The sequence below is a fragment of the Musa acuminata genome, chromosome BXJ1-6, assembly GCF_036884655.1.
Source record: "Musa acuminata AAA Group cultivar baxijiao chromosome BXJ1-6, Cavendish_Baxijiao_AAA, whole genome shotgun sequence".
NCBI lineage: Eukaryota > Viridiplantae > Streptophyta > Magnoliopsida > Zingiberales > Musaceae > Musa > Musa acuminata.
This window is the reverse complement of record NC_088332.1, coordinates 34,176,549-34,247,782: the sequence shown is the minus strand read 5'-3', so window position 1 is coordinate 34,247,782 and position 71,234 is coordinate 34,176,549. Positions and strand designations below refer to the sequence as shown.

General features: G+C 35.8%; 9 protein-coding genes and 1 non-coding gene across 13 annotated transcripts in view; 7 read left to right on the top strand and 3 right to left on the bottom strand.

Annotated features, from left to right (window-relative positions):
• The window catches only part of LOC103988710 (uncharacterized), a 9,148-nt gene extending 7,847 nt beyond the window's left edge, over positions 1-1,301 (top strand). Inside the window, exons 6-7 of the mRNA XM_009407325.3 lie at positions 285-414; positions 562-1,301. Of these exons, the coding sequence (XP_009405600.2) occupies positions 285-414; positions 562-687 (256 nt within the window). The 3' untranslated portion in view covers positions 688-1,301. The remainder of the gene's footprint in view (positions 1-284; positions 415-561) is intronic.
• An 826-nt stretch (positions 1,302-2,127) lies between these two features.
• On the bottom strand, positions 2,128-5,268 carry LOC103988711 (urease accessory protein F). 2 transcript variants are annotated; one of them, XM_065188189.1, is made up of 2 exons: positions 5,094-5,268; positions 2,128-3,002 (listed from the first exon to the last, which is right to left on the bottom strand). In XM_065188189.1, the coding sequence occupies exon 2, from the start codon at positions 3,000-3,002 to the stop codon at positions 2,265-2,267; it is 738 nt and encodes a 245-aa protein (XP_065044261.1). In that variant the 5' UTR covers positions 5,094-5,268; the 3' UTR covers positions 2,128-2,264. The 2 variants fall into 2 exon arrangements, with proteins under 2 accessions (XP_065044261.1, XP_065044262.1); XM_065188190.1 differs by having other exon boundaries at positions 2,128-2,968.
• A 1,940-nt stretch (positions 5,269-7,208) lies between these two features.
• On the bottom strand, positions 7,209-12,174 carry LOC103988712 (B-box zinc finger protein 23). Its single transcript, XM_009407328.3, has 3 exons — positions 11,871-12,174; positions 7,977-8,384; positions 7,209-7,633 (listed from the first exon to the last, which is right to left on the bottom strand). The coding sequence occupies exons 1-3, from the start codon at positions 12,090-12,092 to the stop codon at positions 7,361-7,363; spliced, it is 903 nt and encodes a 300-aa protein (XP_009405603.2). The 5' UTR covers positions 12,093-12,174; the 3' UTR covers positions 7,209-7,360.
• Positions 12,175-17,270: 5,096 nt separating this feature from the next.
• On the top strand, positions 17,271-17,923 carry LOC103988713 (protein GRIM REAPER-like). Its single transcript, XM_009407329.3, has one exon. The coding sequence runs from the start codon at positions 17,285-17,287 to the stop codon at positions 17,750-17,752; it is 468 nt and encodes a 155-aa protein (XP_009405604.2). The 5' UTR covers positions 17,271-17,284; the 3' UTR covers positions 17,753-17,923.
• A 7,582-nt stretch (positions 17,924-25,505) lies between these two features.
• On the top strand, positions 25,506-34,574 carry LOC103988715 (proton pump-interactor 1). 2 transcript variants are annotated; one of them, XR_010514393.1, is made up of 9 exons: positions 25,506-25,682; positions 29,589-29,943; positions 30,164-30,358; positions 30,437-30,616; positions 30,751-30,945; positions 32,924-33,022; positions 33,095-33,637; positions 33,729-34,128; positions 34,376-34,574. XR_010514393.1 is itself a non-coding variant. In XM_009407330.3 (8 exons), the coding sequence occupies exons 2-8, from the start codon at positions 29,593-29,595 to the stop codon at positions 34,044-34,046; spliced, it is 1,881 nt and encodes a 626-aa protein (XP_009405605.2). In that variant the 5' UTR covers positions 25,506-25,682; positions 29,589-29,592; the 3' UTR covers positions 34,047-34,280. The 2 variants fall into 2 exon arrangements, 1 of the variants encoding a protein (XP_009405605.2); XM_009407330.3 differs by lacking the exon at positions 34,376-34,574 and having other exon boundaries at positions 33,729-34,280.
• A 754-nt stretch (positions 34,575-35,328) lies between these two features.
• LOC135676715 (protein phosphatase 1 regulatory inhibitor subunit PPP1R7 homolog) lies at positions 35,329-40,790 on the top strand. Its single transcript, XM_065188188.1, has 6 exons — positions 35,329-35,764; positions 38,337-38,567; positions 38,753-38,899; positions 38,974-39,116; positions 39,198-39,312; positions 40,431-40,790. The coding sequence occupies exons 1-6, from the start codon at positions 35,435-35,437 to the stop codon at positions 40,509-40,511; spliced, it is 1,047 nt and encodes a 348-aa protein (XP_065044260.1). The 5' UTR covers positions 35,329-35,434; the 3' UTR covers positions 40,512-40,790.
• Positions 40,791-42,668: 1,878 nt separating this feature from the next.
• Positions 42,669-43,368, top strand: LOC135677778 (uncharacterized). The gene has a single exon (XM_065190171.1). It carries the CDS (start codon positions 42,727-42,729, stop codon positions 43,195-43,197), a length of 471 nt encoding a protein of 156 aa, XP_065046243.1. The 5' UTR covers positions 42,669-42,726; the 3' UTR covers positions 43,198-43,368.
• An 8,494-nt stretch (positions 43,369-51,862) lies between these two features.
• On the top strand, positions 51,863-58,011 carry LOC135676714 (sodium/calcium exchanger NCL1-like). The gene is made up of 7 exons (XM_065188187.1): positions 51,863-52,341; positions 53,212-53,400; positions 54,410-54,591; positions 55,249-55,391; positions 55,478-55,745; positions 55,835-56,137; positions 57,681-58,011. Exons 1-7 carry the CDS (start codon positions 51,894-51,896, stop codon positions 57,927-57,929), a joined length of 1,782 nt encoding a protein of 593 aa, XP_065044259.1. The 5' UTR covers positions 51,863-51,893; the 3' UTR covers positions 57,930-58,011.
• Positions 58,012-60,037: 2,026 nt separating this feature from the next.
• Positions 60,038-60,111, top strand: TRNAI-UAU (transfer RNA isoleucine (anticodon UAU)). Its single transcript has one exon. It is a non-coding gene; the product is annotated as a tRNA-Ile (tRNA).
• A 9,708-nt stretch (positions 60,112-69,819) lies between these two features.
• LOC135676713 (magnesium-chelatase subunit ChlI, chloroplastic-like) overlaps positions 69,820-71,234 on the bottom strand; it is a 5,073-nt gene continuing 3,658 nt past the window's right edge. Inside the window, exon 4 of one of the 2 annotated variants that reach the window (XM_065188185.1) lies at positions 69,820-70,315. The gene's annotated coding sequence lies outside the window, so the exon portion shown is untranslated. Of the gene's footprint in view, positions 71,112-71,234 lie in introns of both variants that reach the window. The other variant, XM_065188186.1, reaches the window with a different exon arrangement.

Below are 71,234 nucleotides of genomic sequence, written 5' to 3'. Positions count from 1 at the left end.
TGTTGCTATTATGCTTGCTCACTGAATGATTCCCTGGTAAGATGTGTCTGGTTTTTTCATTGGACTGCACGGTCAAAGCAGCATGGTCTGAAATATTGGCATGCCCGAACTGGCATATATTCTTTTTCATACCTATATGCCATATGTACAGTCTCTTTGTATCTCTTTGTCACAAGTGTGCAGCTAACTGTATGTTTGTGAATATTGTGGTCTAGTGACTTTAGCTAAATATTCACATTGAAAATTTGCTATACACTCATTTGCAATTCTTTTGTTAATGCCAGTGTGTGCCCTACCTTTGGTGGAAGCAATCCTGGGTTGCAAGCAGAACTCATACATTCTATGGATGAGAAACTTAGTTTAAGTTGTGGTTGTTCTGCCACTGCCCATTCGTCTGCCTTTGCCTCTCTAGCTGTAAGTTATTTGTTTGTGTTATGATTGTGAAAGTGGCTGGCATCTTATATGAAGTTACATATAGCGCATGTTTATAGGTCCCTCTACTTGTTGAGGAGTTGATTATTATTTTTACTCAGTATGTACCTTTGTTCTTGCAATTAACAGCTTGGGAGATCCAAGTGGAATGGCAATGCTGGGAAGTCTGGGATAGTCATTAGAGTGGAAGCTCCCCTTGACTCTATTTGCAGGCCTGCCTTCTCTATTCAGTTGAACAGTGGAGTGGAGTTCTGATCCTCTCTCGGTTCATTGTACAGATGATTATGTACATATTTTAAGCTTCTAACCTACATGCAACGTGAAGATACCCTACTAGTATACACAGATCCATCAGTAATTCTCGAGAAGACATCTAATTTCCTGCCCCACTACCCACCAAGTTGCTTGGACAAGAAGATCATGTGCAAACTGCCAGTGGACGATACACAAAGATCCATCAGTAATTCTCGAGAAGACATCTAATTTCCTGCCACACTATGCACCAAATTGCTTGGACAGGAAAATCATGTGCAAACTGCCAGCGGACGAGCCACTGCTATGAGGTTTAAGCCTAATTTTCCCGCAGTCAGGTATTCTGTTTCATGATTAATGTACTGGTAGCAATATCGTAAAACTACAGGGTGCTATGCTACTGCAGCTATAGTGCTTGTAAATGCAGAATTAAGGAGGCATCTACCATGATCGATGCTCAAGTCGATACAATTTGTAAAATCATCGTGGCATTACATAGGTGAATGTATACCTGTGCTTGGAATCTTCCAGATCACCACTGTTTCATTAATCATGTACAATTATTTAGCATGTATCCTTAGTTATTTCAAGCATTTCCTGCACTGTGTTTATCTTCAGTTCACTTGAAGAGGTCTACAAAACTTGCTCGCTGTTGTTGCGTCTTCAACCGTATCAAATCTTCCACCTACACTGCATTATCTCTCATTGACCGCATAAATATTTATGAAATTTCATCTTTGAATTATGAAAAAATTTTATTCTGCAAATCTAGAAATTCTATTGTCATTACTGCATAGTGTGTGTTGCTTCGAGTGTCTGTTACTAGTCCACACTAAGATTTATCAGCCATCACAGGCAAATTCTCTTAGTGGCCAACAGCTTTTGACAGGTTGCTTGATCCATCTTTTATCTTTATGTTGAAAGGTACATAAATTTCTAATCTGCAGAAAATCTGCTTAAGAAATAATTGTTATGATTCATTTCATCTGTTTTCATTAAACTAATGCATACATATGTAGAATATGAAACTTCAGTTAGGCAAAGACATGATTATGCTCCACATGCAAAGCTTCTGCAGAACACACCAGAATTAGAAAACTATGGTATGATATAGAAACGACTTGGTATACAGAACAATGTTCATCTTATCATAATACAACGCTACGGTCGATACAGGTGGTACATGACAAGGGATATATATATATATATATATATGAACCAAAGACAATCCATGATATACAATGCAATTGATGCCAATTAATTACATACTCTCTAATTAGTTATATGTTCTCTCCATTTAGCAAATCAATAAATAGGCTAATTTTCTTGGTTATAACATTGCTTTTGTTTGTTCATCAAAGATTATTTCTGGCTGTAGATTGATGAAACCGGCAAAACTTTCAACATATACTTGGGCTGTCATAAGCTATAATTCTCTCAGCATAAACCAAATAAGGATAATTTTCTTGGCTACAAGTTCACATTTGTTTGTTCATCAAAAATCAATTCCTACTGTGGATTGATGAAACCTGCAAAAATTCAATATATACTTGGCAGTGTTCTGCAACCCTAACATGATATCAAGAGCAAAACAGTCTTGAGAATAAGTATTGGTGACAACCTTGCACAACATCAAGCATAGGAGCAACCTGGCATGCTTCATCGACAGGTCGGTCCATCCACTTCTTCATCATCTCTTCAGCAACCAAGGCGAGTTGGTGTTGTAACACTGATGCTCCGAGAGGCCCGACCAAATTTAATCTCGTCGCAGCAGAAATAACATCTCTCATTGCCATGAACATATACATCCTCTGCGTGGTACTGCTATCAAATCCAAGAAATCCACATATGAGACCAAAAATAGGCGCATGATGGAAATAAACAGATCCTGACCCCAAGAATTTGTCTCTCATTTCTTTGAGAGATGGAACCTCGAGATATACCGATGCCGCTACTCTTAGAAGTGCTGATCCTTGAGATGCTGATGCTTTTCTACTGACTTCATTCGTTAAGGTTGCTTCGAGCAACCTATCCAGCTTAGACCAGGCAACAATGTCCGGAGACTTGCAGGCACAATATACAAAGGGAAGAAGTAGGCTGCCAGTATTCTCCAAGACTTGTACAATATAGGACTTAAGATCTATGGGGTTCGTCACAAAAGTAGTTTGGATGGCAGCTTCAAGTCCATAAGAATGAGCAAAGCCACCGGTCGGAAGGACCGAATCCAATAGTTGCCACTGCCTCCATTGCAGAAGCTCACTTCCAAGTTGCTCATGCATTCCATCTGTAGCTCCATCATCGAAAGTTAACTTCACCATCTAATAGATAGCAAATGACACTACATAAATAACATTATGAAAATAACTACTGCAAAAAATACCTTCTAAATGGCTCTGCTATTTTAAGTTCAATTGTAACCTTTTTTTTCCCCACATTGCAATTGCTCCATTTTGTTCTAATTCAATATTAATATCAATGTACTCTGAAAAGTTAACTTCACCATGTAATAGATAGCGCATGACACTAGATAAATAACATTATGAAATGAACCACTAGAAAATAGCTTCAAAAATGGCTCCACTATTTTAGTTCAATTGTACCTTTTTTCCTCCCACATTGGAATTGCTCCATATTGTTCTAATGTAATCTTTGGAGCATGTACTGAGCCATTCTTTTATGGTCAATGCAACTAGGTGGAAAAATAATTTAAAGAAAAAAAAATAGCATAAAGTTTCTAGCCTGGTTTTATGATGTTCACGATAACCTTTAGAAGAAGTGGTGTATGATGGATTTTGAGATTGCATCATAGAAAACTTCTATTTTAGTTCGATTGTACCTTTTTCCCCCCCACATTGGAATTGCTCCATATTGTTCTAATGTAATCTTTGTAGCATGTACTGAGCCATTCTTTTATGGTCAATGCAACTAGGTGGAAAAATAATTTAAAGAAGAAAAAAAATAGCATAAAGTTTCTAGCCTGATTTTATGATGTTCACGATAACCTTTAGAAGATGTGGTGTATGATGGATTTTGAGATTGCATCATAGAAAATTTCTATTTTAGTTCAATTGTACCTTTTTTTCCCCCACATTGGAATTGCTCCATATTGTTCTAATGTAATCTTTGTAGCATGTACTGAGCCATTCTGTTATGGTCAATGCAACAAGGTGGAAAAATAATTTAAAGAAAAAAAAATAGCATAAAGTTTCTAGCCTGATTTTATGATGTTCACGATAACCTTTAGAAGATGTGGTGTATGATGGATTTTGAGATTGCATCATAGAAAACTTCTAAGTAACCATATACATGATAGCATCAATCCAAAAACCTGATGAGACCTTTACAAAACTAAAAATCTACAAAGCTGTACTGACTGTAAAATAAATGGTTTTATATATTTTGAGGTAGCAAAAGAGGAGAATCACTTGTGACAATATAGGCAATAATATCATACTGCACCAAAGTGGTGCTTATTGGAACAAGACAAAAACTGCTGCACTATGGTAGTAAGTGATGCAATACTTGAGTGTGTGTCAAAACCCTAAATCCACTTCTCACTCTCAACACATGAACGTCAAACTGCTAAGCTCTATGGGTTAGCAGAGACTTTTGAGGTAACAAATGAGGAGAATCAATTAAGGTTATTCCAAGTGCAATACATGCATAATAAGATCCTATTGCAGTAAATTGGTGTTAATCATAATAAGGAGATAAAAAATGAGTACTAAGTGATGCAATATCTTCATAAATCTGCAACAACAAAAAATCCGTAAAGTCCGATTGAATTCTATAAAAATCCAATATGTGCACGAATATCAAAACCCTAAATCCACTTCTTACTCTAAAGCCTGCGCCCGCCCGCACCTCAGTGCATGTTTTAGTTCCACTCACCCTCTCCCCGTCTCTCTATCACAAGCAAGTGCTGATATAAAGAACCTTTGTGTGTGGAGCAAAAGATACTGCCTTTCTATTCACGTTTTGCAAGCAAAATATGCCACAGAATGTCAATTGGCTGAGAAAAGATGATACATAGTATGCAAAGAAGCACATAGCAGACTCAAAGATTGGAACTTTGAGAAGGAAACTAAATGTGAGAGGAAGTAATAATACTGTAATCAAAACCAAGCGCATCAATTGATGTAATTATTAGAATGTGATCAAAATTTCTCTTCAGAAAACGCAGCATCCAAACTGCATAATTGTGTCTCTACGAATAATACAACAAGCGTTATAATGAATCAAATGCGAACAACTCGCGGTGCAGACCATGCTTGCGATCCGGAATCCAGAGATGCGACGGGAACACCATCGTATTCCCCTCCAGATTCAATACCACAAGCCTTAAACCATCACAAATTCGAACCGGTCCGCGCAAAAGAAGGGAAATATCAAGAATTCCAGAGGATTACCTGCTTGCATCGACGACTACGGCGCGATCGCAGGAGGAGTCGACACCAATCGATCGGACAGCTTCTTCCCTGTCAACACCGCCTCGCCTCCTCGGAGACCAAACGAAACCAAGAAATAGGGCCGGCTGCTTTGATCTTCGTGCAAGTTACCTTGCGGCCCCAACTAAGGAAGATGGGCATCCTTCCCACATCCCCATTGGTCAAAAACTCACTACGGTAGTAATAATAATAATAATAATATTATTATTATTATTATTATTATTATTATTATTATTATTATTATTATTTTTAGATAATTTTATTAATAATAAGGCAAATTCCTGAAATCTTTTTTAGGTTTTTTAAAAAAAATAAATATTGTTTTAGATAATTTTAGCATGTGTAATCGCTTGTGCTTCCATGTGTAAGTTATTGATGTCGTAGAAGAGATATTGTTGATCGGATGTGTCTTGGTGCATAGGCTCTTGATTATCTATGTCTTCATTGTTAGTCATTCATATCATAAATAAGAATGATAAGAGCAAAACAAGATGCAAACACGATAATACAAGAATAAAAGAAACGCACGAAGAGAAATAAGAGAAACGCATGTAGAAGCAAAGATGATCAAGGTGCAACTCAAGCCATGAAAGAAAGCAATGATAGATTGGATAAAGATAAGAGTAAAATAATCTTCTTATATTAAAAAAAAAAAAAGAGTGCTCTAAAGAAAGTTTTAGAAATAAGAGCATTCCACATGAATTTTTCAAATTTACTCATATAAATATATATTTTCCTCAAAACAATAAAAATATCACAATCACTCCTTTTTGGCATCCTTGTAGAAAATTTAAATCAATCATCAAATGATTAACAATAAGTGGTTTTAGCATTCATTATATGGTTCTTGAATCAATCTTTGAAGATATTAGTTTCAATTCAAATTCATTTTAAGAGTCAAATTATCATCAATCCACCAAAGATTAATTACAAAAGAACATATATTATAGAAGATTTAATGAACCTTTCTTTATCTTTAAATGAGGGAGTCAAATGGGTTTGGGGAACACCAAGTCACACATGTTGTCTGTCACAAAGTACAACTCCTCAAATCCCATCTCTATCATGTGAGGAAAGGATAAACAAGTTGAGCTTTGTCAGATTGTGCAGCTCTCTTAAAAGATTATATGTCTACATTGTATTATATAATCTACATTGTATTATATGTCTACATCACCCTCCATTGAATAATATTAATAATATTATTATTTTGCTAAAACCCACGGGAGATGGAAGAAGATGTGCAAGTCCTCAAAATATTTAGTTACTCTGCTAATCTTATTTCTTATGTAGTGTTTCATTCCATTTTAACTAAAATTTTATTGAATGATTTTTGGACAAAAAAAAGCTCTTCTTTTTAGGGCTTTCTCAGAAGATGAACTATTTTCAAATTTCGAGTCTCCCTTTTGTTTTTCTTTCCTTTTCTTTTTTTCCCTCCAATTTCAAATATACCCTTGATTTAAAAAAACTAGCAAACTACCCTCTTTTTCTTTCCTTTTTTCTTATCTCAGTTATACTGTGTTTTTACTATAATTTATAATATTTTCTTGATATTGCTGAAAACACTGAAGGTAAAAAAAAAAAAAGAATAAAAAAAAGAAAGAAAGAACATCTTTTGTAAAAAAAATAAAAATAAAAATGATTTTTTTTTCATGAAATTGCCCAATTTTATTATCATATGCTCAATTGAATTTGATTGTTAATTTATACTTTTATGTTAATTTATTTGATTGTTCCAATTAAAAAGGAGCATACCTAATGCACAAGATTTCCGTCAATAATCAATATATGTAATTATTTTTCTATACGAAAAATATCAATACGAGATATAAAAAAAAAGATGAAAAAATATATAATTTTTATTTAAATATAAAAATTATTTTCGTGACTCAAACGCTAACCTTCCAAGCTGAAAAGATGCAACCTTAGCATTGACTCGAACCTCCCTCCATCTTTTGTTGTTTCAACTACGACCATATAATCAAAAGTGTTAAGTGAATCTGAACCATTTGATTCAGTAATCAAAACTGCAGGTTGATAAATAATGGCGCAACCACGTAGTCTGATACAACACACTGAAACAAACCCATGGCTTATTATCTATGATGATGCAATGTACCTCAAAATATAGATAAAAGGATTCAGCAGTGAGCAAACAATTCACATCATCCTTCCTAACAAGCCTTGCATTAGCAAACTGGTTTTCAACTCACATCATCCCAAGATTTTTAACATCGACGGTGATGACGGTGTGAACGAAATGATGTGGTCACGTGATGAGACGAAGAACAAAGGTCAGGCACAAAAGCAGCATCATCGGATGCAGGATGAAGCAGGTTTCTTTGCCAGCCGAGCCCTGAAGCCGTGGGTGGGGATGGAATTTCCGGCACCGCCCAGTAGTACTCCGGATGCTGGCCCACGCATTCATAGGCATCCAGATCGCTGTCAACAGAATGATAAGGTGGTGACGATCCATGGCTTCCGAGCTTTCCACTGTCAGCCTGTGGACCAAACAATGTCCATCAGTAGATGAAGTATGCATGTCTCAAGATACAATAAAAATTGAGAGCATCCAGCTACATTCTTTATCCCCTCTTGCAACATTGATGAGGAGTCATTATGCATCTTGACATATACCAAAAACAGTAAGCCTAAATGATGAAACAAGCGTAACATATCTGCAATCAAGTTTAGGACATGCTCGTTAAGGAAGACAACACAAACTGCCACATGCTATATATGAGATTGGGTTCATGATGTATAACAGGATGTGGTTTCTGATGTAAGTTTACCCTAAACCAGGAGCTCACTATCCACATCAAATGCAACTGATGGAGAACCTACCTTAGAGGCATTATGCTCTGCAAAACCATTTTGATTGATATCTGGGAAGCCAAAGAATTCATCAAAAGGCCAATCAGGTGCACTTCCAGACATACTGAACCCTGATGCTGGGGCCATGCTTGCCACTGAACTTCCAACCCTGGCTATTTGACTGGATGAAACTGCATTGGTCTCAGTGGATGACATAAGACGCAATTGTTTAGATGGAGATAAGACAGCTTTTCCTGCAGCATGCAACTGCCGGTTAGCAACAGGCACTGATTCAGCAGACTCAAGTCCTACTCGCACCCCTGTTAGTAGAAATCTTTGGTGAGAAGACACGTAAGAGTTTGCTGTGTGTATAGAAAGATCACATTTCCTGCAAAGCAAGGCACGGTCTTCCAAACAAAAGAAGTAGCCAGAAGCTTCCTGGAAAAACAAAGACTTAGTTCTATATGTTCAAAGTAAAAAATATGCACAGAAGCCCAATAAGGACATCATTAAACACATACATATTGCCACATAAGAACATCATATATAAATGCAGGAAATTCAACAAATATGCATGTGAGAACCAACATTTAAAGATGTTTATCCTGTGGAAACATTAGCTGGCATAATGAAGTTCAATATTTAAAGATGGATATCGATGATTGATCAGTCATAATTCAAAAACACATGAATCATGACAAACTACCAAAAGCATCCCTCGCATCCAGATAGAAGCAAAGCATACATTCAGATAATCACCAAAACAAAAAAGAACACAACAAACAAAACACATTAGCACAATGCACTGAACTTAAGTTTCCAAGATTCTGTATAAGTTGTACTTAACCTTTTGCACCCAGCCTAAAAGGAAGACAAAGAAAAGGATCAATGTAAATCATGTCTTTATTTATCAAGAAAACAAGGAAAGAGTATCTTAAATCATTTCTTTATTTATCTAGTACTGCTTTCTCCACAAAAATAATTATTTGAGTGGTACTTGTAACACGTTCATGGTCTAGGACCATTGAAATTTTAATATTTATTGGAAGCCAGACTTTCTTAGATAGAAGATGACTGACAGTGTTAGTATAAGTATCCAATTTGAGAGAACTGTATGGATGGTGGAAAATGATAAGTATAACAATAAGAATGACAACAGAACAATGGATGTAAGATCTAAAAGGATTCTAAAAGCTTTGACCAATTTTAGATTCTTGACTGTATTGTGACAACTCAGGAAAATATTAAACAAGAAGCAACAATACCTAGAAATCACATGTAAGAATTAACATAACAAGGGAGCTAAACCTATAATCTAATACTAGCCATACAACTAAAAGACAAAAGTAAGCTGGACTCAACCTCCACATATACAAAAAGAAACAAAAAAGAAAGATGACTCGATTGAACTCTATTGCAACATCGATTCATCCATTGCTTCTGCTAGGCATCCCTAGGGCTGTGCTGTTTATGAAGCGGGTAGAACTTCAAAAATGAATGAACTCAAATATACACCTTCCTTGTGATCAAATACCTCAACAGCTGCCAACTTCTTGCTGCAGCTTGTTTGATTGCCCCACAAATCCAGTTAACCCATTAGCTCTGAACATCTTCCAATTATGAAATTTGGCACGAGAAGCTCCATATCATCAAGCTCAAACACTGGAGAAAACTGGAAATTTATTTTCCATGACTACATATGGGGAACAGCTTTTCTGAAAGGTCAGCCACATAGAGATTGATGAGTCACAAAGTTAATCTAAAAATTGTCTTTGCTGTGTTATCAATATGCTGATTTAGGAACGCAAGCTCTTAGTTTTTGCATCTTGATTAATATATATTTTTTCCTTTGAAAAGATCACTGACTTCCTATGTAATCCATTGTTTAAGTCGGAAGTGCATGTGAACTCTACCAGTTTGCCACCACCAAAAATTAAATTACCATGTTTTGCTTTTCAGCATGTGATTCATAGGAGCCATTCAACTGTAGATGCATTATCCATACACCATTCCATATAGATCCATCATCTCATGTCATTTACACGAAATATGACATTTCATTATGGCTCCATTTTGCATGCCATGTGATACATCTGATCATTGTATCCTACGAGTCACCATCTACCATCCAATAGATGGTGACACCTCTTCAATTGCACCTTTAATGAAAATTGGGCCAACAACTGTCTGCTGTTATGTAATGTCCTGCCAACCGTTGGTGCAAATTTGACAGATAACTAAAAGTATGAATGGAGAGGTCTTGCACCCAACTCCCCTTCTCTCTCTCTCCCTCCCCCTCCCTCTCTTTTTTGACTCCTGAAACCTTTTTGCCTCTTTTTTCTCCCCCTTTCTTTCAGTCTTACTAGAAACATTATTCTTCATAAGAAACTGGGAAATACCAAAAGCAAGCAGCAATAGTGGCCAACAAGCAGCAGATGTAGTCAGTTATTAACACCTCCTCCACATTCAATTTCTTATCTCTTCCTCGTCGTCAAGATCTAGCATAATTCCAACAATTACTCTGCTGGCAATGAAAGGGTTATCTATAGATGAAGTTGGGGTTAGGATATGAAAATCCTGATCCTAATCAGTTGGGATGAGATCAGAATTAGCCAAGTAAATGTTAAAAGACAATCATCCTTTTCGAATTATTTTGCTATCTCCAGTGGTAAAAATTCACATATAAATCACTTCCAAAAACAATAGTCTTGAAATCTTGAAAGAGGGTTTATATTTCCCTCACTTTATACGAAATAACCAGCCCTTATAACCCAATAAAATTAGCAAACAGGTAAACTATGAATATGATCTGTAATCACAATAAAAGCATCTGTAACACCCCGATTAATCCTGTATTGGAAGTGTGTAAAGCCTAAGATTGACTTACGAAGGTTTGATGAGCAACTACAATCAACTTCAGCTTAGGTATTTTGGTCAGTGGCTTGGGCCAAATGAAGTTGATAAGCCAGCTAGCTCATCAAACCCGGGTCATGACAGCATCTCCCTTTCTGATGCTTGACCACCCTCCAAATGTTTGGCTTGAATGTTAACCTCCTGCTAGACATTCATTGACTGCAAGAATTGTGTGCAAAGAATTTTCATATTAGCAGGTCATGATATGAATTATATGACCATTAAAATATTTTCAAGCTGTTCTGAATCTTCTGATTCCCTTTCTTTAGCAGAGAAAAATTAATACAAAGTTTTCTGAGTTTATTCCTGAAAAACAAATTTTGCTTTAGCTGCAATATATTAATATACATTATAGAGTCCACGTCCAAATTTAGAATACATATATTGGTAATCTCTGTGCTCACTTTCCTAAAAACCAAGTGGATCAAAGCATTCATATTTTTGCATAGATTAACCAACTGTGTGAAGATGATGACACAGTTCCCTAAGTAACTTCATAAGTGATCCAATCTTATAACTAAAGTGATAACTACATTTAACTATTTGTCACCATACTATCAAACTTATATTTACAGGCACTATGATGCATGTGCTGCGAAGCAATAAGTCCATATGCACAGTGTTCTGAACCCCCTATTCTTTCTTCAGTCATGCTATGTTCCTAAGTCCCTTGCATTAACTTCATTTGGCATACTATATACCTGCTAGCATAGTGAAGCTCCAATTCAGCTCCAGTTCCGGCATAAGTGAAGCCATCAGAGATTAGAGACCACAAAGTCTGTCTCTTGTATGATATCATGGACAGTAAGTTGCTCCACAAAAGTCACATCTTTACACCAATTCATTCATAAAACAGGAATATGCCCTCAAACAAAATCAGATTAGAACGATTGATCGGGAAAGAAGACGGCAAAAGAAGCAGCAAACCGAATTGCGACCAGGTCCACCTCGTCGTACCAGAAACGATCAAGGCGGCCCATGAACGCGAGAGAGAGGCAGAAGGCGGGGCACCTGGCAGATATCGCACTTGGGGACGCCAGAGGCGGTGGAAGAGCTGCTCCCCGAGACAGGGCCGCCACCGTCGTCGGAGAGGAGCGGCACCCTCTGGTGCTTCCCGGCAAGCCTGTTGGCGGCGTGCACCTTCTCGTCGCAGGCCCAGCAGAGCGCGGCCTCGTCCGCGCAGCAGAGCACCGCCGCCTCGGCTGCCTCGCACGCGTTGCACTGTATCTTCATCTCCCTTCCTCCGCCGAAGGAATCCTCCTCCTCCTCCTCCTCCTCCTCTTGGGAGATATTTCCAACAAGAAACGAAAGGAATGGATCGAAACTAAAGAGAGTCTATATTATATTAATTTGGCGAAGCAGACGCATTAAATGCTTCATTTTGGCTTTTAAAGCAATAATATCTTCTTTTTCTTCATTCCCATTAATTACTTTATATTTATTTTCTTAATTTATCGAGACATACTAATTGATTAATATTATTTCACAAATAATGAATATTAACGATACATGTCATATAATATAGTAATTTTAAAAAAATATTTGTTTTTTTTAATTAATGAACTATTTTTAAACAAAATCAATATATATATATAAATAAAATCATCCACAAATAATATTATGTTTCAATAATTTGGGGGGATCTATTGTAACTTAATTAATTTAAAAGTACTTAAATTTTTATTTATTATATATTTTTTTTTATCTTTACCTAACTAATTAATAATAATTATTCATATCATATTAAAGAAATTTATTTATAAACAAATATCTAAAACAAAAGATTAAGGTCAAAGAATCTCAATATCCTTCCTAATAATCAACCAATGATGTTTTGAATCAATATTGATATTAATTATAGTCTTGATTAATAATCAAATGTAACCTACAGAAAATTAATTATAAAGTCACCCATGCTGGCATGAGCTCAAAACAAAATTCTTATTATTTTCTTATTAATCAAGATATACAGTTTTCAAACAAAAGCAAAAATCAATTATAATTTTTTTGTCATAAACCCTTAAATTAATGTAGTTTTCCTTTTCCTTTCAACAAAAAAAACAAAAAACATCTTGATGTCATTGAACAACACATTGGTGCATAGTATATAGACATGCATATAATAATCTGGAATTGAGGACCGAAGGCTCCACAGGTAGCTAAATCTTGATCTCAATTCGAAGTCTGGTCTTTGCTGCCTCTACGTGTGATGCAATCCATCATTCGTTGATTTCTTACCGGGCGAATCAGATTTCAAAGCAAAAACGAGAAATATATGGCTATCACTAACTGTCACGATCTGAATGACTAATTGAGTCATCAACTTGATGGTCGCAATTAGAATGTCTAAATCTAATTTAATAGTAATAGTAATATATTCTTCCAACTTTTTCATTGATGGGTGAGCCTCGCACCTATAAACCTTTCTATTTCTATTTATGAATAAGTCTCTCATCATCCTGATGTCAATCAATTATCAGGATATGACTCCTCACTATAACAGTTGACATGAGAATTTCACTTATTTTTATCTAATTAGCTCTACATGTTTAAGTTTAGACTAATAAATAGTCTAAATTTATCTAAATTTTATCATAGGTTTATCTAAATTTTAGTTTAATTTCGATATGTATGAGATTAAATCTCGATGTGGTACCGTTTCTCTAAAAGCTTTTTTTTAATTAAATTATATCTAATAAATTATTTAAAATACTCATTAAATTATTTAAAATACTTATGAGAACTCAAAAACTTACCAAATAATTTTTTTATGATGTCAAATAGAGATAAGGAGGTAAGTATTAGATTATGAGGTCTTATTTCTTATAAATTTGATTAGATTTTGATTATAGTTATCGAACAATAAAAAGAAAGTCTATTTTTGATATAATTTCTTAGGAGTTAATCTTGATAGAAGAGATTTTCCTAATTATCATCTTACACTCTCTTTCTCTCCTAGGGATGAAACACTACAAATTGAGATTATAGATCTATTCTTAATCTCCCTATGTCCCTATTTTATAGCTAATAATAGTCTTATGAATGATACGAACAGAGGATAATACGAGTTTAGTATTCCTTACAGATCGATATTATTGCAGCTTTCAAATATGACGATAATACATTTATAATCAAATAAAGATTTCCTTAATGATTTTGAAAGTTACATAATTCTAATCTTGATATATCATTATTTGATTTTTATTCTGACATTAAATTTTTTCACATAACAATAACATAATTATAATTTCTATATGCCTACAATTGGTATTAAAGCCAATTGTTTTGAAATCAAATAATTTAGATAAAAAGTATATCAAGTTTGGTTTATGTTTAGATCTATTTGTTAATATTATTCGTTGGCAAAAACGTATTATTCAATTTTGATTATATGATGCTTGAACGTTCTGTCTGTGTTGTTGATTTGCTTTCCTATCTCGCTCAAGTTGTTGCTTGATTATAAGTAATGCAAGGTTCATCAAATTTGACCGATGAACTATCATCGATAGCTTGCTATTGATGATAGTATTGTTAAGGGCAATGACTTTGTAGCGAGAGGTGTGACAACCGATGATGATTTTATGCACCATTGCCTATGTGCAATAGCCCAAGTATCGTTATGGTTGCCTGCCTAGGTTGTTGGTTGTTGCGCATATAGTAGTGTCACTTCTTGTGACGACTACAACAATGCCATTACCTCAAACCGACGCAGCATCATTGCCTTTAACCGATAGCTACAGCAATGCAACTATGACGACATTTGTTGGTCACAACCATGTCATTACCTCAAATCAACATGTGAGCATAACTGCATGGTTGAACACCATGGTGATCAGTGGGGTTGCCAGTTAGCTGTGTAAGAATGGCCATGCATCGCAACAGCTCCATGCCTTGTGCAGCGGTAATTGAGAAGTAAAAAATTTAGGGTTTCATCTATCAAAATTATAGTTTTACCCTTATGAATTTCTTTAACAGTTCTACCCTTTAAAATTAGATATTTACACTATGTATCGTAGTAAAACTATAGTTTTGTCATTTAAAAATTAAATATTTTTTACTTATGTTCTCAACTATAAAATTGACTAATTTGACACGCTTTGATCAAATATTTTGATTAGATTTAATTCTAAATATGTTTTGATTGCTTGACTAGATTCAGATTCGATCAATCTCATTTTGACTGAATTTGAAAAAGTTAAATTTTAATTAAGTTTTGATTTTGGTTAACTTTAATTTAGGAAATATGGAAATCAGTAAGTCAATAAAGGGGAGAAGATAATATGTAAGCTATACAACTAAGTTAGTATATAGATGATGAGTCTGCAGTTTGATGATGAGTTGCATCTGATTAGAGCAGAATGCTCAAAGCTTTAGGAAAACTAGTGGAAATCAAATCTGAGGAAGCTCTCAAGTTTGAATTCTCTACGATGTTGAACGGAATTATCATACTTAATGAGAGAAACCAAAGAAATGTCTCCATTAGCTAGCATTTGAACACCAGAATTCTTCACTAAATATCATTCCCTTTTTTCTAATCTGTATCCAAATAATGACCGGGCAGCACTTCAAAAAGACATCTGCCGGAGGAGAGTCACCTTTTACCTTTTTATTTGGACTTTGATCTCCCAACTTGTTAATGATTTTATTGAAGACAAATTCGGTGGGTCAATACTCACGTGTGAGAGTTATTTGAATGAATCGGGGAAGAACCCCATTAGTTATGGAGATATCTTCTTACTTTATGAGTTATTCAATTTGATTCTTGAGGTTATCGATGATCCTCCTCAATGCCATGTTAATGATTCTGACTGATACAATCAATCGATAATATTTGATCAAATTTATCTCTCTTCTTGGCTAGAAGAAGAGAGATTAGATCAAATTTTAGCATTGAATGTGACATTTCAGTCATTAATTATCTTGGTAAGAAAGTGGCAAGCATGCATGCATGCATCTTAAAATTTATGGTTCATGAAGCCAATTTTAAGATTCTTAGTGCATAGCCACATGCAGCAATTGGATGTACTTTGCAAAGTTCTAAAACTATTGTATGTAAAACTATCATCTTAATCATGAATGCACCACCTACTTAATCAACTACAAAGTCAAAATGTATGTACAGGATGAATTGAATAACATCATCAAGTTCAAATGACAACAGAAAGTGGCTTGATACTGAAACTTCTTTTCTTTGTGTAATTGTATTATATTCTAAGGGTCTCATTTAGGGTTCCTTTGGACTGGAAATCATGTGTATATATACATCTATCATCTTCTAATTCATCATGCCAAACCTAGTTTTTACCCTACAACATGCCAAGCATATGCTGTCGATTAGAAATCCCTAAAAGAATGGCGAGTCTGCAGTAATGCGTCTCCGATGGAAGCTGGTCAACTCTCGAGGGCTGCATCTTCATGCATGCAGCTGGCACCTCCCACCAGACTGCAGCATGACGAGGCCATCAATGCGCGAGCAAACCGAGGAATCCTTAGCTCATTGCGTCGGCACCACTCTCCTGGGAAGCGTGCCTCTCGACGACTGCGTAACCATTTGTTAATGGCGTCTGAAGCTACAGTAAACATGACCACGCAAAGAATTCTTTTCAGAACAAAAACGAGCGGGAAACAAAAGAAGCAAGCATAAAGAAAAGGAACTCGTGGAGATTTGCAAGAAAAGCCATAGGTGTTGCGATCAGCTGTCAGCAACCAATTGCAGCTTCGCTGCTAGTGAACAGCTGATGAGTCAATGTTGACCATACAAAAGCATACATTTCGTTCTATATCAGCAACTGTACTACTGCTGCTACTGATAGGAAGAATATATTACAGAAAGCCATGTAACAAGAGACCTAATAATACTCTTTATCATCGACGCTAGCACATAATAAATATCGGATTAAACATATTTATCGATGGCCCGATGAACACCATGATAGATGTTATAAATCTAGGATGTGGTGAGTATTGATAAGCATATTAATTCTATATCGATCGAGAAACAAAGATTATAAGATCTCATAAAAACTAAGAAATATCTTTTTATCTTTACAAGTGTTATTATGCAAAATTTATCCCAGAATAGATAATTCCTTGTAAGTCACATGCTCATGTGCATGCAGTTAAATATACTCACGGTGTGTAATAATAGGAGGCCTTCGTTCCCTGTGAATCCGAGAGTAATTCTGAGACGACCTGAAAGGATCCATCATTGGGTTCAACGTGAACGCACCCCGTCACATGGGAGATGCCATGCAGCATCATGACACACTCATTGCAAGACTTCCCACCTTGTGGTGTGGTTGACGTGAAGCCATTGATATTTTATGGCCGCCACATGTTCGAATTCACGCTGAATCCCAATGAGGCCAATAAGAAGAGAACGAGAGAGAGAGAGAGAGAGAGAGAGAGAGAGAGAAGGGAGAGGAATGGGCACCACCAGCCTCCCGTTTCGGAGACTGCTCGTCTCCGTTCTCTCGATAGCGATCTGCTCGATCGCTCTGCACTGCCACGTCGCATTGGCGACGCAGGACGAGTACGCCGGCGTGGTCACGACCCACTTCATGGGGCTCAATCCGCGTGCAGGAAGCCGGTTCCTGGCGGCTGCGGCGGCAGCGAAGAAGGGGGACAGATGTGATCCCGTCAAAAACAACGTGTGCCTGGGGATCAAAGCCAAGAATGGCAGCCAGCTGCTGCAGTGCTGCAAGAACCACTGCCGCAACGTGCTCTCGGATCGGAACCACTGCGGCTACTGCGGCCACAAGTGCGGGTTCGGGCAGCTGTGCTGCCGCGGCAAGTGCACGGCGGTGGCCTACGACGTCAGGAACTGCGGCAAGTGCGGAACGGTGTGCTCGCCGGAGCTGCGGTGCGAGTACGGCAGCTGTGGGTACGCCTGAAACGGTCATCCCAAGCGCGAGAACTGCTGGTAAGTTACAGTCTTGAGTGTGATGCATCATGCAAGCCGAGGAAGGATGAATAGATTCACGCATTGTAAACTTGTTATCTCTTCGTTTACAGCGACAATAACAATAAGGGCAAAGGCATGGCTTATGCCCCGCCCGGTTCATTGTTTTACTTCTACTTCTCCTCTCTTCTCTTCTCATCTCATCTCATCTCATCTCTCTCTCTCTCTCTCTCTCTCTCTCTCCAATGCAGTATATGAGTAGATTTAAATCGGATTGAGCCGGACTGGAATTAAAACAGGTCAACGTTTCAGTGATTCTGAATCGAATCGAAACCAGTCGTCAATTTTAGTTTCTAGAAATTATAATCGAAACTGAAACCGACGGGCTTATTAATCGAGATTCAAATGTTGGTGAAGTGTTTTAGTTTTTTATTTATTTCAATTAAAATTATTAGATCAAATTGGAATCGGTTTGGTGGAATCGAGAATTGTTCGATTCTTATTGATCGTCTGCATTACAATGCACATAGGTAAGCTTGTCTCTTTCAGAATGCATTGAACAACCAATGTGAGATTAAATGGTTTTATCATGCAATGATCCAACTCATTCTCTCATGTTCTCTAATCTTAGTGGTCTTGTGTGAACTCATCTCTTGTTCTTGATGAATAGAAGAGGGGTGACGGGAAGCACTTGGATTATTACTACAATTTATTGTTATTATTACCGTTGTAGTTATTATCATTGTTGCGAATCATGTTGTGATCAAATATTCTGATCCTTGCTAATTAACAATAACAAAGTCTGAAAACTTAGACAAAAAATTATGATAAATTCAAGGCAAACAAGCTAAATTAATCAAGGTAAAAAAACTAAAACTAAAACTACGATCTATTGCCACATTTCAATTGTCATATATAATTAATATGATCATTTTTTTCTAGTGAATCAGACCCGATATATAGAATCCAATCAATAACCAATAAACATGTCATATCAACTACTAGAGAAGATGCAGAACTTTTGTCATGCCACATTAGTAGAATGTCTAAAGGAAATTTTTTTTATTAAATCAGTGGTTATAAGAATAACACTATATAAAGCAACCTTAGGGAAGTTTTCATTCGAAACTTATTAAACAAAAATTGATGATATTTATATACCTACGAACGAATACTAACTTAACCTTCGGAAAGATTTTGCTAGATAAACCTCTGACACAATCTTTTATAGGAAGTAGGATATGAGATATGAGCATCTTCTATCCTCGAATCAAAGTAGGACAATGAACATAGGACATAACTATTTTTCACTTTCTTCAAAATTTTTCCATCGTTCATGTTCTAAATATCTATGGTAATACCTAAAAAAGGGGTTAGATCACTAAGTCGATCCATATCATATTGGTGATTGAAAGTGGACCATCGAGACATTTATCATAGGAAAACCAAACACAAGAAGTCCGACATTAATGTGTTAGCGAAAAGATCCCTCTCCCGACTTTCATTGCAATAATTAACCTTAGGCAAGAGACCTCTACCTTCTCTTCCATAGGCAAGTGACCTCTACCTTTTCCTCCATAGGAGCATCCCAAATGCACACTATCAATGATAAGTCTGGAGCGACTATAGTTTTCTTTTCCCAACTGTTCAAGTCATCATCTTCATTCACCTTACCCAATAAGTCTAAGTCTTGATTGGGATGATGTAGATCATCATCCATTTTCTCATACAATCAATGAATTTGGTAGCAACACAGAATCTAGTTGTTTATCAACCATAAGAAGTTCCTTAAGTGGGGCTCATTCCAAGCTCCGTATGAACCTCTAGATTGGTCATCCCACCAAGTGATCCAATATCACAACCACCTTCTCAAACACCACAATTGCTTCCTCAACATATCAATCTGATTTAATCTCAACCACATTTACCTCAATCTGAAGTGCACACCACAGACAATGTAGTCCTACCTTGCACAAATAATTGCTAAATAGTTCAATTATATTTTATGAGACATAAAATCCAGTAAGCGAAAGAGATAAACCAAGTGGTGTTATTTCAATCATCGAATTTAAGATGATCCTATTCCTTTCAATTTTCTTCTACCCAATTTGAAGACCTTAGATGGAAATGCTAATCCCACGTAACATGTTTCTATGTTCAGGCCATAAATGGTCTAATATACAACCTCTAATGTGGTTTTTTTCTGACTACTCTATGAGGAAATGCTCAAGCATGATGCTCTCACCTTTCCCTCACCTCGATCACATTCTTTGGGTAGTCGCCGAACGAATTTAGACTCTACTTCAGGAGCAATCAACACTCGAAGAAGGTTGCATCAATATGAACAGTCAACACTCGAAGAAGTTTGCAATACTACTCCAAATCAGCTGATGTTGGTTACCTCAACTTGACATCAACCGAATCCCCTTCTTTATACATTAAAAGTCTTTACCGTAAAAATAGAAGCTTTTACCTCGAAATGCAACATAATGTATATATTTTTGCGTTTATGGCACCTGATGTGACCAACATGTCATATTTACATGTGATGCATTCTAAAAATAAAAAATCATTTGAAGTGCTCAACACATCCTAAAACGTTTCATTTATACATGATGTATGTGCCTAGGACGAAAAGTATATGAAGCATCAGACATATCCTAAAGCATTCAATTTGTTTATGATGAGTCCGTTTTGGATAAAAAAAATATCTAAAAACTCTCGATGCGTCCCAAGGTACCTCATTTGCATATGATACATTCATCCAAGATAATAATAAAAAATCCACAATACCCAACCTAATGTATTACACCATCTCCCTTGTGTGTGATGTGTCCATTTAGGAGAAACAAGCATCTTAAGTGATGACACATTCCAAAGTGTCTCATTCGCTCATTATGAGTTCACCCAAGAAAAAGCACCTAAAGTTTCTAATGCATCAAACACATTCAAGACATCTTTCTTTGAACATAATGTATCTGTTTAGAATAAAAAAATATGGAAGGCACCTAACAGATCCCAAAACATCTTATTTGTGCAAAATACATCTATCTAAAATAAGAAAAGTAACTAAAGCACAATTTAACGAATTTTTTAATGCAGGGGGCAATGATGGAGGCCTTGAAAATGACATTATAAATAAAATGGACAAACCCTTAAGCATAGTAAGAGACTATTATTTTTTATCAATTGGAACTTGACACATAAAATCTAGTCAATACCTATTGGACATACTATGATGTCACGTCAATAGGTCATATAAAGAAAATATTCTCATTTAATTGATGTTTATAGGAACAACGTGACATTCTCAATTATGTTTTAGTTTGAAACTAACTAAACAAATACCTACGAGATTTATATGCTTATGGATGGGTATTAACTTGACCATTATAGAGGTTTCGTCTAACAAACTCCCAATGAGATATAAAATATAAGTATCTTGTATAATACAAGTATCTTCCATCGTAGAATGTTTTTATTAGAATAGTATATAAGGGTATCTTATATAATATAAGTGTCTTATATTGTAGAGGGTTTTTATTAGAATAGCCTATAACTTGACCATTACATAGGTTTCGTCTGACAAACAAGAAGCAAGATATAAAATACAAGTATCTTCCATCTTAGAATCAAGTAAGATAAAGAGATATAAGACATAAATGTCTTACACTTTCAAAAAAATTTCTTATCGTTAAATTTCCGTCAAGTTAAATTAATGACTAAATTTGATTTTATCATATGTTAAAAAATATTATTAAAACAAGTTCACATTCATTTTAATTGTAAGTTTTGATTAAATTAGTTTTTATTAGAATAGTCATTGAGATCATCGAATGATACTATATGGACAATTAGGAAGAATCCTTTCAAATTATATTGTAATTCCCTTATCTCTATGGGATCATGGTGTATCAAACCCACTTAAAGAGGGCCTGACATCATCTATGATAATATTTTATATATTGATCTTGTTAGGGTAAAAATGACATGGTCAACATGTCAGCACCACATGCTGACTCGTCAACTCCACTTTGACCGATATGACTGATGAGCTAACTCTATATAGTCAATACACGGTTCCATGTGAAAGATACATCGGCTCTATATAGTCTGCCATTTCATTTCCTTATGGTGACGTCAACTCCACGTAGTTAATCAACGGGCTCCACATCACAAATGATAGAGTAACTTGGTCGACCATTCATCGCCACCTCAACATCTTACATATTCCCTCTAAGGAAAAGCTAGGTCGTGCCTGGTGAACGTCACGTGAAGGATAGTTATGAAATTCTAGATTCAACACAAGTTGATGTCAGTTATGGTCTGACTTCATACTCCTATTACTACACAAACCGCGCAATGAGTGGGTGTAATGGTTCCAAACACCTACTAGAAAAGGGGATACATAAGTACATCCTAATGTATAGAACAATTCAAGTTTAACCTATCCGACTATACTACTAACTTAAATTTTAGAGGAAATTTGTTTGGAGTGCCACCGATATAGTTTTGCAAGATTTGAACACTTCTTGAAGGAAGATCGACTTGAGAAAAGAACTATGTTGGATCTGAATCAGCACCCAGCTTGGACAACTAAGTCTCCTATGCATATCTTTGTTGGCTTTGGGGGTGCGACGACAGATGGGGCATCGGAGAGCGCTTTTGCCTAACTTGGGTCTCGACAACCCCCTCCCTTTGGTGATTGGTCAATAATACTCCCTACCGACCTCTTCTTCTCTTCAAGCATGGGTCAGGAAATGACTATCTTTGTTCGCCTACCTTGGAAGTGATTGTTTATCTCTAGAACGATGCCTTAGATGTCTATATTTGTAAAAAGGAGACCAAGTTTCAAACAACCCAAATAAACTATCAAACAAAATTCTAACTTCTTACCCCTAGGAATAGGGCTAAGCCCTAAGTTAATGAGTCACTGCTCACTCATTTGAAGAGTGATGGTGGACTTAGTTAGGGCTAGAGCAAATTAATGAAACTATCCTTTTTTTTACCATTATAATCGCAGGGCGACATTGGAGAATTTTTGGATGGACTAATCGAAGTTGATCAACCACTTATTCCTCGAATAGACAAATTGGAATCTCCTCTTCCAACCCTTGCAGGAGGTCGGAGCCTCCTTATCCTAACATTCCTAATCAAGCGAAGTGAAAATATACCTACTAAAGTACATGCTATAGCAAGCCAATAAAAGAGTTAGTGTTGAGGTGCTATGAAGCCTTTCGCATTCCCTAACAAATATTGTAAGAAAGCACCATGAGTTCAGCACCATCTGGGTGGATGAAAACTTTCAAAAATTGAAACTTCAATAAAAAATAGATAGAGAGAAAAGCGAAGCCTTGCCTCCAGTACATTTGTGTATGTTGAAAATATATAACATGACACATAAGGTCAATCACTTAGTTGAATAGGCACCAGCTTGAACTCAACCGATATATGATAAATTTATTAGAGTATCTCCAAGTTGGGGGCCGATGCTACGGAGTTCGAGTTGAAGGGCTCCACTATATACGGTGGGGCTGTGTCGTAAAGTGGATTCACCTCTGAGAATCAAACTTCCACCATTGACACTTAGGGTGGTGATGAGATCAGTGACCTATCCAAGTTTGACGAGCTAGAGAAAAAGGTTGGAGATGACATTGACCTTTTGGTTGTCAGTAGAGTCGAGTCAAAGCTATTATCCGATGATGTCTAAGTTACAAGTAGAAGCGAGGAGCAACCATCACCTTAAGCTATTTATAGGGGTCCAGGGTGACATTTTCATTGTCCAACTACCTTTTTAGCTTCTGAATATGCCCAAGGGTCATTTGGATCATCAAGGAGATATCGTTGAATTCATCATAATCCACATAACGTCCACATGGCGAGTAAAGATTTTGCCATGTCACCCATCACGATTGGGTATAATACATGATTAATGATCAGATCACACATGGATCTACCTAGATTCTCTTGCCCACCAAGAAAGGGAGCATGCGTAGCACATGTTTGGCCTCATCGGTCCATTATGCGGTGTCACACCCAACCACTATATGTCGTCACACTCGACCTCGTCGGCCCACTATACACCATTGCACTTGACCTCGTTGGCCCATTGAGTGCTATTGTGCCCAGCCTTGTTGGCCCATTATGCACCGTTGCATTTGACCTTGTTGACCCATCAACGACCACCATGATAACCATTGAACGACGCCTCAGGCAACTTAGTTCCTGAGCCCTAGGAGACCTTATAGCCCTCCACGTCGATGATAGACATCAACTGAGCACTCCTACTCGAGTTGATTCCACTATGCTCCTCAGACTAAGAATTGGATGGGCATGTATTAAGGCAAAAACAACATGGCTAACAAGTTAATACCACATACTGGCATGTCCACTTCACTTTGGCTAACATGACTAACCGCATGGTTGACGAGCCAACTCCACATGATCGATATGTCAGTTCCACATTGAAGACACATAGGTTTTACATGATCGATACATCAACTCCACATAGTTGACTAGTGGGCTTCATGTGGCTAACATGATGAAGCAACTTGGTCGACTATTCATTGGTACCTTGGAGTCTTATAGATTTCCTTTAAGAAAAAGTCAACTAGTCGTGCTTGATTAATGCCATATGAAGGAGAATTATGGAATCTCATATTCAACATAAGATGATGACAGTTATGCTCAAACTTTACGCCTACACAAATCGTACAATAAATGGGTGTAACAATTATTAACACCCATTGCAAAATGGGGGTACATAGATATATCGTACTATACAGAATAATTCAAGTTCCACCTACTAATTAGACTACTAACTTAAGCTTCAAAGGGGTATTATCTGAACTGCCCCCGATATAATTTTACGGGATTCTAACATTACTTAGAGAAATTTACCATAACACCGGTTAGAAAAGTAGTTCTCCAAATCAACACCTAATTCAAACAATCAAATTTTGTTTTATACTAGAATATAAAAACGCACTTATAAAAAATGAAAGTTTTGGATACTTATGCTTTTTAATTTTTTGAAGTCACATAATTTAACTGCTAAATATACCTCCCAGGTCCCGTTATAATATACCTTTCGTACTATTATGACACCCCATTGCTTACCTGCCTTGAGTCCCACCGACAGTCCGTAAATTGGGCTCGTCGGTCCCACATTCATCCAACCACAGTGCAGGTAGACATGGGAGTAAAACTAAAACGAATAGAAAAGTATTGCTCTTTGCGACCTATCTCCATGGTGATCTGGCCAAAACCTGCAGCCATCGGATGCCACGTATCCAATAAGTTGCTTTTGTCATCCCACGACACTGACCCAAACTAATACCTCACTCGTCACACAGCGTGGCAGTAACTGAAGAGGAAATGTACCAAATCACGGTGGTGATAAATCCAATGAAATTTGACGGCCAAGATCATTAGGGTTTCATTAAAGGTCTTCCTTTGTGGGTGTGAAAAACACATTTCCTAACAGCAAAGGAAAGCCGAGGGCTCCCGAGTGTTCACACGCCTCTGATCTACCCTCGAAATTACTCGCGTTAAGTTCTGACATACAAACTGTGGACCTCACCGGTCCCAGATGATTGCTTCACGGTGCGTCACACAATTAGTTGGGTATGAATGCAGACCGCGAGACGAAGTAATGCTTTTCTGTCCACGTCGCCGCTCCTCGAAATTGGAATTACCAAATCTTCAGTAAATATATGTCCAATCCACCAGACATTTATCTCTCTCCCCCTCTCTCTCTCTCTCTCTCCGTCTCTCTCTCTCTCAATCGAGCTCGCCTCCTCCCTCCCTTGTATTGGCCGCTGGTAAGATTTCCTTGCTTAGGCCCTCTATATTGTTCTACCAAAACAAGGCGACCCGATCGCTGAGGAAGGGGAGCCTGCCCGCCTTCGATCCGATCCGAGGTAAGGATATCGATCCCATCGTCTGGATCTGTTGTATCGTTGGGATAATCAATTGTTCCGCTGATCTGCTCGTAGATCGGGGCGGTGTTGTTGACCTTTAAGGCTCTGGTGATTCTCCTACTGTGATCCGATCGTTTCTTGATCTTGATCGTTCATTGTGTCGGTCTGGAATTTTGTGGCTTCGTTTTTGTTGAATGGAGATTTGTTGGGATCGAATTTTGGGTCGATCTCGAAGGGGAATGAGGGAGGTACGGTCTTCGTTCGGCAAATGGAAGAGGAAAATGAGAGAAATCGGATGGGACTTTATGGAGTAGCGGGGGTGGTGTCTATTTAATTCGATATTCTTCTTAGACTGGATTGTGTGGCATAATTGGATCATCTGTTATTCCAATAAAGCATTGTTTTCTCTTTAACGATTTTTTTGTGGTTTGATTCTTGTTGAAAGAAGACGAATATTCGATTGGTTGTGAAGAGTGTGGGACGGATCGGTGAATGAAAGGTGCAAAGGAGAGAACTTGGATGTGATTTGCCAAGGAACAGTTGGCCCACTGTTGATTTGGTGGATATTCTTAAAAGTTTGTTCCAGTAAGGTGTCTTTTTGTCTCATCATGATATTGTTTTTAGAATTTGTGGTTTGCTTCTTGTCCAAAAAAGCGATATGGGGATCAAATTTTGGATTGATTGCGAAGAGACTTAGGGGGATTTGGTCTTCGATTGGTAAATGAAGTGTGGAAAGGAGAGAACCTGGATTTGATTTGCCAAGGAACAGCTGGCACACTGCCCATTTAGCGGATATTCTCCTTAGACTGGATCAAGTGGATTATAAAATCATGTGTTTGTTCCAATGAAGCTTTTTTTCTTTCTCTCTTGTTGATTATTTTTAATTTGTATTTTTGTTCGTGTTGATGGGGTTGGGATCTTTGATTGATTGTGAAGAATCTTGAATCTCTAAATAAAAGAGGAAAACGGAGAGAACTTGGCTGTGATTTATCAGAGGAACAATTGACACACTGACACTATCAATTTGGTGGGTATTCTCTTTGGAGTGCATGTGTTTATTCTGATAAAGCAAATTTGTCCATCTCTTGATGATTTTCTTTTTAATTTTGTGGTTAGGTTCTTGTCGTAGGAGAGTTGTGGGGATTAAATGTTCACTTGATTTTGAAGAGAATGAGGGAGGTAGTGTCTTCATTCGTAATGACTGTGTAAAGGACAGAAACCAGTTGTGATTTTCTGAAGTAACAGTGATCACACTGTTGATTAGTTGATATTCTTTTTAGACCGGATCAAGTGGCATAATAGGATCATGTTCCAACAAAGCATTTTAATATCTTGCGATTTGGTTCTTGTTGAAAGAAGCATTGTGGGGACTGAAGCTGCATTTGGGAACACATTTGCATTTCCAACGTACAGTTGGAGAAAGGAGTTTGCGTGAATGTAAAATTATGGAATGCTTGAAGTGTTTGGTAAACAATAGATGAAAATTATATTTTAAATGTGGATTGACGTAAATGTTGTTTGGTAAAATTGTATTTCAAAAGTCAATTGAATATTTTATGGCAAATATACCCTTTTAATATTTTTAATATTTATTCTAAAGTAAATATATATTTTTTATTTAAATTAATAAGTAAAGAAATAAAATGAATAAATGAATTTTATTCATTCATTTAAAAATAAATGAATAAAATTTTACCTTATAGAAAATATAAATAATATTGATTTTTCACTAAACTATTTTGGTAATCTTGTAATTTAGATAGTCATAGGGTACATTCGGAATTTGAAAAATTACTTTAGCATCCTGCAAATGCTAAAATGCTAATGCTATCCTAAGGTAGGATTAGTGTTTGAGCATTTCCAATGTAACATCCAAGCGAGATGCGATTTGAAAAAAATTAACAAACATCAATTTACATTTGAAATATGCATTGGTCCCTCAATGCACATTTCAAATGTGCACTGTGTGGACTAAGTGTTTGATTGATTGTGAAGATAATGAGGGGGTATGGTCTGTAAATAAAAGATTGTAAATGAGATGACACGATTTGATTTGCCAGAGTTACACTGCATGCATTATCAATTAAGTGAATATTCTCTTTAGACATGATGGTGGCATAAAGGAATCACAATAAACCATTTTGTTTCTCTTATTGCTTTTTGTTATCTGTTCTAATGTTCATTCCTTAAGAATCTTTCGTACGTCGAGTAGATTTAGTATGTAGTTCTTGATGCTTGTTTGGTTAGCTGAGAAATTTTGAAGACCATGTGCATGAGCTGTAAATGCATGTAGTCCACAACTTGGATGCTTGTTGGTCGGCCTTTCCACATGACTGAATAATAAGATTACATTGATCGAACTGTGATCATGCAGGGGCACATTTTCTGCTTTCTGCTTGATATGTCCCAACACATTCTTGAACCATGGATGGATGATACTTGTGTCATAAACTGTATTATTTAAGATCTTTCTTTCTAAGAATTCCTCTCTTATAATGTGTTGACATGGATCTTCCCAACATCCATTTTTGTGGACATTGATTTTTTTTTTGTTACAGCTAGCTAATAATATCAATCCTAATGTTCTACAGTACCATAGGAAGATAAATTTGTTGTTCTACTGAATGTAGTGATAAACCCCAGTTTATGATTTTGTATTCTTTTAGATGTTGCCATCCGCATCAGGCATGTGATGATGGTCATGCCCTGTATTTTTGTTGCTGCTCTGTTGTTTCACTGACTTGGTCTCTGTAGAAGTTTAAGGGCTGGTCTCTATTGGAGAGGAGTGTCAGAATAGGAATACAGTTTAATCCTCCGATTAGAACTAAAACAGGTAAAAATGTGAAGTAATATAAATATAAGTTAGAAATTAAAACTTGGAGGTGTGACAAATGTTGTCCTAAGTTTGTTTCGTTGGCCCTCGTGCTGGTGCTCGTCGGGGAATTGCCCAAGATATAATTGGGTTTGATCATCTTGTGTGCATGTTTGTGGAGAATCGTTCGAATGGTCCACACACCAATAGCAGAAAATCAGAAGGACAGTCGGAAGTAATCAGAAACTCAATATCAAACCTGGTTATATCTTGGGTGAATCCCTGATGAGCACAGCACGATGGTTGAGGGAATACGCATAGGATAACGTTTGTCATGCCTTCAAGTTCTAATATCTAATTTCTGTTTTTATTATTTCATATTTTTACTTGTTTTAATTCTAATCGAAGGATTAAACTGTATTCCTGTTTTGACAATCCAAGTATGCCAAATCATACTTGGACGTCAATGATAAATTGACATCTTATATTTAAGATAACAGTTTTTTAGTTGTTTTACTTATTTTTGGATGTTTGTTCCTCTTTCTTTTCCTCTGTCTCTCTCACATGCTGATCTTATAGTAGATTATACACTGTTGTTTGGTAGTGCTGCTCATATTAAATTTTCACATCTTTTGACCATCATTAAGCCATTAAGGTCTAAATTGTTTTGACATTTCCATGCAGTAAAAAGGCTGCTTTGTGCTTTTGTCTGAAAGCTTTTGAGTACAAAACCATGTTTTAATCAGCTAAGAACGGAAATATATTGCAAAGATTTCACTAAATTTACCAAGAGAACTAGATCTTTATACAAAATTATACTTTCCCATGTTAAGTAACTTCTGGTTTGTTAAAAGAATCTAGTCATTTCTATTTTAAATGGTAATATTATCTTGATTCATTTGTACTTCTTAGCATAAAAGACAGTTTTTATCACATTGGGCATGCTTGTTACAACTTTTGAGTATCTATTTGATTTTAGCAAACATATGGGTGCTGAGGGAAGCATGTAAGGCAGATTTTTCTTTTGAATCATGTTCTGCTTGCTGATATTCATTTATTATAGATTCTGAGACCTACATAATATTTTTTGGCAGAATCATGGTTGTGGAGACCCTAGAGCATGATACTACTCAAGACAACGTCAAAGGAACTGAAGGGGACACTAAACAGGGACAGGGGCCTGAGGAACCAGTGAGTTTTGGTTTGGTAGATAATTCAAATGGTGCAAATGGAGATGTCAAAGAAGGGGATCACCTGACCGATGCAAATCTTCCAAAGGATGCTGTGGATGAGTGGCCTGCTGCAAAAAAAATTCACACTTTTTATTTTATCAGGTACAGGACCATTGAAGACCCTAAACTTAAGGCAAAAATTGACCATGCTGACAAGGAGATCACAAAGAGTACCCAATCCAGGCTTCAGATAACTGAAGCATTGAAGGCAAAACGGGTATGCCATAATAAATTAATTTTGCAGTTGGTGTTTGCTTTTTCTCTTTTTGAGCTTCATGCATAGCTGTACTTAGAAATCATTTGCATATGGTATGCCAATCTTTATAGTCATGGACTAGCAATTTCTAATATATGATAGTGAGAGAAGTGAAATAAAAACCAGAGTTGAGGCTTTGAAATCATACAAATCTCACCTGTGTTTAATGTTTTTGTTGTAGTCTGAAAGATCAAATGTGATTTCACAACTAAAGCCTCTGACTGCTGAGGACAAACAGTACCGTATGATTATGGATGAAAAGAGAAAGTCGATGGAACCTCTTCAAGATGCTCTAGGAAAGCTGCGCAGTGCAAATATTGCTGTGAGGGAAAAAGGCGTGGGTTTGTGTTCTTCAGAGGAAGAGCTTAATGATCTTGTAAGATATAGCTGATCTGTTATTGGTTCGTTTTCCTGTTTTGTGTATATGACTCTTGTTCTTATTTTCATGAGACAGATCTATAGCTTGCACTACCGTATGCAGCATGAGACTCTCACCTTGGTTGAAGAAAAACAGTTGATTAAAGAGATTAAACTACTAGAAGGAACAAGAGAAAAAGTTATTGCTAATGCTACTGAGAAGGCTAAGATTCAAGATTCTTATGGTCATAGAGATGCTATTCAAGGCCAGGTCAAAGTAAGTGGCAACTATTCTATCATACTTTGTAGTCAATTAATAGAACTTCAAAGATGTTGTTCAATCCCTGTTGGAATGTGTTTCCTTTTAAGAAACATATGGGATATTATCAATTTTGGGTTTCATGCTTGCAGCTAATAAATGATGACATTGGCGGAATAAAAAAGGAGAAACAGGCAGTTCGAATGAAAATAAAAGACCTTGAGGAAGAACTGAAGGCCATAGACGATGAAATCAGTTCCTTACAAGAAGAGTTGGATGTCATCAATAAGAAAAGGAATAAGGCATATGAAACTCTTATTGAGTTGAGAAAATCTCGTGATGAAGTGGTATGGTTTCTACATCTAATTTTCAACTTTATATTACTCCTGCTTCAGTTCTAAAACTAATTGAAGTCTAGAATCATCTTGACACAATACCATGCCTATGGATTGTGGTGTAAATGACATATTTCCATCATGGCAGCCAACATGGGCATGGTGAGATCCCTCGTCTTTGGGATATTTAAGATACATTGGGGAGTTTTGTTCAATTTTGTCAAATGGATATGTATCACTCCCACAAGTATCGACATGTGGTGTAAAAATTTCAAACACTCTTTTGGTGAAGTAATATAACAAAGTAATTCTCATCAACGATAAATTTTTTAAGCTGATATTGGGTGCAAAAGCATTCCATACAAAAGAATTTTTTGAATTAAAAAAGATCAGATGAATAAGTTGTTTTTCACAATCATGCTTGGTGCATTGGCTTTAATCACTCCTTGTTCTTATTATTTTGGTGATCATATGCCTTGTTCAACCCTTTTATGTAGGATTAGTATGATTCTACATTCTCAACGGCATAACTAAGCCCATACTGTTGCAGCTGATATTATTTAATTATTAACATTTGATTACGAGCTAGTTGGCTTGCACTAACAATACTAGCTTATCTAGCTTTATTTGTTTATTCACATAGTTATTGATTTATCAAGTTCGACTCTTATGAACTAAAGGTTTTAATTAATGGCAAAACTAAATATATGATATCTAATCTTAGTAATAGCAAGACAAAAAAAAAATGTAGTGAAGATGGATGGATACTAAGTTCTTAAAATTAAGAATTTTAGGTTTCAAGGGATTAATGAAGATGTGATCTATAGAGCAAACTAAGTAGCTATGTGGAGAGGGGTTTTGGAGGTTTTGTGCGATCATTGGGTTCCATTTAAATTACTGTCTATAAGATAGTTGTTGGGCCAGTTTTGCTATATGAATTTGATCTTTGGATGATAAATTAATAATTTGTATAAGAAGTTAGTATAGTTAAGATTACATTATTGGATACATGAAGTAACTATGACAGATATAAAAAAAATATTTTTGTTCCTGAATGATTATATGTAGCTGACCCCAATTAGTTGGGACCAAGGATAAAGGTTTTGGTGCAAGCCACAGGTCCTGGTTGGACCAGTGCAGATCCGATACATACCAGCACACCAAACATTGTACACTGGCATGAACCAAAGAGAAATAGGGATAGAAGAGGAGAGGAGGACGAGAATGAGGAGAGTAGGATGGAGAGGCGGTCGTGGAGGAGAAGTATCAAAGATGGCAAGGTAGGTGGTGGCATGAGACGGAGAGATTCAAGAAAAAGAGAGTGCATGGAGAATCAGGAGATATATATATATATAGGAAAAGTAAAAATATATAAAAGCAGTTGTTCCTATCGAATTTTAATTGGACTGAGCATAATCGCTAGGTTTGGGTTGTAGTTCTTAATCACCCCGGTTAATACAAGGCAGTTTGAACTGGTCCAACCAGTTTTTTAACATAATAGACGATAAAGTGAGGTAGAATCATCTAGGATGCTATGAAGAAGTTTAAAAGAGATCTCTAGATGTTTGAATATGACTAGAGAGGGTGAGTCGATTAAGATTGTTGATGTTAGGAGAGGGTGAGTGAGACGTAAGAAGATTTTGTTAGAATCAATGAAAAGAGATTGAATGCTTTTAAATAAATATAGAGATATTGTCGTACATAGAGCTCTATGATGAAAAAGATAATCCAAGTAGTGGGGCATTGTAACTTTTTGTTGTTATCGTTGGTGGTGCTCTTTTATGAGATTGGCGCTAGTCACTTGTTCTTTGCCGTGGGGTTCAACATATATTGGCATGACACATGTTTCTAAATTTCTGAGCTGCGATGCAAACGAGGTTGATGACTTGTTTCATGCTATGTTGTAAAAATTGGCTGATGGTATATTATGTTTGCATTTTTCCTTGTCAGCCTAATGCTGTTTCATGTCTATATCTCTTTGATATTTCAGAATGCTTGTTATTTCCAAAATCGTTCCTTGTTAAATCGTGCAAAGGATCTTGCTGCAAAGAAGGATATAACATCACTGGAAGACCTAATGCATAGTGAGGTTTGTGTCAAATGTCATTTTATTTGTCATCTGAACTGTTCAGATGTCATTGTACTTCCTTTCCAATCTTAGGTAGAGCAATTTATGTCCGAGTGGAGTAGTAATAAAGCCTTCAGAGAAGATTATGAGAAGAGAATATTGTCATCACTTGACAGTAGGCAACTGAGTAGGGATGGACGGATGAGGAACCCTGATGAGAAGCCCATTATCTCTGAGGCACCGGCGACCAGAGATGTTGAGAACTTGCCGGCAAAAGTGAATGCCAAACAAGCATCGAGTGCTAAAGAAGCGAAGGAAGATAAACTTGTACCTCCACAGCAGGATGTTATTTCTAACAAAAAGGTACAAGACACCAACATTAAGAAATCACCTGAGGTAGAATCCAGAGGAAAGGTGGGAGATCCTGTGGGCACTGGGGATAGTTACACCCCTGAGAAATCTCAGAAGGAGCTTCCAAAACCGACCGAGAATGATGTTGCAAAACTCAAGGAGATCAAGAGAGAAGAGGAGATTGCAAAAGCTAAGTTGGCCTTGGAGAGGAAAAAGAAGCAAGCTGAAAAAGCAGCAGCAAAGGCAGTCGTAAGAGCCCAAAAGGAAGCTGAAAAGAAACTGAAGGCAAGTATCAGTCTTCCATGTTTCTTTTTTCTTCTTTATACTTCATTCTATCTCTGGCATCACTTGAGTGACATTTTCCGAATTCACATAGGAAAAAGAGAAGAGAGCGAAGAAGAAGGCTGGGGCATCGGCACCGGCTGATAGCACGGATGAGGCTGACGCAGAAGCAAAGGTTTCAGAGCCAGAAGAAGCTACTGTTGATGCACCAGTTGCGGAGAAAACCAAGGAACAGAAAGAAACTGTCAGGTACAGAAACCGACCAAGGGGTCGAGATCAGGTTCCAAAGGTCATTCTGAGGAGGAAAAAACAACAATCATATTGGATATGGGCTGCACCTGCAGCAGCGGTGGCTGCCTTGCTGCTGGTGTCCCTGGGTTACTACTTCATTGTCGCCAGGAAGCAAGCATGAATCATTTAGTGAGGATGTGGACCAGTTTTGAAGTTGGGAGAACCAGGATGAAGAAACACCCTTTTAGTGAGAACTTTATGTTGTAAGCTCATGTGACATATCTTCATTCATCTACATGCATCCCAATCCACTGTGCTTTTATTTTCTTCATCTCACCAGAACTGGCATCTGTTTTCCTTGTTTGCTAAAAACTCAAGTTTGTTTTGAATAAAATAAAGTTGCATGATGCTGTCACCTCGTTTTCACTCGATTTCCTCCTGCTGATGAAAATTATCAGTTCCACCATTTTCAATAAATTTTGCTAAAACTCATGTTTCTTTTCCTGGCAGGTCTAGACTGACGTGACCGACCCTGAAACCAAGTGGGAAGTAATGAGTTCTGAATCGGATTCCGATCCATCTTTCTAACTTTCTGTCCTACTATTACTACTTTCTCAAGAGACTACTACATTTCTGCGAAAAATATGTATTGGCTACTAAAAGATAAGAGTATATCGTGCTTTGATAATTAATTTAATTATATTTAGAATATGAAAATGTACTTTTTTTTATCTGTCTAACTTTGTCTTTATCATCTCACAAAAATAAGTTATGTCGTGATGTATATATTTATTAGATCTAATATATATATATATATATATATATATATATATATATATATATATATTCTGACATGTTTTTAAATGCCTTATTAGTTAGATGATTCATGTGGTTAGCATAACATATGAACACAGTTTGATTGACTCCTCCTCGTCTGAATAATTAATGTTCGAAAATCAACGACGTTAATTACAACACGTGACAATTTTGAGTGACTCCATAATCTTGTGTGATTGCTGCTGCTCAGTATATCAACTCCAGTAATTTGAGTTCTACTAAGAAGGCTTTAACTCTAATAATATTTTTTTCTTCATCGAAATTTTTTACGTCACTCAAAACTCAGATCAAATCATAAACATTATTAATTAGTTTCATCATCAAAATCTGATATTCAATAAGTTCTCTATAAATTTGATTATCTAATAATTTTGTTAATTTTAGATTCTAACTTGGACTTATTTTGCATGATATCTTATAGAGCCCAATGGTCTTCCCACGCCAACTTATTTCGGTTCAGTCACACATCTCATACAATTAAAATAATCATTATTAATTATTTAACACCTTTGAGTAATAAGAAGGTTGCCTTTATAATAAATTAGTCATCATTATGACTTTTTACATAATATGAAAATAATATTAACCTAAAAATATTCCAAACATTTTAAAGAAAAGGTTTTCTTTCCTTTTACAAATTCTTGAGAAGACATCACAGCGCGTTGATAGTTTTCTCCTTCTCTCCCGACTAGTCTTTAGGGTTTTCATTGCCTTCTTTGGGCGACCTCTCCGATGGAGGAGAGCCTTCGTCGAGACGCCGATGAACCACTGGGGATCGGAGTGGGAGGAGGGCGGGCGTCGGCGGGAGAGGAACAAGTGGCCGAGGAAGCGGAGCTGCAAGGGCGCTGCCTCGACCTCACGAGCTTTCAGCTCCACGACTTGAGCGAGGTCGATATCCCGGACGACCTCGTCGAGCTGGATCTCACCACCAACAGGCTCTCCCGATTGGACCCCCGGGTCGGCCTCCTCTCGCAGCTGCGGAAGCTCTCGCTGCGGCAGAACCTTTTCGACGATGATGGCGTCGAGCCCATCTCCCGGTGGAATGTCATCGCCGGCTTGCATGTAATGCTTCCCCGTTTCTGATCATCCATTTCACTTCGCACAGCCTTTTAAATAAGAAACAACCTTAGAATTTCTTTGTTTAATTTTTGGAATACGTTGCTATCTTCATTTTGATTCTTGCACAAATGTTATGTGTTGATCTCACTCTAACATCGGCTTGTAGAGCCATATCATAGAATTTACATTGTAGCTCTGCGTTCTGGCATCAGTTTGCTGCGTTGACCTGTATCAAACCAGGATTGCAATAAACATAGGTTGTCTGGTGTACCCATTCTCAACATCCTCCGCCAAAATTGACTAATTTGTGGTGAATAAAGGTGCAAACTTGGGGTGACTTTGTGACATAATCTAGCTTACTTTGCATTTGTCACAATTGAAATGGACAAGAGACTTATATCACGAGTAAGGATGAGATTTGGTACGATGGTAAGGTCGCCCCTTTGAAACTTGGGTGACAAAGGTTGGAGTTGTGGAAACAATTTCTCTACTCCATTGGGACAAGATTGTGCATATTGACCTTTCCTAGATCCTGCATAAATGGAACTCTGATGCACTGGGATCACCCCTTATATTGCGAGCGTAGTAAGACTGCTCATAGTTAATCAATGGTTGCTTTTGTTTGGAGAGAGGGGATGTTCAACTGTTATAAGAAAGAAAAACCTGAACACCTTGTGAAATTGACAACTGGGAATTCTTTCTTTTTTCCTGCTTTTGTTTATTTTTCCTTTTCTACTCTTGTTTGGAGAGAGAAGTTAAAGAAATAAGAGGAAGCTAAGCATATAAGCAATTACCAAATGTATGTGGTCTCATATATTGCACATTTTTTTGTTAGAGCATGTTGGTGAGTTAGTACTTTCTTTTAGTACCACACGTTAATATCTCAAGTAATAGATGGGACTCTTATTGCAAGGTTCGCAATACCGTACCGTACCGGTGTTTCGACGTTCGTTCGGTACGGTACGAAACGGTATATCGAACTATCACGGATAAACTTCGAAACAGGATGTTTGATGTAATGCTTATGTATGTCCGTATCTTTTGGTATGTTCATGATTTGCACAGCATGTAGAGGGACAACCGAAGGCTTAATAGTCCCATTTTAGTTGGGTTTGGTGGCCGCTTTAGGCTTGTAAATAAAGGTTGTGTCATGTGAACACTTGTGAGAGATTTTCGATCTGTAATGGATCATTTTGACCTTTTGTTGTGCAACTGTTCAGAGCTTGTAATGTCTGTTTGTAATTTGCATTGTCTATGAAGTGTTTTCGGAAATGTTTTCTTGTGGATCCCGAATGAGGCGTTTTCTTTAACCCGTTCTCTCTTTTGTGGGTCCTAAGGGACCATGGGAGACTTCGGGGAGGCTGACCTTTGTAAACGGACACGCAAGGATGCCGCACGACTTAGGCAAAATCAGCTAAGTCCGTGATAGAGTGGTATACCGAGCGGTAAACCGCTCGGTATATATATATATATATATATATATATATATATATATATAATCCGAAATAGGCGCCTCGGCGATGTCATCGAAAAAGGCACCTTTTTCTAAAATATTTATATATAAATATAAATAAATATATATTATTTTATTATTATTTTTTGTTCCGTCCGGTAGCGGGCGGTCCGCGTACCGGTATGCCATCGGACCAGTATGTACCGCCCGTACCAGACGGAATCATTCGGTATTGCCTACCTTGTCTTATTGTATGATATGCAATTGACTTTTGCTAAATGGATGCAAACAGACAGCTGCTTCATGCTGTGGAGTAGCGTCTTTGCTTGTATTCCTGCTAGCTTGTTTCTGCTGTTTAAAAGTGTATATATATATATATATATATATATAATTGTGAGTTACAATTGCAAGTAAGGAAGAAGGTTATGCTTGTTTAGCTTTTCTTGGTTTGGAAAAGAGTAGACATATGCTCTCTGTAGTCAATTCCATAAAAGAGAAACTTTTTGCCATACACCTCATATTGGCTTTGGTATATCTAATATATTCAATATATTCATAGAACATCATCACTTTTCATCCTTCAAAATATAGGCTTCATATTTTACGATCGTTCGGTAGGTTGTCTAATTAAAAAAATAATACTTTTGTTCTGAAACCATTTGCTTGTGAATGTTCCCCATTTTGAGTTCTTTATTAGATGATATAGATGATGTTTTGTTGAGCTCTGTCATATTTTCTTCAAAGTGAAGTCGAAAGCCCTTCATTCAGATGTAGAGAATAAAGTTTTGCACTCTCTTCAAGCGAATAAACTGAAGATGTATTCTCAATCTGAAAGACTTGGTGTTCCAACAAAAGTAACACCTGTTCACTTTTCAATTTTGAGTATTCTTTCTCTCTCTCCTCTCTGATTAGACTACATTGAAAAGGCATGAGGGAACAACTGAATTGTAATACATCCCTGATCACTATTCATGTTGAATTCTTGTAGCTCGTTTTACTAAGATGAACTGAAATTTTTTTTTCTTTTTGTTGTTTTTGAGAAGGGAATAGCGAATGTTTTGGGTTTTATGCAAATAAATTTAAATCATCTTTATTTTATCGGATGATATCTTTACTGTGCAGGAGCTAGTGCTTCGGGATAACAAGCTCAGGAAAATACCTGATGTTAGCATTTTCAAGAACCTTCTTGTCTTTGATGTCTCATTTAATGAGATATCTTCCTTAAATGGCTTGTCCAATGTAGCAAACACGCTCAAAGAGCTTTATGTTTCAAAGAATGAAGTCAACAAGATGGAGGAACTTGAACACTTGCATTCATTGCAGATCCTTGAACTTGGTTCAAATAGATTAAGGGTGAGTATTATATCTCAGTAGCTTCTACAACAAGGTTTCAAAAGATTGGAAAAACCAGTCTCGAAAACTGAACTTTTAAACTGGTTAAACTTAAAAATAGAAAAAATTCATAGTGATCTTTGATATTTCTACATTAATCTGATGATGTAATTCAAGTTTTGACTATGCTTATGTTTGTTTTGAAGGTAATGGAGAACTTGGAAACATTGACAAATTTACAGGAGCTGTGGCTTGGGCGAAATCGTATTCGGATGGTCACCTTGTGTGGGTTGAAATGCATCAGAAAAATAAGTTTGCAGAGCAACCGGTTGACATCCATGATGGGTTTTCAGGTAAAAAAGCATTGGTTTGTGTTACTGTTATATTTATTTTATATAGAAAGTGATTCTTCTTAATGTTTTTCCAGGAATGCATCGCGCTAGAGGAATTGTATCTGAGTCATAATGGTATTCAGAAGATGGAAGGACTATCCACCTTACAGAACCTTCGTGTATTGGACATCTCATCCAATAAACTTACTGCTATTAGTGATATCGAAAAGTTGACGAGGCATGGAGGACTTTTTTTTTATCATTTATATAGTTCAGTGGTCTTATATTTGCTTCATGCATTCCTTACTTTGCCTTGCAGATTAGAAGACCTATGGCTTAACGACAACCAAATACCTTCTCTGAAGGGAATAGATCTAGCTGTATCGGGTTCAAGGGAAAAGCTTACAACCATTTATCTTGAACGCAATCCATGTGTATGTTCTCTGCAGTTTCAGTTGTTTAGTTCTTCCTTCATTGACATCATTTTATTTTGTGTTTCATACTATTTTGCAAAAAGCTTATTTCCTCATGTTATTGAGCTTCCTTTCTTAACTATGCTGTCTATTCCAGGTTATAGGTGTTTAAAATAGCGGGTTTCATGTTCATGTTAATTCTTCTTCCTTGCTTGACATAGCCCACAGACATCAAATGCTTAATGGTTTAGGATATAATGGAATTTAGTCCTGGCCTGTTATGATGTCAGGCTTGGTTCAAGTCTAAAACATATTCACAGTGGTCTAAACTAAATTTATTGAGAAAGGAGGATAAATATATCTAGTATCAATCCAGAAGAATGATAACTGCAACAATGCTATATGAATGGCAGACTATGGTTCATCAAACTCAGTTTTGTAATAATAATGCTCGATATACTGCCTTGTGAATGGCAGACTATGTTGCAAAAGAAGCCTTGTCAAGCATGTTACTTTTGTTATATTAGCCATATTACAAGAGTTTTAATGACCTCCAGGTGCTTATCATGGTTCTGTGGAACTTTGTTTCCTTTTTGTTTTTGCATCTTTTCTTTGCTCCATTATGTTTGTAGGCATGTCTTATTTGTGCATGTGAAGCCTCTTATGATGTGGACCTTGGATTATTTTTGGCCTTCTAAAATCATTTAATGTAGTAACAAGTAACAACTAATCCCGGTCCTTGCCATTTAGGGGAATGGATCACACCCCTGAATACTGTCATGGGTGGCGATGCCATGATGCAGCAGGTTTTCGATGTAGTAAAATTCTCATCCTAGTTTGTAGAGTCAATTTCATGAACAAAATATGATCCTGGTCCTTGGCATTTAGGGGAATGGATCCCATCCCTGAATACTGTCATGGGTGGTGATGCCATGATGAAGCAGGTTTTTGATGTAGTAAAATTCTCATCTTAGTTTGCAGAGTCAATTTCATGAACAAAATAGGGTCCATATTGATGTCAAGTTTAGATGATTAAGATATTTTAACTTGTGCAATTGTAAAAAAGGACTAGTGGAACTGATAGATGAATCTTGAAGCAGCTACTCATTTGTTTCTCTTTGGGGAAAATTATTTTGCAGGCTACCTCATCAGAATATTCTACCACACTGAGGCAGATATTTCCGAATCTTCAGCAGCTTGATTCAGACATTTTTATGTGAGGGATCGGATTGTCTTGCATGTTGCTGAATATGAGTCAGTTTATCGTGTGCTGGTACAATTTACTTAATTTTCCTAAATTATTCCTGTATCTTTGCATTCCTTTGATCATCAATTGCAGACTTCAATCTTCCCTTCTGTAGTGTTACCTTACATTAACACAGGTGGAATTCGGAGTCCATACATTCCTTAAGGTACATTTCTGGCATGCAAGTTTGTGATCTGCTTCTCAAAATGTTTCTGCTGTTTAATATAAGTATTGGGTTGAGTTATTCTATGAAGTCTCTCATTCTCATTCTTTTAGTCATGGTTTGAAATAGACAAAAAAAAAAAAGTGTGTGTGTATATATATATATATATATATATATATATTCAATCGTAAGGCTTGAACGGTGATCCGGGCCCCACTATCTGTCATCGTTGGATCAGGTTTGAGCCGGTTATTGGATTCATAAATCCGAAATGCGAATCCATACGCAACATTGTGGATCCGATCTGACCTGATCTTTGTATCGATGCATATGTCAACCCAACAACGTTCCTGCATTGACAACGAGGACTCGTACTTCAAAATTTTGGATCGGATATTTGATCAATTTCGGGTTATTGGATCCGTTGTCATCCAATAGCAAATAAAGTTGATTATATAATTATAAATAAATATTAATAATTTATTCAGAAAAGGTTCCACTAAATATATTTTATTGGATGACACCCCTCCCTCCTCTATTGAGATTTTTTTTAATAAATAGATAAATATATTCTTGATCTTTGACCTCTCTCCTTTGTCATTCCTCCGCTACTCCGTCGTCATCGTCCTTTCACCCTTTCTTTTTGTGCTCTTTCAAGAAACAGGAGAAAGAGAAGAAATCGCAGAGAAGAGGAGGGAAACCCCTACATTGACATGAATAAAAAATTATTGGAATAGGAGTATAGATTTACAAAAGTAGAGTGGCATTAGATAGATCATATGATAGAAAAGAATTAGTTACCAATACACATTGTTAGAAAAGGGTTATATATATATATGGTTTGCATTGCTAAGATCATTACTACGTGTGCAATGGCTTGTCCAACACATTCCACTTGTCCGATTCTATCCCCATCAATCTCCTCAAACCCATTCCACTTCCCCAAGAGAAGCTCACGAGGTCGGCGGCTTCTTCTTTTCATCTTGGAAGGAGAAAAAATGTTGGAATGGGACTCCACAAGTGGGACCATAGCATACACGAATGGTCCCTCCTTCGATTCCCCTCTCTATCTCTTCACGGATCCCTTGTTGCCACCTCTCTCTCTCTCTCCCCCCTTGTATGCATGACGCTCACCAAGAAGGTCACTGCTCGCGTGGCCACTCATTTGTCATCATCATTGCAATCAAAGTTTCTCGCTTTGGTGTAACACTTATACCAGTTATCCTTTCAGCTTTTACTTTTCCTGACTCTAATTTGTTTATGGTGTTCATGAGGCCTCGGCAACGTAAAAAGGTTGCCACGTTTGGTGTCTGAGAGAGAGAGGTCTTCAATCTCTTTTTGAGCCTCACATATCTGAGCAAAAACCATAGACTTAATCTATCTATCTATCTATTTATCTATCTTTCGATAGTAACTGTAATCTAATAAGAATCAATCCACATTACTTCAAGTCACTGTCCATACTCTTGCAATGACCACCTTACGTTCCTATTCACGATATATATATATATATATATATATATATATATATATATATATATATATATATATATATATATATATATATATATATATATATATATATATATATATATAGATAGATAGATAGATAGATAGATAGATAGATGTCCACGGTTTGCTTGTAGCTCGTGATGGATCACAAGCTCCAATCACCGGTCAAAAATTCGATGCCATTTAAGAGTAAAGATTCAAAGAATGATGATAGCTGTTATCTCACTGTAACCTTTCTCGGCCTTAAAGAAGAACACTCTCCAACTGCAACTTGTGTTCTGCCCCTCTCTCCTTTTCCTTTTCAATGACAAGTTATCTCCATCACCAAATCTAAGTATATCCCGGTGTGATGTTTACAGTTCCTCTATAAATTGGTAGCTCTCTTCGACGTCTGAGCACATCGATCAATCAAACAGCAGCTTAAGAGACCATGCAACGACACCACCACCTCGTCATGGCTTCTTCCAAGGTTATTAAATATCATGGGGCAGAAGTTAATAGCTGTTGTTCTTTCATGCATGCTTATGGTTTGGTGTTGGAACAGAAGGATCAAGAGCTACGGAGGTCATACTCCGACATGGTGGCGGAGAGCGAGAAGAAGCTGATGATGGATGCGGAGACGAGGAGCAATGAAGTGGAGAGCGTAAAGTGCGAGTGCTGCGGGATGTCACAGGACTGCACCCGCATCTACATCGAGCGAATCAAGGCCTTCTTCTGCGGCCACTGGGTGTGCGGCCTTTGCTCCGAGGCGGTGAAGGAGGAGATGCGCCTGCGTCCTGCTGTGGCAATGGAAGAAGCTATGCGGGCTCACATGGCCCTCTGCAAGGGATTCAACCGCAGCAGGCTCAACCCGCAGCTGTCGTTGGCCAGTGCGATGCGGGACATCGCGAGGAAGAGCCTGCAGCACCGGACCTCCGATGAGTTCTTTGCGTCGGAGGCGAGGAGAACCACGAGCTGCAAATTCCGGCGGGCCTCCTTTCAGTGAGATCTGCTGCTGCTGCTGCTGCTGCTGCTGCTTCAGGTCGTCTTGTGTTTGATCTAATGACCTTGGCAACTCATGGAAGTGCAAGTCTTTAGATCAGCGTCTCAGGGGGTATATGTGGTAGTAGTTAGTAGTAGCAGTAGTAGACGACATCCTTGACCGTTTGCATCAGCCATCATGAATCAGAAGAATCTGTCCTCGGCAGGTCTTTAAACACTGGAATTTGGATGACTTGAATTCCACTTTGTAATGAGTCACTGCTCGAGTCAAACTAAACTTATACAAGCTTGAGGTGATTGAGAAGATCCGTCACCTGAGTAGATATATCAAACAGATGTGAAGAGAGCTTTTCTAATGGTTGGAACCATATGGTTGGGTTGCTTCACCTCATCATTAGGGTTGGAAGTTGTTTTTCTTCCTCCTCCATTAGTCTTCTTCTTCTTCTTCTTCTTCTTCTTCTTCTTCTTCTTCTTCTTACTTCTTAGAGTTTAGGGTTTGAAGTTTCCATTAGTCTTACCACCTCTCTACACAATGACTCAAATTACTTGATGTTCTAACAAAGAAATATCATATCCGATTCATCTTTCACCATCTTGGTAATTTCTCACTATTTCAATAGTAATAATATTAGTGATTTAGAGAAGAACAAAAAAAAAACGTTTAATGATTTCAATGTACTCATTATGTCAAATTAATTTGACCCAATGTTAGCCCCCCCCCCTAATGATGATGATTATAGAATCGATAGTTTCGATTACATGGAAAATGAAAGGACTCGTTCCAGAGACACATCAGTTTCAATTATGAACCAATATCACTATTTTTTTATCGTTAATATTTATTATTTAATATTTTTAGTAAATTAGGAATACCGATTCTAATTTGTAACCGTTGACTGATTATGATATTAAATGGATTAACTAACCATGGGCTACCAAAAGTAGGTTAAATGACATTAAGCAAATAATAAAATATTTTCCCTTTTATGGCATTAACACTTTCGATTACAAAATGGAAGAAAACATGATGGAGTTATTATTTATCCTTTAGCTGTGACGATCCCTTTTACTTTTTTTTTTTCTGATAATTATCTATCTATCTATCTGACAAAAGAAAGAAGAATGAATGCACGAGATTTATACAGATTACAATATCCAATAAAAGGTTTATATTCCAAATGAATGAATCAGATAGTCTCTCTGAATGCTAAAAATTATGAGTAAACGAAAAAGAAACAAACAAAAAAAAGAAAAAGAATACTGATTATTGTGTGAAATTTTATAACATGTTTTATTTAACACGCACATTAATTTTGTAATCTTTTTTTAATATTATTTTAGCTAATTTGAAAACCTATTTTATATTAATATCTTAAAATAAGACCAATATGCAAGAAATCTATCTATCTTCCACATTAATTCAGATTTTTAAGTCAGTTCCCTCACTCCCACCCCAAGTGTGTGGGCTCATTGGATTAGGCCCAATAGGCCCATCACATTGGATGTGATGGATATCATGATTAATTTATAATTATGTTTTGATTTAGGGTTTGACTATAATATTATTTTGAGAAGAAGTCAGTGTTTATTCTGGTCATTGATTAATATTGATATTATATTCTCGTTTCATATATGTCACCGTCACTTGCATTATAATGTGTCACGTTCCATAATGTTGAGAAGATGATGGATGTTATACGAATGAGAGGATATATTCGTTTTAATTGCCAAGGACATGCAGACGAAAGTACCGACCGACGAGTGATTCCCCTCAACCAATAACAACAAATCGTCATTTGATGCTGAGAGCGTGATAAAGTTTTTTTTTTTTTTTTTTTTTTGACTATTTGGAGAATAAAGGATAATGATGTTAAATAATAATTTTAATTAGATAAATCTTTAAAAAAATTTAAATTTTTATTTTTTTTCTCACATAACATTTTTTTTAGTTTATTTTTGGTACAATGTTCTTATTTTCTAAAATATAAGATTATCCTTGATTTCCTCCTCGTCAATCTTCACCTTCATCCCCCCATTCGTCATTGTTATCATGCTCCTCATCTATCTTTGAAACCAAACGCTAATATTCACCCTTCTCTCCTAATTTTATCATAAATCTTAATCCTAAATCTAATCATAAGATCTCCACATATTACAGAAGAGCATCATGCCATTCATTACCCTCTCGAGACTATGTGAGTGTGACGGATGGTGGAGACAAATTGAGTGTCCGATAATAATGACGAATGAAGGGTTAAGACGATTGATTGATGACAACCATAAATGAGATAGAGATAAAGGAAGGATTTTTTTTAGAAAATAATAAGCATGAATAAATCAAAAAAGAGATAGAATTATATATATATATATATATATATATATATATATATATATATATATATATATGAAAGAAAAAAGAGAAATAGAATTGAAGTGGTATGCAAATTGTCTGGTAGGTCTCCGCTATGGTGGGGACGAACTGAGTTCTCCACTGTTGTACAGCGCGCCTATGTGGTACTTTGGTTAATAATTCCCAAATGTGATGATGAGTAAAGAAGAAGGAAAGGGAAGGAAAGGAAAGGAAAAGAAAGGAAAGGATGGGCCAATCAACTTTCGATAAAGACGAACTCCTCCACTTTATGGCGATAGCATAAGGAGGACACAAGAAGCAGCGTTTGGATAAGATGATGCCCACCCTTCCGTCTTCTTCTTCTTCTTCTTCAACTTTGTACAAGGAGACAAAAGTCACAGGTAATGTCTGCCCTCCTGCCCCTACCTCTATCTACACACTCACGTTCCACGTGTACGTGTCCCCGTCGACGACGTCCGCCCACCAAGTGTTTGATAATTTGCTAGTTGCAGAATATCCTGCTTGCTATCTGACCCTAAATTGTCGGCACATCTCTATGCTATATACATATATATATACGCATGCATAGGAAGCTCCACATGTGTGAATGTGTGTGTGTTGAACGGTCCATGAGCGTATGCTAGTAGAAGAGGACCTCGTTGCTGCACGCCAACTGTTTGACTGACGATTTGCCAATTTTTTTAGAATATGCAGCTATCTGACGCAAAATTGCCGGCACATCTCTACCCTTCCCTATATGGTATCCACTTAGATTGGAAGCTCCGCATGTTGTATGCCAATCGCGTATCCTAGTAGAAGATCTCCTCGCACCCACCGACTCTGCATACCCAAGTGTTTGATTGATAATATGCTAGTTGTGGAGTATCTTCTAAATTGCCGGGCACATCACATCTCTACGATGAATGTCAAACAACATGTTGTCACGACCTTAGCTGGTTTTGCCTAAGGTGTGCGGCATCCTCGCGCGTCCGTCCGCAAAGGTCAACCTTCCCGAAGCCTCCCATTGTCCCTTAGGACCAACAAAAGAGAGAACGGGTTAAAGAGAACGCCTCAATCGGGATCCACAAGCAAACATGTCCGAAAAACACTTCATAGACAATGCAAATTACAAACAGACTTTACAAGCTCTGAATAGTTACACAACAAAGGGTAAAATGGTCCATTACAGACCGAAAAGCTCTTGCACGTGTCCACATGACACAACCTTTATTTACAAGCCTAAATAGGCCACCAACCCAACTAACATGGGACTACTTAGCCTTCGACCGTCCCTCTACCTACTGTACAAGGCATGAACATGCCAAAAGACAACGGACAGACATAAGCATTACATCCAACATCTTGTTTAGAAGTTTGTCCGTTATAATGTGGCGGGGCAAGCTGGATCAGATCAAAATTTTAGGTGCCTATTATTTTTCATATCAAGTGGAGCAACACAATATGATCGATCTAGTTGTGAGCATACGTGGAGTTGTTCTTCTTCGTCAATGATGTTGTTTTTCTATGTTCACGACGGAAAGAAAAGCATATGGGTGAGAGATGATGTACCGACGGTTGTTGTTGTTTTCTTTTTTTTTAATGATAAAGAGATTAAAAAAAAACAAGAATAAAAGAGATAATAATAAAAATAAAACTTGGATTACTATCCCCACTCACTTTGGCTAAAAAGAGAATTCTTTTTTCTTTTTTTTTCATTAACAATGATAATAATTTAAAATTTTAATTTTCGATTAACAATGAATCTGATTTATTTTAATTTTCATCTCCCTCTCCTCCTTCTCGGAAGGATGAACAATTTTTGTTGTGACCCTCCACAGACACAGATGGAAGCCATCCACTGCGTTCGACGACTCTGACACTACAAGGATAATAAGTTGCATCAGATGTCATTTTTTCGACTGGTTGTTTAGATAGTAAGCCGATCGACTGTGTATCATTCTTTCGATCAGATGCTATGCTTCTTGATACTAAATGGACGACGTTATTAGATAGATTATGTCATTCTTTCCATCCGATGTTGTTTCTCTATTAGAAATATTTCCTATCATCAGCCACGTACGAGTCATTCTTCACCTCACAAACTGCACTTCTTGTCCAATGCCACGTGTTATTTCTTACCAAGCATCGATATCCTTTGGTCGGACTCGCTATCCCGATAGGAGACATTCCCACTATCACACATATGGATGATGATGATATCCTTACCGCCCATGAAGAAGGTACGTGAAGTCCTTTCCCAACCATGCGTTGTAAAAGCCACCTTAGACCATAACAATGATATACACATCCATTCATTTGAACTCTTTCTACTAGAAGCCTACTCTTCACAGCCACCTTTGCCTATTCACAGTCTTTTGATATTGATCACCCTTTAAATATTATTAATAATTTTTTTTTATAATCATAATATTATTAATTTCATTATTCTTTTTTTCCCACAACCCTTTATTTCATCTCATTCCATTCCATGTTGTTGCTACTATCGATATCGCTCATCGTCGACATTGCTCGTTATCGATGCCACTTGATACTATCCTTTTGAGGATAAATATTTTTTAAATTTATTTACAAAAGGAAAAAAAAATTATTTACAAAAGGAAGAAGAGGAAAAAAATATTTATATTTATTTACAAAAGAATAATTAAAAAATATTAAATATTTTTTAAATTAGGTTGTATAAAGTAAAGAGTTTATTTACGTCTTCCGCTTGGTTACAGGTAATATGTTTAGTAGGACAGAAGGTTGACAATAGTTTTTGCACTCCCTCCCTTTGTTGATGATGGACGACGAGTAGACGATAGGTGATAATAGATAGATAGATAGATGACGGGTGACAAGAGTGATGATGACGGTTGGATAGCGAACGACAAGGGACAACAATAGATGAAGAATGATAGTTTTGATATTTTCTAGATTAAGAGTATGGTTTAAAAAAGATCAAAATAAAGATATTTATTTTAAGAAAACTAAAAATAAGAACATTTTTTAGAAAATTTGCTAATATGATCGTATATGGTTCCAATTCCTCAACCCATTAACATAGTTGTTAAAGAAAACAAGGAAAAGTAGAACTAAGTTCAAGTTGATATGAAAAATCTCTTCATGCTGCATTTCTTTTTAGTTTCTATGTATTTCCATATATATTTTAATCAAATTACAAAACATCACATTTTGGACTCTTTCTTTTCAGTTGATGTTTTTTTTTTTACATCACTGCTCATATTTTTCTTGTATTCCCAAAATACTCTTCTTGATAGGATATTCGAAGGAGTGGTTCGCTCGATGATGAATTAATCTACTTATAATATTTTTTAAATAAACTTATATTAGAAACATTATATGCATATTAACCTGTTGGTAGGGTTTTCAAACAAGTATTCTCATTGACTATAGTATTTTATCATATATATATAAATAAATAAATAAAATAAATAAATAAATAAATAAAATAAATAAATATAAATGAAGAACAACAACTCAAAATACAACCAACATAAACTAATTCATCATCAGGTCATGTATTATTATTGGCTTGGAAACTATAAGATCATTCAAAAAAATGGACTTGTCTGTTAATTAATTATAGTGTTATTGATGAATCCATAGAAATACTATAAGATAATACCAAAATATCATAACTGGATAGGTTAAGCTTATGGACAAACTTAATTAATGAGGATGCGACGTGACATCAATTTTCGGGACTAGAGAGAGAGAGAGAGACATCTGTTGCGGTAAAACCCAAATGAGAGGCTTCTCTCATGAATTCGCTTTATTATTATTATTATTATTATTATTATTATTATTATTGATATATTGAAAATATATATATATATATATATATATATATATATTTTCTAGGAACGGATAATGATAACCCCAAATATCAATTATTTCAATTTCATTTCATAGCTATGAAAATATTCATTTTACAGCAATAAAAATACATAAATTATAACTTAGTATTTGCGACAAAGATTTATCTATATTGAAGTTAGTAAAAGCACTCTCCTTAACGCCTACTGATACAGATTGAATAAAAAATATAATCGTAAAGTCCAAGTTCCTCGAAGGGGAGAAAGTGTCAAACAAATTATGTACAGATTTTATACGATGCCGGCGATCGAATGGGTCTAAAAGCAACGATCTAACCAAAGTCATAGATTCCTGACTTGTTCAATTATTTCAAAAAGAAAGAAAGAAAGAATGAATGATAACAAACACTATTTCAAATGGGCACCTAAATAAATGTATATTTCTTTTATTATTATTATTATTATTATTATTATTATTAAAATAGACCCATTTATGGAAAATCTAAATTCCATTGAGAGTACCCAAAATAGAAAACTCAATTAATTGCCTTAATTTTATGATTTTTTAATTAAATAATAATTTGTTGAGAAATATAGATTTCTAGCACTCCCCTCCTATGCTAAACAAATATTAAAATGTAAGAAACAAGTAATAAATTTTTTCTAATATTAGTAATAAATATTACTGATATGTTATCATTTCATATTAAAATTTTCTAATATCATCAATATTACTAATCCCCTCGATAATATCATTCAAATATCATATTCATTAGAATCTAATATCATTTTGATGACAAATTTTTCTAAAAGATTAGATATAATTTGATTTAGCATTCCTATACTCACACCCAAATCTCAGATATGTCAATATAAAAAATAAAAATCCTCGATAATAAGGGTATTGCGATCCAATCTCATCTTAATTATTTATATTTTATGAAAATAAAAATCTCTAAAACATGTAAAAAATAACGATTAAATCTGATAATAATCACAAGAAAATGTCATTTTCATGTGGCAGGGGAAGAAGATTGGTTAAAATTCAACGTAACTGACAGTGTACGAAATGCCGTGTGCCGACGTCCAATCGCCGCCAAAGGCTGACTCATCTTCCTCCCGCCGTGTGTTCCGCGGCGGGTGCGATGGAGTCCGGTCGTCATCTGCCCATTTCCTTCCGCTGTCTTCTCCGCGGCGAGTCCGTTGGACTTTCTATCCTCGCCTTTTTACATTTTAGTCCATCTTTATGTCCGATTTAAGTCCAAGTCTTTTATTATTATTATTATTTTAAAGTTATGCATCAAATATAAAATAAGATCATATACATATATTAATGGACGAATAATCCTTGAAAAAAAATTATTTTTGAGCTTTATTTTTTTTACAAGTGCACCTCATTTTGAAAAAAAAGAAATAATATATTCCTTTTTTCTTTCTTTTTTTATTGACCGATCAAATCATCTATGTTATAATATTTTTAATAATACAAAAAAAAAAACACACTATAAGATAGATAATATAAAAATACTATGTTATAATATCTTTGTATTGCATTATAGTGTTTTCTTAATTTTGCTAAAAATATTATAAACATAGTATTTTTTTACTACATTATAATGATTTTCTTGTATTGTTGAAAATACTGAAAACATTATAATTGAATGATCTATAGGAATAATGTATGTATTCCAACTATTAGGTTAAAAAAAAAAAGGATGAAAAGACCTAAAAAGATGGATTTTGTTTTAGAGAATTCATTCTCCTTATATTAATCATCCCATCTATGTTTTATTATTTTTACTCCATTGAGGAATCATTTTTGTTTTTTAATAGAATAAGCCTCTCTACTACTTCTAATTCAATTGTATGGAATCTTTTTTTTTTTTTTTTTTTTACATTATAAATTATAAAAATAGCTTCTGACCTCCCTTCTAATCTTGGAGTTTTGTGCATTGAATTTAGAGTCCATTTTAGAGCATTATTCTTGGATTTGTTAACCTTCCATAGAAAGTTTTCGGTCACTACGCCCAATTTAATTTGATTCAAAGGTTGGAATCAGATATATTAACCCTTCATTCATTAAAAATATATAAACCAAATAATAAGATCGATGGAAGTCTCGTGAATTGAATTTAACCCGTTTCATTGAAAATATTTTGCTTTGTGCGATCAAGTTTATAATAAATCAGATAATCTTTAATCAAAATTATTTTTAAATCAGTTTTAGGAAAAAAGTAATTTTTTTTTATCATTAATTCTATTTTCATCACATATTATGATGATTATTATTATTATTATTATTTTTCCTTTCTTAATTACGTATTTGCCATTAACATCTCCACCTTTCACGCCGATCACACCGTAATAAGGCTTAATACGGGCATGTAACGATTCAATATCCACTAATAAGAGGGGCTTCCCCGCAAAACTGCTGCCGCTCCATAAATTTACCGCTCCCCTCCTCGCCGTTTCGATGTCCATACCTCCTCCCCTTCCCATAGTCTTCGCCTTGCAATGGCGCGAAGGGTCTCATTCCCTCCTCCCCTCCTCCTCGTCTCCCTCTGCCTTCTCCCTCTCCTACTCTTCGCCGGTCGCGGCGCCCACGGCCGTTTCATCTCGTCCCCGGCGGACGAGGCGTCCGCGGATCTGCTGCTCTCCGATGGGGTCTCCTCCCGCCCCGCTTCGGAGTCCCAAACCCTCCTCCTCCCTCGCCTTCCGTGGCCGCGGAGCTCGCGGGTGTTTGCTGCGGGGCAGTGCGAGCAGACGTACGGGTTCCTCCCGTGCACCACCACCGTGGTCGGAAACATGTACCTCGTCATCGCCTACGGGTTCCTGATGTACAAGGCGGCGACGTACCTCTCCTCGGGGAGCGAGCTCCTGCTGGAGATTATGGGCCCTGGGATCGTCGGCGGACTGTTCCTCCCCATCCTTGGGGCTCTTCCCGACGCCATGCTAATTCTTGGTACAAGTCACACTTTCCCCATCGAACATACGTTATTTTCTCTTAATCTCTGATCCTTGTGACCTTGTTTTTTATGTGACGATGGAATTTACCAGCTACGATCAGATCTAGTGAAATTTGTGATTCTGCCGCTGGTAGTGCATGAAGCAATGCGGGAAAAATGTTCCCTGTTTTTTGGCATTTGTATTGTGTTGCATTTGGATTTTATCACTTTGATCTGATTTGGTAAGTTTTTTGCTTTCTTGCATTTGGTAGGCTGTGAAGCAATGGGAAGTAGATGGATTTTTTTCTTTTGTTTTTTTCTCGAGTTGCAGAAGCAAGGTTGGGTATTTATATTCTTGTTTCGTGGATGGGTTGACCATAGTTGGTATCAGCAAAGGGGCAGTACGCCAGATTAGTGTCAACGTTTGGCCGTGATTTGAACTTTCTCACGCTGCTTTCCATGATTTCCTATGGAACCATTTGCGAAGGTCGTTGTTAACCAGACCTTCTGGGTTGGGAACAGGACATTTGTCATTAAGAGTGTGGAAAATGTGGAAATTTGAACAGAGTTGTAGAGTCAAACACAAAAACCAAGGAGGAATCAAACTGAGGAGAAAAAAGATTCCCTTCTTTCTCTTTTTCTTCCTCTCTTTTCTTTCTTCTCTTTTTCCTCTCGTGTCACAAGAGATGTCTTATTTTTCCTTGTATTAGAGAGAAGATTGTATTCCCATTTATTTATCGAGTTGTAGCTTATTTGAGTTATCATCTGGAATTATTCTAATCGACGTTTCATGAATTGGTGACCAGACTTCAGAAATAATCACCTTTGCTGCACTTCTATTAGTTAGCTGAAGTTTCCATCTAACCACAAACAACTTTTTTTTGTAGTATCTGGTCTTTCTGGGAGCAGAGAAACTGCTCAAAATCAAGTCCTAATTGGAATGGGTCTACTTGCTGGATCAACTGTGATGCTGCTGACAGTACTCTGGGGTTCTTGTATTATCGTTGGCAAATGTGACCTTTCAGATAATTCAACTTCAATTGATTCACAAGATACAAAAGCCTTCAGCCTATTTGGTAAGTGCCTTCTCAGTTTTATTCTGCAGTTTTGGGCTTTTGTTCTCTGATTCAGCTGTTGCTTTTCTCATCTTCTAGCAAAGATTTTAGCTTTTCATACCTGCTCGTTTATTTATTGGGGTTTCCGAGTAACCCATCTGGAGCAATTACATCACTTGGGCTTCGTATGGATCAACCATCTAACCTATGAACAAGGTCAACCAGACCTTTATCAGCCATTAGCCAATCTGGGCCATCCTGCCAACAGATAGAATTCAGACAAGGAAGAATATATATAAGGGCAATTGTGAAATTTAAAATTATGGATGTAATTAAGCCTGTGCAATGTATGGGCATATTTGGCAATCCATGCTCACAATAAGACCACTGTGCTATTTCATCCATGCACATGCATGGTACAGCAAGGGCCATAATTTTCCCCACTGTTCCTACACTGAAACTCAAACTTGAGTTTGTATATGGAAGTTACTTGCTTTAATTTAGGTTGTGGGACTAAGCAGCAAAATAACCTCGCTTAAGGTTCAAGTTTGAACCTTCTTACAGGTCTATTCTGATAACATTTGTGTTTCAAATTTCAAGTACTTCTTGTTGCCCAATTCATTATATTCCATGACCTGCTTAGTTACTTTTTCCTGTTATGACCTGGATCCCTGTTATTCCTTTCTGCAACCTAAATGAGTTTTTGCATGTCCAACACATCACACAACCTACCTCCTTAGTATTAATGATGTAAGCTGCTTGAACTCCATTGTCAGGTTCTAAGGAACCTCCTGTATGATTAGACAACATGTTGTATCAAGCTAAATTAGTATTAATAGTATTTTTTCCCAATTTTTCTTCAGCTAAGCACCCCATAAGCTGTTGCTATAAATCTGTAACAAGTTAATCTTGCATATTTTTGAATGATCAAGTTTAAGGTTCTTACATGCATTGACTTTTCAAGATTGTAGCTTACAATCAACTGTCGTCTGCTTAAGTACTGAACTTTTTATTTGTGATATGTTTAAAGGGTCTGGAGTTTCAACTGATCTTCAGACAAGCTATGCTGCAAGAATTATGGCCATCTCTATTGTCCCATTTATAATTGTGCAACTGCCAAGAATCTTCAATTTTCCTTCTGGACAGAGTCTAGCAGTTCTGCTTTCTCTCATTGTTGCAATTGTGCTCTTGGTTTCTTACTGTCTTTATCAGGTAACTTTTGATACAAATGTAATACGTTATTAGATATAAATATCATATTCACCATTTGCCATATGTTTGGAATTATGAATCATGATCTAGCGCAGAAAAAGCACATACAAAAAGCCATAAAGTCTGAAAAACACACCCAGTTAGTAGGGACAACATGCTTTTGAGGAATCCTCTAGAAATTACTTCTATATCACATAATTAAAGGATTCAATGGTGGTTATTAGCTTGGGTAACTAAATTCTCAGTTCATTAAACTGATCATGGAAAAGTGAGATTATAAATTCATACCATTAGAGTTGTTACTGAATACTACTCTTGATGTTTATGCCTTACGGTTGATGTCTTAGTACAACAGAGGTCTCAATTCACATTAGTGGCACCAGCCTAATTGATAGCCACATAGATACTATCATGAAGATATGGCAAAATTTGCTTCAGAATGAAGTTGAATCTTTCTTAATGAGATTGCTTTAGTCAAATTGTCTAATTTATTAGATTTCATTTCATATGTCACATATTTCATACATTTATCTTCTACATATTAACCACGGACATAACTTAAGGTCTTGCTACTATCTTGTTACTGATAGTTTTTATTATAATTTCATCTACTGGAAGAGGTAGTGAACTCTTTTGAACAACTTGTGTATGGACCAGGTATTTCGACCTTGGATTCAGAGGCGAAGATTAGCTTATGCAAAGCACAAACATGTGATATCAGGAATTCTAAGACATGCTCAGATGCAAGCACTTGGACGACTCATTGATGATGGAAAACCTAACGTAGATGTTATGAAAAAGTTAGTATTCATTCTCCATTTAGTATACTGTAAGGTGCTTGCTGGTTTTAATTATTTTCCTGATCTGATTTGTTGGTTGGTCAAAGGTTGTTCCATAAGCTAGATTTGGACTCAAATGGATCATTATCACATGCTGAGTTAAGAGCACTTATCATAGGAATACAAATTGACGAAATAGATTTGGACACGGATGATGCTGTTGATAAAATAATGATTGAATTCGATACGTCTCAGAATTCTTCAATCGAAGAAGATGAGTTTATTGTGGGATTAACAAAATGGATTGATGAGGCTAAACGTTCCGTGGCAAATTCTGGTGCCTACTCAAAAAAATTCATGCATGAATTTCACATGGTAAGTTGCTTCTTTCATTTCTGCCAAAAGGTGTTGTGGTTGACATCTATGTAATTTGGATGGATAATTGTGGACTTTTGATAATGCAGAAAACAAGGGATGAACATAATATGCTTCTCGATCAGAGTGATGAAGTTGTTGAAAACGTTGATAATCCCATGTGGATTTGCATAAAAGCTATCCTACTTTTACTACTTGGAACAGTTCTTGCGGCTATTTTTGCTGATCCTCTTGTAGATGCTGTTGACAATTTTTCAGTTGCTACAAGTATACCATCCTTTTTCATTTCATTCATTGCGATGCCTCTGGCTACCAACTCCAGTGAGGCTGTCTCGTCGATCATTTTTGCGACTCGAAAGAAGCAAAGAACTTCTTCACTAACTTTCTCTGAGGTTTGTGTCCCAAGATTTTATTCCAACTAATATAAAATTCAATACATCAGAAAAGTATTTTGATTTATGACTTTTATCTTTGTTTGTTCTTCGAAAGAAACTTTATCTTTCTTGACCGTCTCTTAATTAATGTTTGTTTCTTTATTATAATATTCTCTTCCAATATCAGGGCATGTTGTCTCTTTTGGTAAATAATACACTTGAACCAAGACAAATTGTTGGAGTAACTATTTTCATAACTTCGTAAAGCATGGGAGCGTGTATGCTGAATAAAGTTAACAATAGCAACAGTCCAGATCATTAAGCATTTCAACTTTGTTAGTGCTGTTATTTATAATCTACTTTTGATCCTTGACATGAATTAGATTTTCTAAGCTCCTTTTTACCATAAAAAATTTAAGTCTGGACATTTAAAATTAAGCTGCAAAATTGCTCCACTTGAATGGATTACATTTTCTTTGTTTCGGAGAACAAGTCTATCTCACTTAGTAAATGTCCAACTTACAAAATTTAAGCCAAGTGAGACATATCATTTCTTGGATGCTTTATTTAGGAATAATGATTCACTTCTCTTAGCAATCCTCGTTTTAGTTAACCCTAGAAAGGTGTTAAGTTTACGTAGAGGCTGAAATGAACTCATTTTTCTACTGATAGCAATTAGTAATCCATTGAAAGCAGGAAGGAGAACACTCTTATGGCCACAGGTTACATATCGACCCTTGCATAAAGTTCATACGAACTAAGAATAAATTATATTTCATAGCATTCAGGTTTAAGCTTGGTATTTCAACTGCTATTGCTATGCAGAATATATCTCAGTGCTTCAAAACATATTCTACATATTTTAATATATACTATGAACATTCTGGTGTGCCTGTAGATTATGGAATTCATTTATCATGTTTACTAAAAAGTTTTTTTGACTGAAAGATCAACTGAATGTTATTATCAAGCAACTCAATTGCTGCACAGCAGCACACATTTATTTTTGTAAAATATCTGATGCAGTTTTTGCATGTGAAACCTGTATAACATTTATGTTCTTTAATAAATTAGACAGTTTATCATCATATTTCCAGTATAAGTTGCAACATGCTGTTTACATAAGAAGATCAACTTGAGATGATTTTTTAAACTTTTGCTTGGCCTTAAAGACAACAAACCTAAACTATCAAAATGTGTCTTGATTTTGTCCCTTAGTTTTTGCCTTCTGTTTGCATAAATATGAAACTCTTCAACACAATTTTGGCTTTATGCAAACATTCTTTCTTTCAGTTACCATAAAAATTGTGCAGTCTTATTTTGTAAGGATATCTTAGATGTTATAAATTTCTTCTACTGCATGCTGTTCAATTTAGTATCATAAACTAAAACTTCATGCTAATAAATCGTATCATCTTCAACTTGCTCATGGCGCAAAGCCAGGATTTCATTTCGCGAGACATAATATCTCCAGCCACAGCATAGCTTTGTCCAGTTGTGGAACTGAGAAACCAGGAACCTCTCATGACATTGGATTCTGACCTAAAATTTGCTTGTGCAGATATATGGAGGGGTGACCATGAACAACCTTCTTTGTTTGGCCGTCTTCTTGGCTCTTGTTTACATGAGACACTTAACCTGGGACTTCTCGGCTGAGGTCTTGGTCATCTTGATCGTCTGCGTCGTGATGGGTCTCTTCACCAGCTTCCGCACGACATTCCCTCTGTGGACTTGTTTTGTGGCCTTCTCGCTGTACCCACTCTCCTTGGCTCTTGTCTATGTTCTCGACTTCGTCTTTGGATGGTCATAAAGCAAAAACTGGTTATGTGATGTGAATTATCCTCTCACTTCTGAATGCTGGTTGATCAAAAGCTTTTACAGTTTTCTTCTAAGCTTCTTGTGCTATTTAACTTGGTGAGTGCTGCTCAAATCTTTAACCAGCAGTCGTGTTGTTGTTGGAATTGTCACAACATAAGAGTGAAAGATATTGAAGGCATGCTCTGTTTAATCAAATACTTCTCACACCTATATCTTGTTTGGCCTTTTAGCATATAAAACATATCATATTGTGGAATGTCATATTTCATTCTTAATTATCCATATCTCTCATCTCATCCAATTATATGAGCTATTTTTAGACTCTAATAGGTAAGGTGCTAACGTATTTATTCTTATAAATTCTAAAAATAATATATTTATCATTATAAAAGTTTGATATAGTAAATCTTATCCTTCAAATATTAGAATTCTTCACTTATTTTATTGTCATTAATGTTCATATAATTCAGGTTTACAACTCCTAATTATGTTCAAAATTAGTTTATTTGTGTTAAAAAAATAGAATTAAATAAAAAACCAAAATCTTAATGTTTTTGATATTATAATTAGTTCTTAAAGGATGCTGATACATAGTAAAGCCTAAATTGTCATAGCTAATGGAGATTAACTACAACTTATGTTTAAAGAGATATCACAAAAAACATTAATTCAGTCAGAGGAATGTATTTGAATTTAACTTATATATATATATATATATATATTTATTTACATGCACATACAACTGGATCGGCCCGACTCGAGCTCACATAACGACAAGAACGCCCTTTAGCTATAAATACGAATAGGCGTATTAAGAATTATTTTATACCGAAACCTTTCGTCTTCGCGCCGCGGGGCGCCCTTCTGCTCTTACCTCCTGCCCTTTCTCCTCCGAATCCCTCCTCCTCCGCTACCTCGCCATCATCGACGCGCGCCTCTTCCATCATCATCATCCACCCGTTTGAAGGCCTCGGTGGCCCTCAATAAGATCTCCGCTTCGAGATATTCTTTGTCCTCTCCGTTTCTAGGTTTACCGCTCAATTTCAGGTTTGTTTGGTTTCCTGGTTTAGGTTTTATGGTCTATACTGTGTCGCCTCGATCTTTTGCTTTGATTTGTGTTATAATGACATCATGAACGATTGTTTATAGGGTTCATCTTTGGAATCAATCATTAGCACACATCAAATGATGGATACGTGTCCAGATTCCTTCAACATTTACTAGTTGCCGGTTGAAAGCTAAATAGATCGAGCGAATAATTGGAGTTAGCAATCTATGACTGTTTTTCTTGAGAAATCTACCTGCAAAGTCGCAAAAAAAAATGACACCAAGTAATCAACCCTTAACTTCTTTAACTCCTTTATTCAAACTTAATGCACTTGCTTTCTTTCGCTACTTATGATGTCCTCTAAGCATCTTAATACTCTTGTTATTTCCCTATGGCAAGCATTGCTACTAAGTAGTTGAGCTGGGGCTCCATGATAGATAGTTTTGGATGACTGAATGGGTTATAATATATCTATAATATATCCACTAATGGGTACAAATTATAGTTCATAAACATAATTTTACATTTGAACTTGATGTGGATGGTTTATTTTAGCTTCTGATATGAATAACTAATTTTATCCATAATAAAATTAATTAAAAAATTTATAATTTGTATGTATGTATGTATGTTACAAAAAGTGGGGTATTTAAGTGAATGTCATTATCGTTTTTATATAGCAATCTATCTTGTTCCTCTGTGTGACATTTAGACTATTGGAAGTTGTCTAAATGTTTAGTACGAATTCAGATAGCTTCTATTCGATATTTTCACTAAATTCAAGTGAATATCATTGTCAATTTTATATAGTTAGCATACTGTCCATCTTGTTCCTATGTGTGACATTACTACTCTAAGTTGTCTAAAAGTTTAGTACGAACTAAGATAGATTCTATCAAGTTGTTTTTAATTTATTTTATTAAATAACCAAAACATTTTTGTTAAATTTTTATTTGTATCAAATATTTATTTCTTTGCTCAAACTGTAACCTGTGACAGACATCATGACGCATCGCTCATCTTATAGAGAAAGAATGATATCATTAATGTAAAGTCCCGTAGCTCAGTTGGTTAGAGCGTTGGTCTTATGAGCCGAAGGTCGCGGGTTCGAGCCCCGCCGGGACTATTTAATTTTTATTTATTTGACGTTTTCGTTAATCGACAACGAAACTTTATATTATTAACACTTTATGTTTTTGTTTATTATAATATTTTATTTATACTATTTTTACAACTTCACATTATTAACTATATAATTCACTGACACTTTATGTTTTGGTTATACACTATTTGTTTCGTTGTTGTCACAACTTTGTAAACCATTTGTTTTTGTTTCGTCAATGTTTTGTTTTATTATAATATTTTATTTGTACTATTTTTACAACTTCACATTATTATCTATATAATTCACTGATTTTGTAGTTTCAAATTGTTTTGTAAAACCATATTGTGACAATTAGGAATCTATGTAATTCTTTTGTCAGTATGTATTGTTGTAAAATATTTTCTAAATTCATGTTATGATGATGCTTATGGATATATTTAATTAGATTGATCTTAGTAATACGTAAATTATATATAGTTTTCGCATTAGTAAACATATTAGTTTTGTTTTGTCGATGTTTTTGTCTGTACTATTTGTTGTTTATGTTTTCTATAATTCCAACTTCACATTTTTTACTATGTAATGCCCTGGTCTTATAATTCTAAATTATTTTTTAAAGTTATATTGTGATAGGAATAGTGTTAAATCTTTTATTTTGATAATAAAATCAATTGATAAATATTTATAATTTGATCTGCGTTTTTAGTGACGTAGGATGCTTCGATCAGGATGAGACACTTAAAGCACGAAGAATCATGTTGGGCCGGAGGAGAACATGTTAGAAGATTGAACATCGGGGCGGAGGATCGGTCGACGTATTGATAGAAGGCTTCGGGCCATGGATTCGGGCATCGGGTCAAGAAGAGCGGATATTGTGCCAAGGATATCGGAGTTGCGGAGTCAACTGACCAATTGGGCAATAGGCCGCAAGAGAGGATGATGCGCCAAAGAATCGGACGAAACATTGATGGACCAATGACATGCCGGAGAACATGATTTAAGCTTAGTAATAATTGTCTAGATCGACGTGTGTTTTACATGTGCAGGATTAACTACGATAGCAAGGCATAAAGCAAAATGAAGTCCCGGAGTCAAGGACATGATTTCGTTGGGAGTTCGAGAGTTCGTTGGAAGACCAGACGTTCGTCAGAAGTTCTGTAGGAACCAGCCGAGAAGTCCAGGAGCTTATCGGAAGTAGCTCATCGGAACTCGCCAAGAAGATCATCGTGAAGTCCAAGAGCTTGCCGAAAGTCCGTTGGAACATTGTTGGGAGATCGTCGGAAGTTCGTCGGAAGAAACCAAGATCTAGGGCTTGTTTAGCTTAAGTATGCCTTAGATTTCGTAGTTAGCACGTAATTGGGATTGGTTTTGAGCCAACCAAATTAGGGGCTAGTTAGGCCCATGTAAGAATTGTGTTGGGCCCAATGAAAAGGCCTAAACAGTACCCCAAGGGGTGACACCGTCGTGGCACAATCTCCGAGACTGTGTCAGGCGGTGGTAACACCAGTCTGGGCGGTGATATCGCCTAGACATAGTCTCCGAGAGGCTACAGGCGATGGTACCGCTCAGTGTCAGGCGGTGGTACCGCCAGACTAGGCGGTGATACCGCCCAGTGCAGTGTTAGTGTCAGGTTGACACTAGCGGTGGTATCGCCCAGCATAGGTGGTGGTATCGCCTGTACCCAGGAAACCCGAGATGAGATATTTTTAGGCTCCAAGTTTGAATCAACTTGAGGCCTATAAATACCCCTCTCATCCCTGGTTAAGATACACAAGCACAGAGAGTTTTAAAGTGAGAAAATGCTATAGAAATCATTTGAAAAATCCCTCCTCTAGCTTAAACTTAGAATTCTGTTTAGAGAGAAGTGTGTATGCTTGTAAGGGTTGTCTCTTAAACCCGGTAAAAGGAGAAGAGGGGTGTAAGAAGGAGGCTGATCTTCGCCTATTAAAGAAAGATCAATAGTGGATGCCGATGGCCTCGACAGAAGAGGAATTGACGGAGTGGATGCAGGTCACGACGACCGAACCATTATAAAATCGACGTGTTCTTCTCTGGTTTGCATTTCTATATTTGATCAATTTACTTTACTGCAAACCTCTTAACTTGTTTTACATCCACTACGCATCTTCCGTACGCTTTCAAGCTATCTTTACGAAAATGCTTTCAAATTAACCTATCTCCGAAATATTTTTCATCGAAATTAGTTTTTATCGTACGAAGGTTTTTTGAACCGACGTAATTTTACCGCTGCACTAATTTTACCCCCCCTCTTAGTGCCGACTCTTTTCCTAACAGTTGGCACCAGAGCCACATGTTTCTCATTTGGTTTAACACTCAAAGAGAAATGACTCGTTTTGGCTTTCAAGATGGTTACTCTCTCATTTGTCCTCTCTTTTTCAATGGGATGAACTACACTTATTGGAAAACTCAAATGAGAGTTTTCTTGCTTTCATTGAATCTTGATATATGGCATATAGTCAAATTTGGTTTTCAAAGGTCTTCTCTTCTAATGAACCATTGTAATGATTTGGAGAAGAGGACTTTTTCTCTAAATGCAAAAGCTATGAATGTCTTGTTTTGCGCCTTAGATAAAACTGAGTTTACTCGTGTTTCTATGTGCGAAACGACTTTCGACATATGGTGCACTCTCGAAATCACTCATGAAGGCACTAGCAAAGTTAAAGATTCGAAAATTAACTTTTTAATGCATGATTTTAAACTTTTTCGAATAAAGCCGAGCAAAACCATTGTTGACATGTACACCTGTTTTACGGATGTCATCAATGGTTTAAAAGCTCTTGGTAAAAGCTTTTCGAATTTTGAACTCGTTAACAAGATTTTAAGATCTCTTTCTAAAAATTGGAATTTGAAAGTAACGACTATTTAAGAATAAAAAAACTTGAATACTTTTTTGATCAAAGAACTTATCGGGTCTTTAATGACCTACGAAATGACTAATGTGACACTTGACGAACATTAGAACCACCTTCCAAAGAACACGAAGGATTTTGAATTTAGAACAATTGAAGACCACTCGAGCATAAGCTCAAGTGATGGTGAACATGAACTCCTCACTATGAAATTTAAAAGGTGTATGAAACAAAAGTTAAAGAACCAAAGTAAAAAGAACACAACTACTTGCTATGAACGCAAGAAGAAGGAAGCACTTTGGGATGAATCAAACTCATCCGAAGACAAGGAGAAAATCAACAGCTTTCTATAATGAGGTAAACAACTCAAACAAAACTCCCTTAGTTTATTTTGAAATTACTTTCTGTTCTTCGTGAGTTGTTTTTAATTTAATTTTTAAAAAATTATCTAATTTTTTTTTAAAAATTACATGTTTAATAATAATTAATGAAAATGTAAAAATAAAATTGGATCATGCTTACCTTTCTAGTGATTTTAAAAATAACATATTTTATGATTAACAAACAAAATAATTTTGATTAAAAATGTCTTATGAAATTTGATGAAATAATGTAATGATGATTTGATATCATGCTTAATGAGTTTTTATTTAGAAACGATGCATGATGATCTTTGTGATTTTTACTCTAATGAAAGTTGTTTTTTAAGGTTTGAAAATGATGCATGTTTTGATTTGGCATAAATGAAAAAGACATGTTTATATGAAATAATGTAAGTATTTTACTTCGATGATTTTATATTTAAATTATGCATGAGATTTTGAAGTTATTAATGATAAAATGTTGCTTTTTCGGTTGTAAACAAGATGGATGGTTTTTATTAAAAAACTTGAGCATATTGATTTGAAATCATGTTTAATGGTTTTATAATTTGAAATTATGCATGATGAATCTTGCGATTTATGGATTATCGATTTTTACTATAATGAAAGTGGCTTATTGATCTTTATAGTAATAAATCTTATATTTTCATTTTAAACAATGAAATATATATTTTCATTTGGCATAAAAAAAAGGGGACAAAGGCATACTTCTATGAAATAAATCACATGAATTGAAATAACTAAAAAGAGAAAAATATTTTTTAAAATTTTTTTTCTATCTTATCAAATTTTCACTAAGAGATTGATAAAGTTGTTTATGTCATTTTGAATCTGTTGAAAGTGATTTTGATGATTTGAATGAGTTTCATCTAACCATGATTTTTATCTTAATTTCTCAAAATTATAACTTAAAATTCTTTTTATAAATCGAGATTGTCTACTATGAAGTTTTTTTCTATTTGAGTTATTAAAAAAGAATCATAATATGTCTCTTGATATTCATAATTTATCTTCATTATTTATGCATCTCATCATCAAAATTCTCTTGATATTTTTCATGTGATGATATAAAATTATGCATGAAATACTCTTGATATTATTTTGATGCATACAAATGTAAAGTTATGATTATGCATGGTAGGATGTAATGTAATTTGACTTTTTGATACCATCATGATTTGAAATATTTATGATTTATATATCGCATGATATGATTGAATCATTATTGTAAAAGAAAAAGGAGATTATTATCTTGCACATTGCAAAAGAGAACAAAAAATATATGTTAGCTTGAATGATAAACATGATATTATGTTTATAATACAGATTTATTGTTTACAATGTAAAAATTGATGTAAAGGAAAAAGAACTACAAAATTATATTCTTCCCCTCTTTTTGACAATAACAAAGGGGGAGAAAGAGTTGCAAATGTGCACATCTCAAAGAGAAAGATGCTAGCTTGCACAATTCAAGAATGAAGCAAAAATTGCTAATTTACTCATCGCAAAGAAAAGCAACAATTGCTAGTTTTGGACAACATAAAGAGAAGCAAAAAGCTTGCTTATCTCAAAAGATGCAAAACTTTGTCAACTAGCTTGCACTTTACAAACTAAGCAAAAATGATACTTCTCAAAAGAGAAAAAAGAGCTTGCTATCTTGAAAATCACTAGTTGCCTATATTAAAAAGCAAAAATATAAATTTATAAAATTTATAATCATACACATCTTTAAAATTAATGATGATTTGATGATTATGCATGTTGTAAAGTGATAGAAAATTGCTAGCTTATACTTCTAAAATGATGATAAATTTTGCTAGCTTGTATGATGTAGAACATGCTATCTTACTACCTTGCATATCTAAAACTTGATAGTTTGCATGTTCTAATATGATATAGCACTTGCTAAATTTTTGCTAGCTTGCATGATGATAAAAATGAAGATTATGTTTATTATGCAATGAGTTAACTTATATTTCCAAACATAAGAAAGTTATACTTCTCCTTTTTGTTGATGACAAAGGGTATGCATAAGTTTATGATAACATGTTGCTTAGATTTTTGAATCCAAGAGTCTCTATCAATACGACATATTGATAGGGGGAGTTAATGTGAACTTCGTTATCAATTGGTTATCATCATAAAAAAGGGAGCGATTGTTGAATCTTGTATTTTGATACTGAAACCAATTAATAAGTGTTTATGATTTGATCTGTGTTTTTAGTGACGCAGGATGCTTCGATCAGGATGAGACAATTAAAGTAGAAAGAATCATATTGGGCCTGAGGAAAACATGTCAAAAGATTAGATATCGAGCCGGAGAATCGATCAACGTATCGACAGAAGGCTTCGGGCAATGGATTCAAGCATTGAGCTAAGAAGAGCAGATATTGCATCAAGGATATCAGAGTTGGGGAGTCAATTGACCGATTGGGTAATAGGCCGCAAGAGAGGACGATGCGCCAAAGAATCAGACGAAGCATCGATGGACCAATAACATATCGGACAACATGATTCAAGCTTAGTAATAATTGTCTAGATCAAAGTGTATTTTACATATGCAGGATTAACTACGATAGCAAGACATGAAGCAAAATGAAGTCCTGGAGTCAATGACATAATTTCATTGGGAGTTTGAGAGTTCGTCGGAAGACCAAACATTTGTCGAAAGTTTTGCAGGAACCAGTCGAGAAGTCCAATAGCTTGTTAGAAGAAGTTCGTCGGAACTCGCCAAGAAGATCATCGTGAAGTCCAGGAGCTTACTGGAAGTCCGTTTGGAACATTGTCGGGAGATCATCGGAAGTTCGTCGGAAGATCGTTGGAAGCTCGTCGGAAGAAACCAAGACCTAGGGACTTATTTAGCTTAAGTATGCCTTAGATTTCATAGTTAGCACGTAATTGGGATTGGATTTGGGCCAACCCAATTAGGGGCCAATTGGACCCATGTAAGAACTGTGTTAGGCCTTGCCCCAAGAGGTGACACCGTCGTGGCATAGTCTCCGGAACTATGTTAGACGGTGGTACTATCGGTCTAGGTGGTGGTACCGCCCAGACATAACCTCCGAGAGGCTATAGGCGGTGGTACCGCTAGTCTGGGTGGTAGTACCACCTAGTGCAGTGTCAGGCTGACACTAGCAGTGGTACCGCCTGTACCTAGGAAACCCGAGATGAGATATTATTAGGCTCCATGTTTGAATAAACTTGAGGCCTATAAATACCTCTCTTATCCTTAGTTAAGATACATAAGTACATACAGTTTTAAAGTGAGAAAACGTTATAGAAATCACTTGAAAAATCCCTCATCTAGCTTAAATTTAGAATTCTATTTAGAGAGGAGTGTGTGTGTTTGTAAGGATTGTCTCCTAAACTCGATAAAAGGAGAAGAGGGGTGTAAGAAGGAGGTTGATCTGAAAGATTCATAGTGGATGCCGATGGCCTTGACGGAAGAGGAATCGACGGAGTGGATATAGGTCACGATGACCGAACCACTATAAAATCGACGTATTCTTCTCTGGTTTGCATTTCTTTATTTGAGCAATTTACTTTACTACAAACATCTTAACTTGCTTTACATTCACTAGGCATCTTCTGTAAGCTTTCAAGATATCTTTACAAAAACGCTTTCAAGTTAACCTCCCTTTGAAACGATTTTCGTCGAAATCGATTTTTATTGTACGAAGGTTTTTGAACCGACGTAATTTTTCTGTTGCACTAATTTACCTCCCCTCTTAGTACCGACTCTTTTCCTAACAAATAGGAATATATGTAATTCTTACATCAGTATGTATTGTTGTAATTTTAAAATGTTTCATGAATTCATGTTATGATGATTATGAATATATTTAATTATTGATCCTACAAAGAAATAAGTTATATTTAGTTTTCACGGATTCATGATTTTTTACTTAAAATCAATCAAAATGGGGGCAATCCAAGTCATTTTACCATGCTTATGAATTTGCTATATTTTTGTATCATATTATAAGCTCAAATGATGGCATTTGATTTGTAATTTCAATTTGTTTCATAAAGTGATGATGTGATTATCAGGAATATATGTAACTTCACATCACAATGTACTGCTGTAATTTTAATTATATTCATCTCATAATGATATAATTTATATTTATCTTTTGCAAAATAATGATTTACTTTAAAATCAAATTGTGTTTGGACATTCTAGTGCTTTTTCAACATGGTTATGCATTTCTTATATATTTTTTTACTGTGAAATAGGGTTTAAGATCCCACCACAACCATTTATTTTTCTTTTGTTTATTACAATTTACACATTATCTATCGACTATGTATTTCATTTGGTTCTGTAAAGTCATATTGTTATGATTAGATTAGGAATATATGTGACTTCACATCACATTACAATTATTGCACTTTGAATGAAATGTTTCCTAAAGTCAAATTGCGATAATTATGAATATATTTCATTCCATCGATCTTGGAAAGATGCAAATTACTTAAATAGTTTTTTCAAATTCGTGATTTATTTATTTCAAATCAATTGGTTAGGAAATTGTTGTACATTTTTATCATGGTCGTGAATTTATAATTTCACTTGCAAAATTTTGAGCCAAGTCGGAGTCACATTTTTCAGAAAACTCAAAACTGGATATACTACTACTACTACTACTACTACTCATCAAATGATTTTTTTGATACTCTAAAAACTTCTTCTATCCTGTGTTTCTTTGGATAGAGTTGTGCTCAGAATAAATTTCCCCTTACGACTAAACATTATTTATGCTTCTATTTAGCTTTAACTATATGTTATCTTCTTAAACAGCAACACTTTGTAACATCTTGCCAATTCTCAGATTTTACATTTTGCTTTAACATATTTAATGAATTACATATAAATATCATATACATGTAGAAGAATTCTCTAGCTATTTTTTATTTTTCCCATCTGTTCCTATATATTTGTCACAGCAGTTTCATCAGCTCTCCTTCTACCTTACCATTCTCTAGCTTTGAGTAGGTGGTTTGTGTTACCTGTGAGATGAGGCAATACAACATAGAAGGTGATATACTACTACTTGGGAGGATGCTTGTTCCCAGTTTTTTTTCGTCCTTTTAGGTCTTCAAAATCAAATCATAATAGTCTCTGCATTAAAAAAAATTGCTATTCATTTTCTTCTCTTCTCCTTATTAGATGCAAGTAAAGAAGGTGCTTAGGGCTCTCACTGAACAATATGATATCTCTATGTTGTAGGCAAATGATACGAGACAAATCTGTCGGCAGTTTCAGGAATTGCAGGTGAGTTTGACCTGTTTCTTTCATTTAGATTTAAACGCATAATTTATTTGCTAAATAGGTGCTTTCTTTGCCTTCCCAAATCTTCTGGTCATAGCTTGAAATATGCCTATGTGATTGATTGATGACAGTCAAGTCACTTTGTTTTATTGGTCATCTAATTTTATGACAAATTATCTTGCTTGGTTATGATCCTAGTTGGATTGTTAAATGTGTCTCTAATATTGGCACAAGGTTTTGTTTACTATAAGATAGATTGACATGCTTGATCTTATTATTATTTTTTTGCATCTGTTGTTTTAGATGGAAGTTATTAAGCTCTATAATATAAAAAAGAATGATTTTTCTTCATTGAGACAAATTTTTTTTTGCTTATGAGATAAGAAAAGAAAAAAAGAAAAGGAAACTATAACCTCCCAATAATAACAAATCAGCAATAGGTAAAAACTACTGAGCACTTTTAGGAATCTTGAAGTTTTTCTTACCTTTTTTTTGCAAAGGAAACCTTGAATTTATTATGAGCTCTTAACAAGTAGAACAGTTGAATTTACTATGAGCTCTCAACAAGTAGAACAGTTGAATTTACTATGAGCTCTTAACAAGTAGAACAGTTGAATTCACTATGAGCTCTTAACAAGTAGAACAGTTGAATTCACTATGAGCTCTTAACAAGTAGAACAGTTGAATTTACTATGAGCTCTTAACAAGTAGAACAGTTGAATTCACTATGAGCTCTTAACAAGTAGAACAGTTGAATTCACTATGAGCTCTTAACAAGTAGAACAGTTGAATTCACTATGAGCTCTTAACAAGTAGAACAATTGAATTCACTATGAGCTCTTAACAAGTAAAACAGTTGAAGTCACTATGAGCTCTTAACAAGTAGAACAGTTGAATTCACTATGAGCTCTTAACAAGTAGAACAGTTGAATTCACTATGAGCTCTTAACAAGTAGAACAATTGAATTTACTATGAGCTCTTAATAAGTAGAACAATTGAATTTACTATGAGCTCTTAACAAGTAGAACAATTGAATTTTTACTATGAGCTCTTAACAAGTAGAACAATTGAATTTACTATGAGCTCTCAACAAGTAGAACAGAAGAGAGGAAATATTTGCTGGGTTAGAACCACAGGCAGAAGAAGCATTTAAACCTAGTTTTTTTTTTTTTTTTTTTTTTTTTTTTTAGTGAGCAGGGGACATGCATGTAAATATCAGAATTTAAAATGGTGAGAAAATTAATACAGGATTGGGGGATTAAGAAGACAAAGTAGTAAGGATAAACAACAAAAACATGTTCACATACATAAAAAGCTCATAACTCTCTCCTCCTCATCGGTCAGTCAAGTCTATGAAACAAACACCCAGCTTTGATCACACTCAGATTTCTTGACAATGTTTGAGTCTACAACGGAGGAGCAAAGTTGACAACCATGCAATTAGGATCTTTTTCTTCAAACACTCCTCCGATTGACTGTCTTTAATATCTGAACACATAAAATTTCTAAAGTAAACCCTCTGCAGACAACTTTCTGGAATTCACCAAAATAGAAAAATCAAAAGTTTTAAAAACTAAGCTGCATTTCATTTTGGAAGTCAGTCTTCACTAAAAGCTGCATTTCATTTTGGATGTCAGTCTTCACTAAAAGCTGCATTTCATGAAGTTGAGCCACTCGTGTTGAACAGTAAGAAAATGACCTAAGAATGAAACATATGCATCCACAAAAATCATGTTAATATCGAACAAGAAAAACAAAAGAAATGCTAAAATATCAGATGGAGAGGGAAAATACACATCAATTACAAACTTAAAAAGAACATTTTATTTACAACAACTGATTTCAGAACCTAATGGATAACATTACCAGACTTCAAGAGATTGATTGTAGCAAAATGAAGACTGGTCTAAGCTACTTAATGTTTATACATGTCTAAGAATGGAAACAGTAATGCAACCTTTTATCTGATGATTTCATCATCTTACGCCAGAAATTTTTAGAAAGATGTAATGAGAAATTTTTTTTTATAATATGCTGATACTACATTCGCATGGCCGTTATCAACAGGTCTCTTTTCACATCTAACATCCCTCAGGAACCTAAGCAATCTAATTCTTATTGACATTCTTAGAACACATCTATAAAACTCTATTGTAATCCTTTATCAACAACAAGGTGCCAAACCAGAATCCCTTGAAGGATGCAAATGAGTTGGATAGGATTCTATTTGAGATGGACAGGAGAGCATCTAAGGCTGATGATGACTGATCCAAACCCTGACCCACCAACAGGTCAACTTTTCTTGACCTAGATTTTACCCACATAACTAGCCGGTTCAGGACAAAATGGATGGGATTATGGTGGATTGATGGTTCAACACATTTTTCTGCATTATTTTTAGCATATTTTACCTTACACAATTGCATGAAAGCCAAAAATAACACTATCCTTCAGACTCTCCGTGGGTGATATCCATCGTTGATGCATTTGTTCCTCTGTCCACACAAAGAAAAATCCTATAAATAATGCATATTACAATTATGTATAAACATCTTTTCTAACATCTCTTGAATCTTCAATTGCTGCCTGCTCTATCAGTAGAAGAATCTCTTGCAAAT

Bases quoted from the DNA above. Each gene is read 5' to 3' on its own strand.
- LOC103988711 (XM_065188189.1), bottom strand. From the start codon at position 3,002: ATGGTGAAGTTAACTTTCGATGATGGAGCTACAGATGGAATGCATGAG.
- LOC103988715 (XM_009407330.3), top strand. From the start codon at position 29,593: ATGGTTGTGGAGACCCTAGAGCATGATACTACTCAAGACAACGTCAAA. The intron at 30,359-30,436 runs GTAAGATATAGC...TTCATGAGACAG, and splicing joins AGGAAGAGCTTAATGATCTT to ATCTATAGCTTGCACTACCG. The intron at 33,638-33,728 runs GCAAGTATCAGT...GAATTCACATAG, and splicing joins AAGCTGAAAAGAAACTGAAG to GAAAAAGAGAAGAGAGCGAA.
- LOC135677778 (XM_065190171.1), top strand. From the start codon at position 42,727: ATGCATGCTTATGGTTTGGTGTTGGAACAGAAGGATCAAGAGCTACGG.
- LOC103988713 (XM_009407329.3), top strand. From the start codon at position 17,285: ATGGGCACCACCAGCCTCCCGTTTCGGAGACTGCTCGTCTCCGTTCTC.
- LOC135676715 (XM_065188188.1), top strand. From the start codon at position 35,435: ATGGAGGAGAGCCTTCGTCGAGACGCCGATGAACCACTGGGGATCGGA. The intron at 38,568-38,752 runs GTGAGTATTATA...TTTGTTTTGAAG, and splicing joins TTGGTTCAAATAGATTAAGG to GTAATGGAGAACTTGGAAAC. The intron at 39,117-39,197 runs GCATGGAGGACT...TTTGCCTTGCAG, and splicing joins GATATCGAAAAGTTGACGAG to ATTAGAAGACCTATGGCTTA.
- LOC103988712 (XM_009407328.3), bottom strand. From the start codon at position 12,092: ATGAAGATACAGTGCAACGCGTGCGAGGCAGCCGAGGCGGCGGTGCTC. The intron at 8,385-11,870 runs GTGCCCCGCCTT...TTGTTTTTCCAG, and splicing joins CCAAGTGCGATATCTGCCAG to GAAGCTTCTGGCTACTTCTT. The intron at 7,634-7,976 runs GTAGGTTCTCCA...TTTGGTCCACAG, and splicing joins CAGAGCATAATGCCTCTAAG to GCTGACAGTGGAAAGCTCGG.
- LOC135676714 (XM_065188187.1), top strand. From the start codon at position 51,894: ATGGCGCGAAGGGTCTCATTCCCTCCTCCCCTCCTCCTCGTCTCCCTC. The intron at 53,401-54,409 runs GTAAGTGCCTTC...ATATGTTTAAAG, and splicing joins AAAAGCCTTCAGCCTATTTG to GGTCTGGAGTTTCAACTGAT. The intron at 55,392-55,477 runs GTTAGTATTCAT...GGTTGGTCAAAG, and splicing joins AACGTAGATGTTATGAAAAA to GTTGTTCCATAAGCTAGATT.